The sequence below is a fragment of a genome, unplaced genomic scaffold (genome assembly GCF_019419815.1).
Source record: "Pyrus x bretschneideri cultivar Hongxiangsu unplaced genomic scaffold, Pyrus_bretschneideri_v1 Contig58, whole genome shotgun sequence".
Lineage (NCBI taxonomy): Eukaryota > Viridiplantae > Streptophyta > Magnoliopsida > Rosales > Rosaceae > Pyrus > Pyrus x bretschneideri.
Window position 1 is genome coordinate 919,449 of NW_025999796.1, and position 72,089 is coordinate 991,537.

At 36.5% G+C, this 72,089-nt stretch overlaps 3 protein-coding genes across 4 annotated transcripts; 1 reads left to right on the forward strand and 2 right to left on the reverse strand.

Moving 5' to 3' along the window:
- Nucleotides 1-14,495: 14,495 nt before the first annotated feature.
- On the forward strand, nucleotides 14,496-16,974 carry LOC103957875 (protein FAF-like, chloroplastic). The gene is made up of 2 exons (XM_048571238.1): nucleotides 14,496-14,685; nucleotides 14,848-16,974. Exon 2 carries the CDS (start codon nucleotides 14,893-14,895, stop codon nucleotides 16,585-16,587), a length of 1,695 nt encoding a protein of 564 aa, XP_048427195.1. The 5' UTR covers nucleotides 14,496-14,685; nucleotides 14,848-14,892; the 3' UTR covers nucleotides 16,588-16,974.
- Nucleotides 16,975-21,708: 4,734 nt separating this feature from the next.
- LOC103957866 (dnaJ homolog subfamily C member 8) lies at nucleotides 21,709-27,801 on the reverse strand (the record flags this gene model as incomplete). The annotated part of the gene is made up of 9 exons (XM_009370091.3): nucleotides 21,709-21,955; nucleotides 22,056-22,094; nucleotides 23,018-23,125; nucleotides 23,214-23,327; nucleotides 24,620-24,693; nucleotides 25,727-25,804; nucleotides 26,458-26,518; nucleotides 26,622-26,712; nucleotides 27,638-27,801. Coding segments are annotated over 9 exons (816 nt in total), but the record flags the coding sequence as incomplete, so codon positions are not given.
- A 2,332-nt stretch (nucleotides 27,802-30,133) lies between these two features.
- Nucleotides 30,134-42,843, reverse strand: LOC103957858 (serine/threonine-protein phosphatase BSL3). Of its 2 annotated transcripts, XR_001954086.2 has the most exons (22): nucleotides 42,275-42,843; nucleotides 41,212-41,272; nucleotides 41,023-41,101; nucleotides 40,829-40,908; nucleotides 40,656-40,750; nucleotides 40,436-40,535; nucleotides 39,569-39,638; nucleotides 38,913-39,014; nucleotides 38,746-38,827; nucleotides 36,073-36,252; nucleotides 35,286-35,550; nucleotides 34,963-35,200; nucleotides 34,699-34,869; nucleotides 33,691-33,929; nucleotides 33,085-33,169; nucleotides 32,861-32,959; nucleotides 32,581-32,780; nucleotides 32,423-32,498; nucleotides 31,404-31,539; nucleotides 31,146-31,285; nucleotides 30,413-30,871; nucleotides 30,134-30,330 (listed from the first exon to the last, which is right to left on the reverse strand). XR_001954086.2 is itself a non-coding variant. In XM_009370083.3 (21 exons), exons 1-21 carry the CDS (start codon nucleotides 42,705-42,707, stop codon nucleotides 30,788-30,790), a joined length of 3,015 nt encoding a protein of 1,004 aa, XP_009368358.1. In that variant the 5' UTR covers nucleotides 42,708-42,843; the 3' UTR covers nucleotides 30,134-30,787. The 2 variants fall into 2 exon arrangements, 1 of the variants encoding a protein (XP_009368358.1); XM_009370083.3 differs by having other exon boundaries at nucleotides 30,134-30,871.
- Between the last annotated feature and the right edge of the window lie 29,246 nt (nucleotides 42,844-72,089).

Here is a 72,089-nt window from a genome sequence, read left to right on the forward strand (position 1 = left end):
GAGCTTTCTCTTTGTCTCTATGTCATCTCTTTGAATCTTCTCGTTGATTACGATTTGTTCTTCTGAAATCTCTTGAAATCTTTCTTTGAAACCCTAATTTTCTTAATTCCTTCAAGAAAATATGGTGACGGCTACTGCATATAGTTCAGTCGCCGATCACAACTCTTATTACAAATGTGTCTACTTCTGTTATTATAAAGCTTAATGATACGAACTATCTTGTTTGGCAATATCAAATTCAGTTCCTTCTTGAAAGCCATGGCATTTTAGGCCTTGTGGATGGTACTAGGCGCTGTCCTAAATCATTTGATGATGATGCTACTAAAGGTTCTAAAACTGATGACTATCAGATTTGGAAAATGCATGATCATGCATTAATACAGCTTATCATTGCTACCTTGTCTGTGACTACTATGTCGTGTGTTATTGGTTGGTTGTTTGAGCTCTTATGATATGTGGATTAATCTGAAGGATAGGTTCTCTACTATTACAAAATCCAGTATTTTTCAGTTGAAAACTAAGTTACAAAACATCAAGAAAGCATCAAATTTTGTCTCTACATATCTGCAACAAATTAAAGATGTTAAAGATCATCTTTTTGCAGCTGGTGCTACATTTGAAGATGATGATATTGTAATTTTGGCATTGAAAGGGCTCCCTTCTGAGTACAATACTTTTACAGCTGTTATAAGGGGTAGGGAGAATGTTATCACTCTTAAAGAGTTTTTGATCCCAGTTAACTGGCACAAGAAGCAACTGTTGAGCATAATTCTACCTCTGAGCCTTTTGTTACTGAAATAGTTGCACAAGACAAACAAGGCAAAGACAAAGCTCTCATGCTCGCAGAAGGGTCTTCTAGTGGCTCCTCATAGTCTACCAATTACAATAATGGTTCTCTTAGTGGTGCGTATCATGGTGGTTCCCCAAATTATAATGGAGGCTATACTACAAATGGTTTTCAAGGACGTGGTAGGGGCAGGAACAACTTCCATTCGATGTACAATCCAGGATCTCCAAATCCAAGTGCTGGAATTTTTGGCCTTGCAAAGCCTCACATTACAACTTGTCCAGAACATGGTTATGAAGTTCTTATCTGTCAAATATACAACAAAAGAGGACATATTGCTTCAGATTGTTTCCAAAGGCACTATTCTTCAACTTCTGCCACATCAAAAGTTCAATGCCAAATTTGCTGGAAATTTGGGCATACTGTAGCTTAGTGTTGTCATAGGGGCAACTTTACTTTTCAAGGCATGTCTTTATCTTCCAATCTTTCTGCAATGCATACTACATTTCAACCATATGCACCATAGGAGCAATTCCGGGCTGCTGATACTGAAGCAACTTCCCATATGACTTCAAATCTCTTTAATCTTAATCTAGCAGCAACATTTTCTAGCAATGATTCAGTCACAACTGCAAGTGGCTCAGGTTTGCCAATATCTCATATAGGCTTTTCTACTCTGCATGATTTTGAGTTAAAGAAAATTTTACATGTGCCTCAGTTATCACAGCATCTATTATCTATATATAGATTGTGTAAAGATAATACATGCATATTCATTTGTGATGAATTTTGTTTTTGGATCAAGGACAAGGTCATAAGGACCATCCTTCTTCAGGGACTGTGTAAAGATGGCCTCTATCCCATACCCTTTCATATTCCACAGCTTGTCATTTCACAAGCACATAAATACAATGCAACTTTTCAGTAACAAAGCTGGGATCTTGTCGGTCAAGTCAAAATAAACCTGTGGCACCAAAGATTAGGACACCCTTCTAACATTGTCACTTCTGCAATGTTAAAACAGTAAAAAATTCCTGCATCTTTAGATCATGTGTCTTCTGTTTGTAAATCCTGTTTGGAAGGCAAGTTTGCCAAACTTCCATTTACCTTTCCTGCAAATAAAATTGTAAAGTCCTTAGAGGTAGCACACAGTGATGTATAGGGTCCTCTATCTATGTAAACTTTATAGATGAATGTACCAGGTTCACCTGGATTTTCCCTTTAATGAATAAAAGTGAAGTTTTGGTGTTTTTGTACATTTTCACAGCTTTTTGGTTACTCAATTTTCTGCAACTGTGAAAGTTTTTCAAAGTGATGTGGTGGTTAATACACCAGTCACGAATTCAAAAACTACTTACTACATAAAGGAATCATTCATCAAATGTCATGTCCTTATACTCCCCAACAAAATGGTCTAGCTGAAAGGAAGCATAGACACATTCTTCAAACTGCCATTACGTTGTTGCAAACTACCAAATTACCCCATACATTTTGGTTTTATGCTTGGGACATTTTTGTTTACCTTATTAATAGGATGGCATGTTCAACACTTCACATTTCATCTCCTTTTACCTATTTATTTGGCACTCTTTCTTCTATATCTCATCTCAAAGCGTTTGGATGTGCTTGCTTTCCTTTCTTAAAATAGTATAATTCCAATAAGTTGCAACCTAAAACTTCATAGTGTATTTTCATAGGGTATGCAAGTTAATACAAAGGTTATCTTTGTCTTAATCCACTTACAAACAAAATATTTGTCTCGAGACATGTTTGTTTGATGAGACAAGTTTTCCTTACTCATCTATAGTTGCATCTAACATCACATTGTCCAGTTCTGCACCCACATCAACACTAATGCATAAACCAATACATCATTCACTAGTTGATTCCCAAAACACTGTCCTACCACCTATACCCTCTTAAGCCTCAGAGTTTTTAGTCTCTACTACCCCTAGTGCCTTAGAGTTTTCCACATCTCATTCCACTAGAGCTTCATAATATTCAAATTCAAGTCTTATTACACCTATAACATCTGTGGAATCAATTACAGATAGGGGTGGGCATAAAAACCGCCAAACCGCAAAACCGCATCGAACCGTAAGAAAAAAACCGAAAAAAACCGTGTTGACCGGAAAAGTCAACTTTGAGTGAAAAACCGAACCGAACCGTTCAAACCGGTTCCGGTTCCGGTTTCGAATGATCAAGAACCGATCGAACCGAACCGAACCGTTTTATTAATAATAAATAAATAAATTATAAAATGAGTGATAAATTTGATACGAAATATAAGTGCGTTTACATTACACGCACATGCTTATGTGCATGTTCTGTCATTATTTCTTTCTTAGCTAGTATGCTGTAATTCTAGACAACTTTTATTGCTGCCTTTGTTTACCTATTTCTTATACATTTTCTTCTTCAGCTTTGTTCAATGGACACATGAAGTCCTATCTTCTCCGACAGATAATGTCATCAATCATTTCCGGTTACTTGGAGCTATAGAAGCACTGGCTGCTATTTTCAAGGTCTGCTTTTACTTCTTTGTTGTTCATACGAGATTCTGAGTCAGGAGTCAGAATTTGATTCTGGGTTGCACCAAATTATTGTGCTTCTTGAGTCCAGTTGTCAGGTTTAGAAACTATCTAGGAGATAACCTGGGTGATGAATTTCATTCAAGCTCACAATCTAAAACTATGCTTGATATAATGATAAAGTAGTAACTAGTAAGGATATTATATATTAAAAACTGTTCGACCTACTTGGTTTTAAGATTAAATATGTTCATTCATTTCCACTTTGAGGCGCAAAATATCCTTTTAACTTCTTATACACATACTTCAATTTTCATGTTTTTTAATATAAAAACAAAATTGTATATTGTTAAGTTATGGAGATTGTTTTAAACTTCTATGGATGCTACAAATCTATGTAGAAATCTATTTTTCTAGAAAGGTTGTCATTTATTTTGCTTAGTTTATGATATTTCAGTATCTTATATACTATCTTCAATAGACAGGTTGGTGGGCGGAAACTCTTGCTTGATGTGGTTACTATTGTTTGGGTTGACACCTTATTGTTGATCAAGTCTAAGAATGCCGCTAGGAGCCCATTACAGCGCAAGCATCTGATGAAATTAGCACAGAGGATTTGGTGTTCAAATAATTTATTATTAGGAACCGTAAACCGGCGAGAACCGAATCGGAACCGGTGTAGACCGAACCGTAAGGTTCTAGTAATAAATTTAAGTGGAACCGCACCGAATCGAACCGTTAATATATTTCGGTTCCGGTTCCAGTTTAGGGGTGGAACCGCACCAAACCGCACCGTGCCCACCCCTAATTACAGAAGCTACACAGTCCCCCTATTGATTTGGATTTTCTACCTAAAAATCTATCCATTGTCCTTCCTATACCATTAGTAAGTTTGCATCATATGCAAACACAATCCAAAAGTGGCATATCAAAGAAGAAAGTGTTCTTAACCACAGTTCAGGCTCCTACAACGGTTTCAGAACCTACAACCTTGAAGTCTGCCAATAAAGTGGTTGAATGGATTGTTGCAATGGAAGAAGAAATCACAACCTTGAAGTCACAACATACTTGGTCTTTAGTGCCACTGCCACCTCACAAGAACCTGGTAGGTTGCAAGTGGGTGTATAGAGTCAAAACCAATCATGATGGTTTAGTGGCAAGATATAAGGCTCACTTAGTTACTAAAGGGTATAGTCAAGATGAGGGTATTGATTACACTGAGATCTTTAGTCCTGTAGTGAAACCTACAACAGTTAGATTGATTTTAGCATTGGTAACTCAATTCAAATGGTCATTACAACAAATGGATGTGAAGAATGCATTTCTTCATGTGATTTACATGAAGAAGTGTATATGTCTCAACCACAAGGCTTTGAAAGTACAAAACATCTCTCTCACTATGTTTGCAAGTTGCATAAGTCTTTTTATGGCTTAAAATAAGCTCCTCAAGCTTGGAATGAAAAGTTTACAAGTTTTTTACCAGGTTTGGGTTTTAAATCTTCTCTTGCAGATCCATTTCTATTCGTGCAACACACTAGTTTTGGCACTGTTGTATTACTTCTCTATGCAAATGATATCATCTTTACTGGTAGTTCATCCCAGTTGATTAACAAGGTAGTTCAAGCTTTAACTCAGGAGTTTGAAATCAAAGACTTAGGGCAATTACAATATTTCTTAGGGTTACAGATAACATATCAAAATGAAGGTCTTTTTTTTTCACAGTCAAAGTACATCAAAGATTTACTTGAAAAGGCAAGATTCCAAGCCTTGTACAACACCATGTTTGCCATATCATAGGTTGTCTAAAACTGAGGGCATTCCTTTTCACAGTCCACACCAATATCACAGCATTATGAGAGCTTTGTAATACTTGACCTTTACTCAGCCTGATATTGCTTTTTCTGTGAATCAGTGTTGTTAGTTCATGCATAGTCCCATGGATACTCATGTTGTGGCTATTAAAAGGATTTTGCGATATTTGCATGGCACTATGGACTATGATCTTCGATTTCAATCAGGATCCTTACAGTTGCAGGCTTATAGTGATGTGGATTGGGCAGGAGACCCCAATGATCGACGATCTACTTCTGGTCACATTGTTTATCTTGCTTCCAATCCGATATCTTAGGCCTCTAAGAAGCAACACAATGTCTCTCAATCCTTTACAAAGGTTGAATATCTAGCTTTAGCCATTGCCGCTGCTAAGTTAACATGGATAATGCAGTTGGTATGTGATCTATGTATACCTATTCTAGTTGCTTTAGTCATTTATTATGACAACATTTCTGTGATTGCTTTATCATCTAATCCTGTTTTCACTTAATGGTGAAACATTTTGAAATCGATTACCATTTTGTAAGGGAAAAAGTCATTCAAGGAGATATTTTGACCAAGGGTCTTTATGCACCTTTGTTTCTACATCATTCTTTCAATCTTATGTTTGGCTCCTCCAAGCATATGATTGAAGGGGGATGTAAAGATATAGAGCCACCAGATGGTGACAAGTGTCAACCATTAGATGAATGAGTTTGTTAAGTCGGTTAGTAGTTTACTTAGTGTGCAAGGAAACTTGTTCATATATATACTTGTATTGTGGGCTATAACAATTATTCTTTCAATACAAGAAGATAATTCAGTTGTACTTCTCTCTCTAGATTTTTCTCTCTCTAGATTACATAGAAACCGTCATTGATGTTCTTCACAATCTGTAGCTTGACAAAATTAAACTATTATTTTATTACATTATTTTTTTTTTCTTAATTTATGTCTTATACTTTAAATTTTACATATAAATAATTCATAATAAAATTCATATTAATTAATACTAATACAAATAATCCAACAAAATACAACCCCTTAATTGAAAATAGAAGAAATAAAAATCCAACTCAATAACATCACCTCTAAGAATTTTCATTTTAAGTTCAGAATAATATAGTCATTCATCACCCATCTCACTTGTGTCCATAGACATAATTTTTGTCTCAAAATCAAGTCACTTAAGTCAAATTTTTTGTTCACCATGCTCAACTTTCTTCTTAATAAGTTCCATTTTCCTCTCATCTCATTCTTTTTTTTCCCCTCATGTAACTTTTGAATTTGCCCTGAAATAGGTGTGGACTTGTTCTTCGCAGCTTCTTTCATTTTTCTCTTGGCAGCCTTGTTTCCCAGTGGCCTTTTTCTCATTATCAATGTTGTCTTCTTCAATCTCTACTAGTGTTTTTGAAGTAGAATTCTTTTTCAAAGATTCTATCACTTGTAACCACTTTGGTTGGTGCCTCAACAAAACCCACGCATGATCAAGATTGATTTTTTTTTTTTTTTTTTTTTTTTTTTGGTGTAGTGCTTCATACGTAGCCATCGCATTTGCAATCTGAAAAATAGAATTCCACATGAGAATAAATATGTATAATTAAAATTAAATACATCAACACTGTATTTGATTTACCACGAATAACTTTTTTCCTTGCTTTTTTCTTGTTTCCAGACACTTCCACATCGATTTGTTCAGACACTTGACTTGAAAATTGAGATTGTTGCAAAGAAAAATCTGGAAATTCACAAAATTGAGAATCCATAATCTACTTTGATGAGAACAATTAACTGGGCATTTGAAGTGAAGGAGCACAATGAAAATGTGGTATTTATAGAGAACAAATTTAAGATTGAAATGGTTAAGAAACAAGAAATTCAATGAACTAACAGTAAAGAAATTAAACATTGCATTGGTAATCTGTACTAATGGCTATAATATTATTTACAGATTGCATTGGTATTGAACCATTGCATTGAAATATCAATTCATAAAATTGAAACATTGCATTGAACCGCCTTGCATTGCATTGGTCATGAAATGATGTCTATTAACGGCTATAAATTTATTTACACATTGCATCGAACCACCTTGCATCGCATTGGTCATGAAATGATGTCTACTGCAATGTGTAAATAAATTTAGGGAATTGTTATTGGCACTCCAAAAATCTTATTCTACACTCCAAATTTTCTAAAAAAACACTTGTGAGGAGTGTAGAATGAGATTTTTAGAGTGCCAATAAAACTTCCTGTAGTAATTACTACAAAACATACATTACACCAACTAAAACTATAGAAAAAGTTGTGTTGGTTGAATCATTTGCATTGTTTGGATATGCTGTCTACGAAATTAATTTCAACGATTCAACCTTTAAAGTTATTTAAATATAGTACGAGACCGCATATGCAAAAAATCAACAAAATAAACTTTTAGGGAGTAGGGATTGAGGCAAAAGGTTAGATGGTTACAAACTTAGCATCAATATTTAACAGTTACATCACCTTTGTTTTCGGTGATTTTTTTTCCAAAGATGCTAATTGAGGGTTAAAACCCACATTGAATACACTTGATCATTAAATTCGACGATCATTTAGCCGTTGCCAAAGAAATTTCATTGGGGATTTTCAAAATTTTAGGCTTTGCCCCACGAAACTCATATATTTCGTAGGGCAAAGTAGACAAAATTTGTCCGACAAAATAAAAATTTTGTCGAGCAAGGCTTAAATTTCCCCCTCAAATATTTTCTAGAAAAAAATCAAATTTCCTTTCAATTTTTGGGTTTGCCCAACGAAATTCTTAGGTTCTCATCGGGCGAACTGTATTTCCCACCAATTTTTCCACCAAAACTTTTCAATTGGCGACTTTCCTTTTTCTTCTGAAACCCTTACCCAACGAAATGGTTCTCTGGCCAAACCTGGAAACAGACACGTGTTAAAAAATTAAGACCCTAGCCCAACGAAATGGTTCGTCGAGCATATGCCTTATTTTCTTTATCAGCCCGAGAGTTCCTCGATTTGCGACAAATTCATTTCATCAACTCTAATCTCTCACTCTCGAAAATTCCTCCATTGCAAACTCGCTTCCCTCCTTAGCTCTCACACTTCCATCTCTTTCTACATCTCTCTAACTCTCATACTCCCACGAAGGTGTGATATTTATCTATTTCGAAGTTGTGATTCCTATGTTTGAATTTGTGATCATATTGTGTGTCGAATTGTGGTTTTATAATTTAAAATGTCAATGTGTAATTTATATTGTGCATTTGTGATTTGTATGTTTTTTGAGAATTTGGGTTGACAAATAAATTGGGGAGATTGGTGAGGGAAGAGTTTGGGAGGTAGGGGATGATTTGAGGGGTTGAAGAAAATGAGCGGAGGGGGAAGGTACGGATTGGGGAGGGGGATGGGGAGGATGGGTGAGGTGTGTGTGTGTGTGTGTGTGCGCGCTGGGGGGAAGTTTTGGGGAGGGGGGCCCGGGGAGGATGGGTGAGTTAGGGGGAAGTCTTGAGGAGGGGGACATGTTGGGGAGGGGGGGTGAAGGGTACAAGGAGGATGGGTGAGTTGGGAATGGATGGGTTTGAGGGAGGGTGAGAGGGACTAATACGAACTTTTAGAAAATATTAATTATAGTTTTTAGATATGTTATAAATTAGTAGGAAATATAAAAAATTACTGATATATTAAATTTTTTAGGAATTATAATAAATTTGGGATATATTATGAAATATTTAGAAAAGTTTGGAATTTTTCCATAGATGTCTAGATTGTTCAATAGCTGCCGTATGAGGGATGACGAAAGCCTCATAAAGGATGACATAAGAATGGGGATTGAATACAACTCAGAACATATATGTGAGCACTTCTAACTTCATGCAATATTGAATCAATTGAGGAGCCCTCATCGGAAATAGGTGCCCCATGACTACCGATAGATGGAGGAATATCTCCCCCGGCTTGAAGCAGGCGCTGATGGTAAAGCTGTCAATAAACGTATTTTTATTTATTTAATATGTTTAGTAATTTTAATTAGTTTGGATAATTACTTAATGTATTTTTATACCTAACACTTGTTTTTTGTCTATTTTAGATCAACTTCGAGATCAACATGTAAGACTGGGGTAAATCGGACTACATAACCCAACTCTGGAATGATCCACTAAGGGAGTGGAAGTATGAGCTGTGCAACAACTACATGACTTTTGATAATCATGAAGAAGCTCTGACCCATCCAACCCTTGAATTTGAGCATGGATGGATGAGTGACACTGGCTCAGTAGTTATTTCAGAATTTATAAAATCTGGAAATGGACGTCATCCCAAGGCGAAGCAGTTGGACAAGTGAAGCTGTTTCTCACCAAAAATATTTTTTTTTCTTTCAATTTTAATATAATTGTAAACATTGCGGGCTTATTAATGAAATAAATATGTTAAAATTTAATTAATTAAATTTAAACATATTTAGTATTTTTTAAATATTAAATAAACATTGCCCAACAACATGAATCGTTGAATCAAGGTTTTAATTTTTTCTTTTTTTAATAAAGCTTGCCAAACAAATTGTTCGTCGGGAAACATTAAGGTTTTACTTTTAGAAAATTTTGGCCGAGGAAAATATTCGGTCGGCCAACCATTTCTCGTCGGGTCTCTTTGGTCAACGTGGGCTTGGCTGACGAATGTTTAGCAGCAAATTAGTCAAGGAAGGTGTAATTGCCTGACAGATACTAATATTTGTTGGATAAAATGTCCAGCGACAAATTTTGCACGACGACCTTTGCCAGACGTATATCCGTCATCCCAAATCTTAGGCAACGAACTCCTACTTTAGGAGACGAATGTTTTTTGTCTAGCAAGTATTTTTTTTATTTTTTTTATTAGTGAGCTATGAATAATGATAAAAAAAATTAACTGTTAGATCACCGAAAAACATAGTGCAGTGAACTCAGACTAAAATTTAAATTTGACAACTTTTGTGGCATTTTGACATATTTTCATGTTTTGCTCTCCACCCGATATGCCAAATTAAACTATTATTTTATTACATTATTTTATTTTCTTAATGTCTTTCTTATTCTTTAAATTTTACATATAAATAATTCATAATTAAAGTCATATTAATTAATACTAATCCAAATAATCCAACAAAATACAACCCTTTAGTTGAAAATAGAATAAATAAAAATCCAACTCAATAATCATCACCTCTAAGAATTTTCATTTTAAGTTGGGAATAATATAGTCGTTCCTCATCACCCATCTCACTTGTGTCCATAAACAGAATTTTTGTCTCAAAATCAATTCGCTTAAATCGAATTTTTTGTTCATCGCTCAACTTTCTTCTTAATAAGTTCCATTTTCGTCTCATCTCTTTCTTTTTTCTCCTCATGTAACTTTTGAATTTGCATCGAAATAGGTGTGGACTCGTTCTTCGCAGCTTCTTTCATTTTTCTCTTGCCAACCTTGTTTCCTAGTGGCCTTTTCTCAGTATCAATGTTGTCTTCTTCAATCTCTACTAGTGTTTTTGAAGTAGAATTCTTTTTCAAAGATCCTACCACTTGTAACCACTTTGGTTGGAGCCTCAACAAAATCCACGCATGATCAAGATTGATTTTTTTTTGGTGTAGTGCTTCATACGTAGCCTTCGCATTTGCAATCTGAAAAATAAAATTCCACATGAGAATAAATATGTATAATTAAAATTAAATACATCAACACTATATTTGATTTACCATGTCTTGCTGAGTTGCGCCACTTTGGTTATGCTCATATAAAGTGGCAAGACATGCAGAAAATCTATTGACCTCCTTCTGGAATTTTTGCCGTCGTTCAGACAACATTCGGCCAACATGATTACTCTCGAACCACTTGTTTTGGTTGTAGAACTCCTCAATTCGTTGCCAATAAGTTTGATGTTTTTGGTCATTTCCAATTATGGCATCCATGGTAGTGTTCAACCATGCACTAATAAGAACATGATCCTCATCCTTGTTGAACCCAGCACCACGAATAACTTTTTTCTTGCTTCCAGACGCTTCCACATCGATTTGTTCAGACACTTGACTTGAAAATTGAGATTGTTGTGAAGAAAAATCTGGAAATTAAAAATCTGGTATTTATTAATGGCTATAAATTTAAGGAATTATTATTAGCACTCCAAAATTCTCATTTGGCACTCCAAACTTTCTATAATTAGAAAGAAAAATACACTAACAAGGAGTGTATAATGAGATTTTTGGAGTGCTAATAATCGTTCCCTATACAAACTATATTATCAGTTGGATTGAGAAAATTAATTTCTCCGACTACAAAAATCCTCAAAGGAATTGAATTTGTGAAATTTGCCAAAACACTTGCCTGGAGGGATTTTGGTCGGTTTGCTGAATGAATATGTACTATAAGCCCTACACCCTAAAGACTTTAACCAACGGAAGGTTTAGATTTCCGTCAGGCAAGACTCCTTTACCCTACAAATCTTTTGGATTTCGTCGGGCAAAACTTCAATTAATTTTTTCTAAACAATAAGATAAATGGGCCTATGAACTTAGAGACAAATACATACTGTTTCTTTAATTTATAATTAGGAGATAAATACATACCTTTTCTTTAATTTACTGACAACCCAATCACAAACCTGCATCATCAAAATTAATTGATTACACATTGAAATAAAAAAATTATTCAATAAATTAAAAGAAACTAACCTTAAATAATTAATTGGGAGAGAGAGATGGAGGAGAGGGTGTGAGTGTGTGTGTGTGTGTGTGTGTGTGTGTGTGTGTGTGTGTGAGAGAGAGAGAGAGAGAGAGAGAGAGAGAGAGAGAGAGAGAGTGTGTGTGTGAGAGATGGGGAGGGAGGGAGGGTTGCAGCAGAGAGCAACCAGGGAGGGCAGAAAAAGAAAGAAGAAGGGAGAAAGAGGAAAGCACGTACCTATTTGATGAATAAGGTTTTCCCAACGAAACATTTTGTTTGGTAACTACAAAGAAAACGTCGAGCAAGGGTTTTGCCGATGGATTTTTTACACATGTCATTGTGGACCTTTGCCTAACAACAAGAAAACTTGGGACGACGAATTGGGCTGTCGAGTAATGTTAATCTAGACCAAACTGATGGGCAATGTTAATCTAGCCGACCAACATCAGTTTGGTTTGCCAAACCATTATATATTACGTGCCATGTTTTCTGTCTTGGTGCCAAAACATTGTCCGATGAATTCCACCTTGCTGTATATAATGTCCGTTGCATAAAGGTTTTGAGTAAACATTAAATGTTAACGTAATTAGATATAAAACACTTTTCGATTTTGACAAAATTTGTATGAATAATCTATGAATAAAGATCTATAATATGAACAGTCTAGATCATGGAAAAATATTGTGGATTGGACCCAAAAGCGTAGTTAGGGCCATATTAAGTTACTAACTAGCTAGCACTTGAGTGCTCCTATGCTTATAAATATCATCCAAATTGAAAAAGCGTACTTAATTTCGACCATCACTTTTTAAAAATATGGTACAATACATAATTAGTTGAATTGGTCCAAAGAGGTATTTTCTAGAGAATTCTTGTACAAAGAAGTAATATTATTTAGTTACACAAAACTAACTATATTACCAACAGAGTTTATAATGCAAATAATTATTACATACAATAGTAGCACTTAATTAATAAATAAGTAATGCTAGGGAGACTAAATTTGTAGACAAAATTTCCAAACTAAATTATGTGTCACCAATTGGAAATGAGCATGTTTATCAACGCTTAACTAAAAATCCAATCATCAACTTACATGTCATTTAGTTTACAAAATTTTGTCTACAAATTCAGTCTCTGTAGCATTACTCTTAATACAGAGTATATTAGCCGCATGATTAGTTTCTGATTCTAAATAGTATATCAGCAAGTGGCCCTTTATCACAGTGGTGGAAAGGAGTTAAGTGATGGCGTGGTTTCAAACCCCATCGGTGACTAATCTAACATTTAATCTAACAAAATCTATCAACAACAACAACAACAAAAGCCTTATCTCACTAAATGGGTTCAGCTGTATGAATCCTAGAACGTCATTGCACTCGATTCTATGCCACGTCTTCTGTTAGATCTAAGTACTCCAAGTATTTTATTAAAGTCTCTTCCAAAGTCTTCCTAGGTCTTCCTCTACCCCTTTAGCCCTGAACCTCTATCTCGTAATTGCATCTTTTAACCAGAGAATCTATAGGTCTTCGTTTCACATGTCCAAACCACCATAACTGAATTTCTCTCATCTTTCCTTCAATTTCAACTACTCCTACTTTACCTCGGGTATCCTCATTCCTAATCTTATCCTTTCTCATGTGCCCACACATCCAACAAAGCACTCTCATCTCTACTACACTCATTTTATGTACATGTTGATGCTTCAGCGCCCAACATTATGTGCTATAAAGCATTGTTGGCCTTACTGTCGTCCTATAAAACTTTCCCTTGATCTTTAGTGGTAGACGACGGTTGCACAACATACCGGATGCACTTTTCCACTTCATCCATCCAACTTGTATTCTATGATTGAGGTCTCCATCCAACTCTTTTTTTTTTTTTGCAAGATAGATCCTAGGTAGCGAAAGTGGTCGCTCTCTGGTACTTCCTAATCTCCGATCCTCACCCCTAACTCATTTGAGCCTCTGTTCTAACAAATTCTATTGTTTTACCAAAAAAAAAAAAGGTATTTTCTTAAATAAAATGAAAAATAAAAATTAACACTGAAAATGAAATGATTATTAGACCACCTTAAGCTTGCTTAATTTTGAGCAAAACGATAACTTGACGAGGGAGAGGAAAGCTAGTAAAGGACCAAATTGAGGGTAATTCACCAAATTAGTGGATCCGTACTATTGAAATTTGATCCAACGGCTGAAATTATTATAACTTTTAAAGTGGGCTCCTGTTTGTAGCCATTGGATCAAATTTTAATGGCATGGATCCACTGATTTGGTGGATTAGGAGAAAGAGATATGGAGAGGATCCCTTTCCCAAGTTGAGGACATCCTCTTGAAATCCAAACTCTCTATCTCTCTCCCTCGTTGTTCTTTCTTTCTTTCTTTAATCCAACCCACTTTTTCTGATAGGATAATGTCAGGAAAACTAAATTTGTATATAAAATTTGTAAACTAAATAATGTATCACTAATAAGAATGAACATGTTTATCAACGTTTAATTAATAATCTAATCATTAATTTTCATGTTATTTAATTTACAAAAAAATTCCTACAAATTTAAGGGAAAAAACTGAAAACCAAATGCGGAAGGATCTTTTTCATTGGTGTTGTAGGCGGGTCCCAATGCACACGGTTCCATACCCTTTTGGCTCCCTACAAATACCCACATTCCTCCGCCCTGTTTTGCCATCATCACCCACACAACCCGCTTATCCTCAAACATCACCTTCATCATCCTCTCTCTCTCTCTCTCTCTCTCTACTATTATTCTCTGCTACTCTCGCAACCCTTCACTCCTTCAGTAGTCTCTCTTTACTCCAGAGACCTCTGTTGGATGCTTTGTTTCTCTGAATCTCTGATCAGGTCAATTACACAGCTAGCACAGCTGGTTTTGTATTTTCTTATTCACATGAATGCATACAACCAACCATTTTAATTTGCTTTGTAACTTGAAATTTTGTTGCAATCTTCAGCAACTTGTTTTTCTGATTTTATCTTGTTTCTTCCATCTTTCTATATACGCAGCTAACACTCGCACAAGCTACTTCGAATCTTAGCTGATTCAGGGAGATGGGTTCTCTCAGCAAGAGCCTAACTCGCTCGCCATCTCTTTTCATGATGAAGAAGACTATGGAGCAAGATGTGGTCACTGAGAAGCAAGGGATCGTCACCGTTCTCGGTCCATCAGACTCTGAAAGAACCAAGGCGGCTTCCTTGCGGCGAACACTGTCCGCAGACATGTCGTCCAAGAGATGGCTGGCTCAAAATGGTTTCTCTCCCATGAAGAAGATTGCGTCATCCGAAGAACTCGGCGTTTCCGCAGACATGCGGGACAATTCATCTTCATCGTCCGAAGACGAAGATCATTACCAAGATCAAAGGAAGGCCAAATTCCATACTTGGAGCTCAATTGACGAGCAAGCTCAAAGGCAGAAAAACAAAGCCGAGGCTGCAAAGCAGCAGCCAGGACAAGCCGATATTTGGAGCTCGATTGTATGTCAAAAGGCCAACGAAGAAGAGGCGAGCAAAGTGGCTACTGCAGCGCCTTATATTCATCCTCTTGTGAAGAAACAATCGAGCGCTTTGACTAAGAAGAGTCTTCAAGTTTGCACTGAAAGTCTTGGATCCGAGACTGGCTCTGAAGGGTTTTCTTCATACCCTACTTCCGAGACCAGTGACATAGAAGTAGTGGATAAAGATCAGCAAGCAGACCAAGCCGTGGTTCAGCAACAAGAAGAAAAAGAAAAAGAGAAGCCTCAGCGGTCAAAAGCATTTGATGAGAACGAATTCCGAGCTGTCAAATACAACTCTGCTGCTAGTAAGAAATTGCCTTCAGCTCGATCTTCCCCTCCACCTCTTTCGTCTTTATCAGGATGTGATGGGGTATCTGTTCACATGAGGACTCATCGCGACAACGGGCGACTAGTCCTTGAAGCGGTGTCTATACCTTCTCCAAATAACTTCCGTGCCGAACGCCATGATGGTCGCCTTGTCCTCACATTTCTCAATGCTACTCCTAGCTCTTGCGAGGCGCCTAAGTGTGAAGAGGTTGCTGATGAAGAAGAGAAATTTAGAGAGGAAGAATTCGAGGAGAATGTGAACTTTGAGGAAGGAGAAGAGGAAAAAGACAGCGAAAAAAGTGATGGTGATGATGTTGATGTTGATGAGGATGAGGATGAGGAGGAAGAAAGTGATGAGGTTGAGAAAGAAAGAAAAGAAAATGGAATCAAAAGAAAAGAAATTGTGATGGAGGAAGCACCAAGAATACTGACAAGTAGAGTGGCAAATGCTCACAGGTTAGCATTAATGATGAATAAGCCGATTGGGTTAGCCAATAAGACTCATGGGTGGATTAACAAGTTCAATCAAGTAGTGAAATATGGAGGGGATGAAGAGGAGGTTGAAGTAGTGGAGCCAACCCCAGTTGCAAAATCACTCCCTCCACGGCCTGGCAGCCTGGCTCGGTTGATACCTAAGCCACTGGCCACCACAAAAACAGCGGCAGCAGCAGCCTCTTTCAACGCTTACGAGTACTATTGGCGCACCAAGCCTACAACTGCCGCTCTCAACCCTCTTCCGCCGCCAACGTCGCAGTCCCTAAAAAACAATGGCTTCATGTCCAAGAATCAGTTGGCAAATGAGCGGCAACAACTGCTTGTCTTGAGAGGGAACAAAGGGGATCATTTGCTCCCTTTTTCAAAGGGTTGCAAAGAGCCCAGAAGATCTCTTCTATTTTGGGAGCCTTATTGCATTGCCACCTCTTGATTATCCAACTCCTCATAGTCCAAGTGATAATCCAAATCCTTTACTACTCACTACCCATTATTAATCAGCTCGATCGCTCCATCATTCGCTTTCTCATCCCCTCCATTCTTTAGGGTTTGTGTCGTCAAATAAAAGAAAACACATACAAGGGAGGGAAAACTCTTGATTTAGAAGATCAAACTACGATCTCAGAGAAAGAAAGAGAGAAGATTTCAACAGTGCGTGTCGCATGTATAATTTATATAAAATCCCACTGTTACAGTAGCTACAACAAAATCTTGGTGTCATCTTTGACTTGTCGGACTGTCTTTTCCTTCTATGCATTGTATGCGGTTTGTCATCAACTTTATTTGCTTTTATAAAACTTAAGCCAATGAGATTTTAATATGCGTCTTGTCTGCCGTAATTGATATTTATTTTGGGGAACAGCATGATTACTATGCTACATGTTTGCTTCTGTTGTTTCGGTTTTAGGTTATAAATCGTATGACTGCCATCATGGATGTATCCCACTTAGAGTACAATATTAGTTAGGCATATAATAATCATATATCTAAAATCAAATTAAATCTTTTTCCAAATCAATTATTGAGCTACAAAGTAAAAGAGGTATTCTTTTTTAAACTAATCAAATTTTAGAGAAGGGGGAATTCCAACTCAAATTCAAAGAGAAGAGTTCACTCTAGCAGTGTCAGCGTCTGCATGGATTCTCTTCTATTATATACACCTTGCATGCAATAATTATAGGGTTGTAATAAAATTTTTTTTTTTTTTTTTTTTGGAAACTGTGTTAAATTTGGGTCTAAGAGCATGTATAAACCAATATGTCAAACTGGCATCAAGACCTGCTATGAGATTCTGAAAGTCTTTTGCGGGTCCTCTTACAAAAATTGAGGCCTTTCTAATCCAAAGTTAATTGCCACTTAATATTATGATTTAACGGTATTTTGCATCACTTGTGACTAGATTTGGCGATTTCTTACAGACTTGTTAACACAATACGAAAATAACGAGTTTCGGATCAGCACGATAACTAATCGGGTCATTATCGAATCACACAAATAACGGGTCCTTAACAAGTTTACACAAGGGTGACACACGGTTAACCTATTTTGACGCATTAAAGAAAAAGTTATTTTGATGATTTTAATTTTTTAAACTACTAAAAAAACTTACTTTGAAATACAATAGTCATAGTGTATATGTATATATTGTATATTAAATATGTATTATTGTATTTATATTCTATATAAATTTTAAAATTTAAAATTTTATTTATTTATTTATTTTTATAGTATGCTATAGGCAAAGAGTGAGATTAAAAATTATAAAACACATTAAAATAAAGATATCAACTAATTTAAAAATACCAACACATTAAAAAATCATAATAATTCATTTACAAGTGCAAAAACTAGGAAAAAAAATATATGTAAATGCTCGTAATCGCATCCTCTACGCTTTGAGGAGGGGTACATTGTCGTTTTGAATTTTAAAAACCATACAAACCCTCATGAATAATACTTTTAAGGGAGTTCAAAATAGATAACATCAATCTGAAAAATGTGAAAGCATATATAAACGCTCGTAATTGCATCATCTACACTTAGACGATGGTTACGTGGTCGTTTAGAGTTTTAAAACCCTACAAATCTCATGAATAGTATTTTTATTTGAGTGCAAAACTAATATATCAAGCCAAAGTTCCAATACCATTCCTTTGGTGATTGATGAAAATTGAAAGGTTTTATTGTCAAAAATGTGTTAAGATTCCTCAACCTTAAAATGCAACTCCTTTCATTTTGCATATCCTTAAACATTTGGTATATAGTAGTAATGTACTAATCTTTTTTTCATTAGGCTCTTATCTAATATTTGAAAGACAAATGTTTTCTTTTTTGTTTTGAAGTAATATTTATGTGACAATGTGGTATGCATATACTAATTCAGTATTATGTTATGCATTTTTTTGGGTCAAATTATGTTTTTCATTTTCATTATTTATTGATTTAAAAATACATACATACATACATACATACATACATACATACATACATACATATATATATATATATACTTCTTTAATAGGTAACGGGTCGATTTTGGGTCGGGTCATATTACCCGTTTACTTTAACAAGTGTTACACGACATGACCCGTTAAGATATCAGATATGTCAAGAAAATGACATGAACACGAAAAACGCAACACAAATGTCAGGTCTACTTGTAAGTGAGAAGTTTTAAATTTGAATATCTGACAAGTTTAAAACCAATTTGAATATCTGACAAGTTTAAAACCAAATATTCTCCAGACTTCTTAGTATAAATTTATCTTTGCACTACCATAAATTATCATTTGGTCGACAATATTTTGCTCAACAAACTATAATTTGTTCGATAGAGAGTATTTACCCGACGGAATACAATGATTCGTAGGCCAAAACTGGTCAATGTTTTGGTTTCTTCAAAGGCTTTTGCCTAACGTACAAAATTTGACGGGCAAAGTATACTTCATCTGTTAAAGTGTTTGTGTGGAGGAAAAAAAACTTGGCGCGTAATATGGCATTCTTTGAACAACGAACCTTGAATCTTTGAACAACGAAACCATTCAGGTTTCGCCACTCAAAAGTGTACATTAGGGTTTAAGGTTTATATTCGGTCGAGCAAAATGAGAGACATGATTGGCATATTTAATTCCTTTGATGATTTTCATAGTCTATAAAATTATTTTCAACAATCCAACCGCCAAATTTGTTTGTATATACTTCAAGATCACTTACACCAAAAATCACCAAAGAAAAACTATAGAGGATTAGGTAACAGGATAAAATCCTTTGACGGTTAGAAATAAAAAACCACGATTTAACAGTTATTTTAGCTTCAATTTTGATGATTTTTCACAAGTACACTCCTTGACTCTAGAAGAACACAATGAACAAACCCGATAATCAATTTAAAATATTTACACTAGTGGATACCACAAGATCTTACATTCTAATTAATGAAAGTTTAGAATAAATACATTCTAATTAATGAAAGTTTAGAATAAACTCTAAGTGTTTGTTGAATCTATTGTTTTGACAGGATACGCAATCTATGAAACTAATTTTAATGATCTAACTGTCAAACTTGTTTGCATATACTCTGAGATTGCATACACCCAAAATCACGAAAAATAAACGTTCGAAGATTATGTAACATGACGCAACCCTTTGATGGTTACGAACGGAAACTCTTCTAGTTATAGATTTCTAACATATACTTCCATGGATACATTATCACTAGGAAGGTGTAAGGAATAACGTGTTAGCAAATATATGGTAATTATAAATTATATAATGAATATAATTTAGATTGATTTTATAGCTACTTGATTAGGGTCTTTAAATCAAATAGCACTACCCACTATTTTGACAAATTTCATATCCCTCAATTGGAATTCAACAGTTTTGGAGGCAACTCTTAGCGGAGTATGAGAGGCTCACCATTACCAAACCTACCACACAATAATATGATGTTGCCTAGCATTAGTAATGACGAGAGAGTAACTCATGCTCATTTACAGCCTTTAGAGAATGTCACCTTACAAGAATTTGATGTTGGCGCCATTGCACTTAACTCGTTAGGGGTTCGAGAATGACCTAACAATAATACGATGTTGGGCACGCTTGTTGCCTTTCACATCATCATGTATGTACATAGAACACCTTTTGCGTGTAAGCACATACATTGAACTTCCCCATAATCAGGTGAAGACGGTGTATTAGTCATGAACGATTGGAGCCTACCATGGTAGAAGGCCACGGAAGAGTGTTCTAAACACCCTCATGCTTGTCAACTTAAAGTTAGTTTGGTTGAAAGGTTTTTGGTCTCATCACATAAAAATAAGCATTTTCATCTCTTTAAAATAATATGATCTTATTACAACTATCGGTCCATATGATTGATTTAGTAGCATATGATGCTCCCAGTACTTGTGTTAAACAGTTTTTTAAGCGAGAATATATAGTACTACTAACAAAAGCTTTGCATTCTATAGTGGTACTATCTTAGGCCCTAGAATGATTATGAACGTTTGAGTTGATCCAACACAATCCTAGTGTTGAATCTTGGTCTGGGAGGGTAATTGATTTTCCCTTCCTGATAAATGAAGTCAAGGGGTGTCGTTGGATCTCGTGAAGGCGTCGTTGGATCTCGTGAAGGCGTCGTTGCCCCCTTTTTGATTAATGAAGGGTAGTGTGGACTTGTCACATTCAAATTTGATCACAAGAGCAAAGTTTTGAAGTGTGATCAAAGCTCTTAATTGCCCAAAAAGACTAACAAGCAAACGGCTGTTCGCAAATTGGGCCTTATTCATACTAAACATGCTGGCTATCAGAGACCTATTGTGGAGGGTGATTTCAAAATTCTTATTGATTGTCTTGTTTATTGATCATTTAGGCCTTGGTGAATTAGAACAATTTGTAGGAACAGTGTAAGCTTAGCTAGTGATTTCTCTTCTTTTCCTTTCATCATATTTTGAGACTGACTAACTTTTGGGTTTTTATGCTCCGTGGCCTTGATTGTCTTTTACTTTAGTTATGCTTTGTGCTTTCTCTAAACCAGAGGCTAAACCACCTAGAGGAAATCTTGGTGGCACCAAGTCGTCCTTAATGTGTTATGAAAAAACCTTCCGACCATTAGGAAAACAATTCACTAGCAACCAATTAGAAACTATGTAACCATTCAGTGACTAGCAACTGAAAATCATTAAAATATTTGGTTTCATTTATGTCCAACTAGATGTCAATCATGAGTCCTATTGTTCAGCAGCAACTAACTGAATTTTTCACATTTTCAGTAGCTTGCAACCAAAATTACCTCTTCTCCACCATTGATTTTAAGAGCAACACATTCTTTGAATTCCAACCGCTGATGTCTAACATTTAAAAAATTACCACAAAAACATGCCCAAAAGAAATATAAACTCCTGGTTTGCAACAATTTAGGGTTATTGGCGAGCAGTGCAAGTCGTAAACACGTAAGAACAAGTTCATGCGGGGGATTTCTAAACTCTTTTGATAACCTAAACCTAATCAAGGTCCAGAATTCCTGATCAGATTATATTTATACTGTACGAGGTATTAGAACAATATATTAATCATATCTCCCATGGACACAACAATACTCCTGTTTACATGTAAGTCAAAGATTCATACTAATCTTCCACATACCAGGCTTTCGAATATCTGCTTCTTTAACCAATGCAGCAACCTACAACGACACTCAGGCCAAAACAAAATCAACCTCGTTTGACTGGCCTTTGAACGTAAGATTTGTTAGGGTCTTCAGTCTTGAGCTTAGGAGGTCGAATTTCTCCCTTTTTGGCCTGCAAATGAACCCAAATAACGCAATCGTTTATTTTAAATTTTCCAAGTCTAAACACAAATTGTTGCTTATAACAACGTAACTAAATCAGGACGACTTACCTTCTTTCCACCCTTCATAAAATCCCTCCAGCTTGAAACCTGATCATGAATGTGATGAGGAAAGTGAACAAATGTAATTAGAATTCTGACTACGAAAAAAATTAGTGCCATTCAACCTAACCACATTTTAGGAAAATTAAGTTGATACTGCAGTTTCATCTCGAATTACTAACGGAAAACTGTTAAAGTTGAGACGAGGGTTGATTAAGAAACTGTTTGAGAAAAGATTTGCATAGAATTTGGAAGAAATATAACTGCAACCATTCGACTCACGGGACAAATATGAATTCAAAGCAACACAAATGGACATCTCCCCATGATAATTCACATGCATTTGGGGCAATACAAAGGATATTCCAAGGCCATTGGGGGATAATTTATTTCAAGATACAACATACATTTCAATGGAGATTGCTAAAAAAATTGAGTGGGCACAGGGAAATAATAAGAGGAATGGGTTAGGTTCTCAGGGAACCTGAATAAACTGCCTTTCACCTTAGACCTTATATATGGTTTGATTCATCAAGGTCATCAATCATGAGACAACCAACAAATAGTGTCTTTCAGGGTCTTGAAATTAAGTACAAGATTTTATTGTTGGTGTAAAAGTTGGCTCGATACAAGCCCAGATGGTTGTGAAGAGAATCCCACATCTGAAAAGTACAACAACTATCTATGGTTTAGATATAGGTGTTCCACTTCTAATTGCACCGAGGCCTTTTGAGATAAAACCTCACACCTAAGGTCCATTGGGCTTTGGTACCACTCAGGGGAATGGGCCTAGGTGGTTAATTGGGGGCAGTATCGGTGCATGGTGGCCTTAGTAGTGGACACTTATGGAGCCCGTGACACAACACCTATTGCATTGGAGATAGCTAACAACCTCATATTGTAAAATCAGGCCTGACTACACACATCTTATGCTGTCCAACATAGGAAAACGCAAAAAGATAGAAACAAACCCTCTGTTCTCTTGTTCCTTCCCATTGTTCCTCATGCTCCCGTTTCCTTTTCCACATCTCTTTGGTTTCTTCTTCATCTTTTTTCAATCTACCTTCCTCTTCTGAAATCTAAATGAGAATGAAGACAAAGAAACCTATTTTAGGGAACCTTCAATAAGCGTCAACTCAAAAACAATATTTCCAGCATGTTGCATACCCTCATTTGCATTTTTCTCCTTCGCCATTCTTGTTCTGTTAATATATCTCGAACCTTCATTTTGAGTTCTTGCTGGAACTCTTCTGACTGTTCATACTGGTGCTCGTATTTTCCCTGTATCATATATAAAAGAGGCATAATGATTAGTAGGTTGTTTCCCTACAAAGGAACTGGAAAGGGCCTAAAACACTTCCATTACCTGCCTCATAGCAGCAAAGAAATTATACAGTAAAACCTCTGTAAAGTAATACTCTATAAAGGAATAACCTCCTTAAAGTCATAAAAAATAATGGTCCCAACTTGGGACTAATTATGTATGGTAATAAGTTATAATTTTTCTTTGTCCCATCTTAAGGAAACGCGCCTCTACATACATAGTAATGATTATCAGTGAGTACAAAAATATGCAATATCACAAATAAAAGTTTAAGATAAACTAAAATATTTTTCTAAAAGTTGTTTGGGACAATGCTTTAGTTTTTAGAGCTGATGTCGCGTCTTTGAGCTTGCGAGTACATATGTGCAAGAAATAAAATACTTGGCACCCAAGAAATCCTATTTAGGAAATACAACATTCATTCATGTTAAATAAGTCAATAAATAATATTTTTTAACTACACCTCTATTAAGTAATAACCTCCTTAAAGTTATAAACTTGGTTTGGTCCCAACTTTGACTTTATAGAGGTTTTACTTAACTATGATAAAATGAATTTAATGTAACTCAGTAAATAAAGAAGGAACTATAATTAACTAGGCAGATAAACTGTATGCAAAGTAAAAATAAACCTGAATAGGTTTTCAATACCCTAGCTAACAAAGATACATAAAAGAGTACTTTGTCTCGCATTTCTCAGAAAACCTGACTCATGATTTTTTTTTTTTTTTTTTTAATTTTAATACATAAGTAACAGAAATTTTCATTAGAAAATAATAAGCAGTACAAATTGAACAAGAAGTTCATTTCTGAAAAAGAAAAAAATACAAACATGAAACCTGCAACAAGGAAACTCTATCCTGATAGGAAATCAGAAAGACGCTAGAATTTTCAAAGAACTACAAAACAGCTGCTTTCGTATCTGCTAAAATAACAAGAAAACTTCTATCTTTTTACTTTAACTCATGTGATAAGATTTATTATCGGAATTTTCAGTAAAGAGTCATCCATCTAGGCATTCGTTATGGATTTACCCTAAAAATTATGTACAGTAATTCCCAGGACCACTAATGTACTAATTTTGTAACTTCTTTTGGTTGATATTATTATATCAATTTAATTGCATGAATATATCACAAAAAACAAAAAATTATATCTAATCTGTGAATGATGTCACCAGATTGGTAATAATAAGGAACAAATATGTGCAACCTATGCAAACGACAACAATTTTGGGGAATGGAAAATACCTCATCAACCAATGATTTTATTTTAGAAGCTGTATCTTTCTTCAACTGCTTCTTCCTTTTAGCTCTAAGTTCTTCTGCAGTCCGCATTAAAACTTTATGAATGTTTTTCCCCCTCCACAAACACAAACAACCCCGCCCAGAAAGTAAAAACTTGCTAATGAAGAATAGAAGATGCATGGAGGACAATTGCATGATGAATTACTTTAATATTTTAGAACAAACTAATTTATCCAAACCCATATACATATGCTTGCCATGAGATATAGCCAATGAATAGCAATAAATTTTATAGATATGCAATTTCAACACTTCATACAAAATTATCACCAAACAACATTTTTCAATTAGCAAACAAAAGATTAACCAAGAGCCCACTGTAGATCAAAGTTTCAAATAACGCATTGTGAGTCACGCCTAAGGCATGAAGTGGAAGGATTTTGCAACAAGGCGTTAAATGTTTTGTGATTGTCCCCTTTAGCGAACACTGTTTGGACATAGCATGTGCTACGCTATTTGTGCAATACTGATGAAGTGTAGGCTATCTGGGCTGTTCCTATTCAAAATATTAAAGATTAAAAATTAAACTGCCCAGAACCATGTAGATCTGGGCCAAAAATTATAAACCTGTTTAAATCTTTTCTCTTCCACAATAGACATCAGCCACCATCTTCTCCTGTGTCCAATATTACTCCTCCTTCAACCGGCCACCCAAAAATTAAAACCCTAGAATCCCCAAATCTTACTAATTAACAAGAAAATATATATTATTTTGAGTTTTTGGCCTTAACCCACTGCTTGTTTGGATATTTGATTTTTATTTAAGTTTATGGTGTTGTTGAACTTGAATTATATGTATTTTGGTATTATGCAAGAATGGTGACATTGTTGTTGAATTAAATGTGTTTTGGTTGATTACTAAGCATGAATAATGAAACTGTTGTACTACTATATATATATTGGTTCATATTATGCTACGCTTTGCAAGTCTTGAAAGGTATATGCCTTGAGTAACAGTACACCCCACACCTCACTTGACGCCTTCATGATTTCGAATAGAGAAATCTAGGCACAAGGACATACAAAAAATAAATAAACTCTGTTACTGACCTTTGGCGGCATTTACTTGGCTAATGATATAATCCCTTTCCTGTTGATCAAGTAATAGTTGTTGGGCTTTTGCCAATGCTGCCAAGAAATCAATAACCCATGGTTAAATTTAAGCAAGCATTCAAATTTAGAAATGCCATTGTCCATTAATAAATCTATGAATCTGCATCCATGTTCCTCTGTACAAAAACAAATCATCACCAAACATCAGACAGTCAACAGCTTCCTACCAACAACAGAACGACATCAAATTGTGTCATCTTGCACATCTTCAAGGGAAATACTACCAACCTAAAAACAATACTAACACATATGACAAATTCAACATCTGTTTTTTGGAGCAACCATAACTTCATTGATAATATTTAGTGATTACAACAAGTTCTAGGTATGAACAAGATGTCCACAATCTAGGTACAAATACATGCTAACTCAATTACATCGAGGGGCCAGCAACAAATATCTCTCTAAACACCAAAATACAGAATTCGCAGATAATTCAGTCTATGGCGTAACTGAAGCCATCCATAATCATGTCCCTTCTTGTATGTTTCCAATATTATGGGTTGGTTATAGGATGAATTATGTCTTGCATTCGAATCTTCATACTTGCTTTCGAAAGTAAACTATATATTTATTTATATATCCAACTTATGTTTAAAAAATAAATAGAAAGACAACTGTAATAAGCATATTTAAACCAAACAAACAGTATACATAAATTTAAGCACCTCCAAATGCCTCCTTAGCCTGTGGATGCTTGCATTTATCAGGGTGAACCATTAAGGATAACTGTAAGAAATTCAAACACAAAAATGCGTCATCAGTAATAGAATCACTAGTAAGAAACCACCAACAAATGGCCATACCATTTTGATTTGAAGGAGGGAATTACCTTACGATACTGCCTTTTAACATCTTCTGGGGATGCATCAAAGGGTAAGTTAAGATACTCAAAAGGATTTAACTTGAAGCAGGAGAGGATCCTACATATTTTTTGAAACGCACAGAAAAAGTTGATTAGATATTTGTGACAGGCCTAAAAATGTAATTGTGTGTGTGCGCATACTCTCATGAACTGACACCACCAGATAATTCACATAGTTGATCAATTAGATGGCCAACAACCAATAAAACTATATCGGAAAATCAAAAGGAAAAAAAGACTAGCAAAAAAAATCCAAGAATGTGGACCGCCTACCAATGCCCTTTCTACACAAAAAAAAAATAAAAAAATAAAAAAAGTCAGCCCATTAGCATTTTTTATGTTCTTCAAACTTTCTCTGCCATGAAGTGTCTCCCTAATGCCATTCTCCATCCCTACCATATCTTGCAATTTCTAAACAAAGGTTCTCGAATGGGCAAACCACCGAGCATTACTCCCTCCTATAAGTTATAACTACATGAACCAACCAACCTCTCAAACTATCCATCCCTTTATAAGTTATAAAAAGAAAAGATCATTCTATTTTGTCATTCGACATTCCAAATACAAATTGCGTTACCATCCTTTAGGGAGAAAAAAGAAGACTCACAAACACAAGTCTCATTTGCTAATTCCGAAATATTAAACTCCACCGATATCAATCCTCCCCTCACAATTTGCACACTTGCCTAAAATTATATTCGGCAAAACGCTCAGCTACCTATGACCCATTATTCCTTTCTCCAAGAATAGTACACAGCCAAACCAGTTATACATACTGAAACCAATTCAATTTGAATCAGGGCAGAACAAATTGCAACGAAGGGAATTACAATCAGGGTTCCATTCAATTGCGCAATATGATAAATAACCCTATCGCCCGAAACCCTAGTTAATACAATTAAATTGTCACCAAATCCACATACATATATACATGCACAGAGAGAGAGAGAGAGAGAGAGAGAGAGAGAGAGAGAGAGAGAGACCTGAGGACTTGGTTGTCCCGCTCAACTTCACTAACTTCGGCGAAGAAGTTCTTGAGAAGCAAATCGTCGTCCATGGATGTCTCTCTAAAGCTTCGCCTCGGAGATTGAAATCTCAAGAATAGCCTTTTCAATCTTCCTTCCTCCACTGCCAAACTCTGCTTTTGATTTTAATCGGGTGAGTTGACTCGGCCACCTGCCCAACTCCGTACAAGATGGGCCGGCTCCTGAGGATGAATTGAACCGGTTAGAAATCTCGGCCCATTTATCTAACGGGTCAGATATCTTCAACTTATTTACGATATTGTCGGTCTGTCACTGCCTCTTGTCCTTGTCCTTGTGATTAATGAAACTTCATCAGGTGGAAATACTGAGAGCAAGTCGAGCCAACTATTCCTCTGTGGTTAAAACGACATTCTTTTGCACAAATTACTTGTTAAAGTTCGTGGAGAACTAACTTGTCTTTGTTTAATTTATAGTCTAAAATGCTTGAAGCATGATAATTGGTTGCGCTAGAATTCTATAATATAAACAAATGAATTTGTTAAATAACATACCTTGCAAAATTAACCAACTCCGGATCAACGTTTTGTTCCTATGAATCGTTGCACGAACCCCACAAACTTGCTAAAGTAGCGATCATTAAATCTCATCTTTTTGACATAGACTTCAGTCCAAAGGGTATAAGAGTGGGAGCACATAGACTCACACAATGACTTGAAGTAGCGATCAATTCGTCACTCCCACTATCAGTCGCAACTAGCACATACAATACGAAACATATGCTATGGTGTATTCTTAATTTAATGAGCGTGTCACATGTCCACTGGATATACACCATACAAATCTTAGTCTAAGCGCTAACAAATGCCTAACTCGAGCACTCAGCCTAGTCGCCCTCTCGGCGCCTACCTAATTACACACGTTCATCATCTTGATAAGCTTTAACATGGAAACATGGATTCCAAATGAAAAAATCTTCATGTGTCCATCCTTTGCTAGGTTTTATCTTATGCACTTCCAAGGCAACAGTATTTATATCTAGTGTATGTTTTGTACGTGAAATCATACACATGTCATATCTCGCACTCCAATATGTTTCAGACACATATGTCTCATCTCACTACCTCAGTGCCCGGGCGAATCGTTTCGCGTGAGTGAAACCGATTGTAACTTGGTAACATTCATACAAATATGTGTCATAACGTTCCATGAAAAACATCAATCCCAATGAGTTCTTGCAACTCTTATCTCTAGAAGTGTGACATATCACAACTATCACTAGAGTTACATCTAAGGACTCTACATTTCTGCAATTGCAAGTAATCATGTACATATTTTGGTTTCCTCCAACTAGGGACTTATTTGCATAAATTAGGACAGACTCACACAACCTCTCTAGTTAATGCAAAACACCTTCAAATTAGTTCCATGTCGAGATATTCATCCCCTATGAGGCTACTCGTGAGTGTACATGGCTGAAAGCCATTGTGTCGAGCATATTCGAAGCACTTGTGGATTGTCATCTATCGTTGACATCCCAATAGTGATATTTGAGAATAATTTTGCATGTATGGACCAGATTCATAAAGAACACAACAAGGGAGACCATATCAAGCACATTGCGCCAAAATTCATCTCATCAACAACAAGAGCATCAGAAGATCAAATCAAGCAAACGTTCCCATGACAACCTTGTTGATCTTCACCGAGTCATTACCAAAGTCCAATTTTCTCAAGCTTGTCCGAGAAATTAGAATTCTTAAATTGTCAGAATTACACCGCTTGCAATCTAATTAAGGAGTTTTGTCGAATTCAGGGGGAGTATCTGATAGATACCTAGTTGACCGTAATGTACTTTTTTTTCCTTTGTTCAAGAGCATGCCGTACTAAGTTCTGCTAACATGACAAGGTTTTAATGAGACACCTATCTTAGGTTGGTCATACCTTGATGCGAGCGTTAATCACCACTTGTTTTCTTCAAGCATTGACTTTGCACTTTTCACCTTTTTCTCGAGAGCATGCCGTTCTAAGTTCTACTAACATGACAAGGTTTTAATGAGACACCTATCTTAGGTTGGTCATACCTTGATGCGAGCGTTAATCACCACTTGTTTTCTTCAAGCATTGACTTTGCACTTTTCACCTTTTTCTCGGGGACTTTGGGTTTTATCTTGTGAGTTTATGTTTCCTTAATGCAACCTTACTCTAGATTCACGTGTGTAACTGCCTACGCCGATTGAAGACTTCAACAATCATTCGAAAAGACTTGAAGCGACTACATCTTCTCCCCTTGCTTGCCAAACGCATCGCATCCGCTAGTTGTCAAGCTATAAAAATACAAGGCTGGGATTTGTTTGTTTTGGGGCATGCATACGCAGAGAAAAGTAGGCTCTCCGAAACCTTAAGTTTTCCACCAGTTACATAATTTTACATCTTACAAGGTTGCGGGAAAGCGTAGCTGATCGTCAGGAAAAGAAACTAGAAAGATGCACAACATTTTACGACCAAAACTTCACAATGCATGTGTCGGATATCACACAATGTTACATTGTACAAAACAGAGATGAAATATTACACAAAGCAATACCTCTATGATACAATGACGGACCGACGCTCACAAAGATTCTAAACATTTCATATATCTCACCACCACAAATAGACCCCGTGTCCTCTTCAAACGGAAATTAATAAACCTAAAACGAGGAATAAAACAATATATAATCAGAAGAATACTCAACACTACCAATCCACGGGAAGAACGAAGACGATTTCTACCTGCCTGTAGCTCAATTTACAAAGGGTGGGTTGACCTGAACCGCAACTTTTAGCACATCAAACAAAGTAAAACCTACCCGCCGAACGCAACCTGCTTCTTCAACTCTGTATCTTCTCATCATCTCATGGCCTACCAATTGTGTAAAGTAAACCAAAATTTCAGAAAGCCTTCAAACTTGTTATCTGGAAAAAAGATCACAAGTTTTGGAACTTCTTGTATATGGCATCATGCTCTATACACCACGAGAAACCCCATGTGGAAGAACAGGGGAACTTCTTGTATTTGACATCATGCTCTATACAGCACTAGTAATCCCATGTGGAAGAACGAGGCCAGAATGAATATGATATGACGAAGCAATTCAGAATAATCAACTATATCCAAGCAAGGGAACCCCGATCATTAGCTACTTGGGGACGGCCTCTAGTCGGTGTTGGAGGTCTGTTTGCATTCAATTCCTGGTTTCATAACAAGCCAATTCAAACAAAGATTACCACCAAAACAATGACTACATGTTCCGATGGGAAAGGGGAAGCAAAAAATTTCCAGTATGAGTATGCACATACATACATTTATATATTATACAATAAATATACAGAGGTACACACATGCACGCACTCATGCGCGCACACGTACAAAGAGAGATTCAACAATAAGGTTCTCATTCAAACCTTTGGAGTTACAAGTTATAACTACAGATCTAAACATGAAATAAGAAATAAACATCAGTACCTGCATCCATGTGTCTTCAATATGGCGTTCCGGTGAAGTTTCTGGTGATGAAATTGCTGGTGGTAGGGGATGAATGAGTTTTGGAACCACCACAAGATCCCTACCCAAGACTAGGATTGCCCCTGCATTATTGGCCGTACCTGTTGAGAGCGGTAAGAGCAAACATGAGATGTTTGGTTGACAGTGGTGAAGGCCAAACCTGAGATGTCTTTTGAGGATCTCAAAGCTGCATAAATAGAAAAGGGGACAAGTACATACCACAATAATTGGTAGCAGAGAAAAGTGTAATCAGATGCCCCTGGGCAAAACGCTCAAATCCATCCATTACACATTCATGTGCACGTACAATCAACTGAAGATCATTGTTATTGCAGAATTCCATGACACGATCAGGCTGCAACATCAACACACTTTAGATGGCATACAAACAGATATAAAAAACAAAAAATACCAGCTAACGCTATACAATTTTACGATCCCAGTACTTTACAAAATAAGAACTCATTGAAGTTAACATAAACTGAAAAAGCCTCAACGGGCATCAAGCAAGATGAATTACTGAACAATGAATGTTTGACTCCATGTTCCATGCAGAATGTCACATTCAACTATTTACAACACGTATATAGAAAATACCAATTCCTATTTACAAGACACGTACATAGAAAATACCAATTCCATTGCTTCAAGGTTCTGTTCGTTTTGTGGCATGGAATTCTAGAGTAACGTACATCTCGGAATGGAATTTTCTAGAAATAAAGAGAACAAAATACTTCCGATTCTCAGATTTTGGAAATGGTTTTATCAGGACACCAACTGAAACAATATTAACAATTTTGCATGCTACTATATATTTCAACCTTTTATATAAAAAAGTCATCCTGATCAACAAATTGTGACAATACTACAAATGCAACTTTGTTTGTAAACAATCTAGATTGCATCTATGTACGATATCCCACATCCCATTTAGGACCATTAACTTTGCTAAAAAAATAGTACTGTACAGTATTAACAAAATCATTTCCTAAAAAAGTCAGCACTTGATAACCAACAATCTTTTTGCAGGATATCCATTTTTTATTAATGAACAGATATTCATCGATATTGGCGAAAATGCATTAATAACATGTGAGTATGTTTAGTGCGCGAATGTACCCATTGATGATGACACATCCGGACTACTTGATGACAAATGTACTAATTTAGATACCTTTAATTTCTATAACATTATAGGTAATGTGAAATAACGGAAGACAAAATTTAAAATTACTCACCCCAAATGTAACCAACCCAGGACCCCTAGCATTTGGTCTTAAACCTTCCACACTGTCATTTTCTGTTGGGTCAGACCTAGAGAGAATCATATGACAACATCATTGACCAATCAACATAAAGATAATTATAAAATGTATCAACATAGACATGCACTGACCATAACAAATCCATAAGCACAATGGAGCCAGCTTCCATTGTAATAGGACGCTGGAGATTCTCAATCTGTTCCACATGATTTATAGACCGACCAATACCACCATGCATACAAATGATTTTCTTTTCAATCAGAGCTGCTAGCGGAAGCCAATTAAACAAACGGTTTATTCGATGCCATGCCCAAATTCCATCTCTCTCACCCTGCTCATCAAGCCATTCAGTCATTGACCACCAGAGATTACAAATAAAATCACAGATATGATGTAGTTAAAATACAGTACCATTCGTTCAATGCATTCAATCCGAAAGCCAAATAGAGCATTGATATCTGCAGCTTCATGGTTGCCACGAATTAAATGTACATTCTGGGGATACTCAACCTGCAATATTGACCATTTTTTCACAAACATTGCATTAGCATAGAAATACTCATACAGCAATCACAGAGAGAGATAAGCATCAAGTGAGAAAACTGGAACAGAACAAAAAGGCAGCTAAAATGTACCTTCAAAGCAAGCAGAAGAGTAATGGTTTCCAAGCTATGTTGGCCCCGGTCAACATAATCTCCTAAGAAGAGATAGTCGATATATCTGATTTTTGTCCATATAAAATCAGCGTAAATGTAAGAAACATAAAACTCTGTATTGTAGAAGATGTACAATGAAATATTTATAACTATATTATACAAGATGTATAAAGGTCAAAACCTTTATGTGAATACTGAACGGCAAAACTTACAACAAAATATAACTCAAACAAATAAACCGAGCATTAGTAGATGGAGCCTGGAACAATTTGCATAGTCACCTATAGAATCCGCCTTCCATTACAAATGCAAAAGAGATTTCACTTAATTTAACCTAAATGTTCCCGCGTTCTATAAACCAAAAAAGAAATTCACACTAGGACTGGATTGGAAGTTTACGCATGACTTATTTGTTGCCATGCTGTCATCTTAGGATATAACTATATGGTTAAACTATTAAGATATAACTATCAATGTAATATCATGGGGTGCAGAGACAGACCCCTTAACATATGTAATTCAATATTTCAATATTGAACCGTATAAACCAAGTTGGTTAGTGGTGCGTTAAGTAAAGCCACTTACGCAATATCCCCAGCCGTTGAAGGTGAACCATACTCATCAAAAAGGCGCATGAGATCACCAAACTGCCCATGTAAATCACCAAATATCTTGATAGGAGCCCTAAGCTGTAAGACGCTTGGTTCACTAGAGAATATTCGCTCAGCACTGTCACAAAGATCTGCTATTTCATTACAATCTAAGAAAAATTGCCGACGAACCGGAGGCTTCCACCCACGAGGCTTTAAAAGATGTGCCACTACCTGATAAGAATAGAGAAAATTTATTGATTATGAACCCCAATAAACTTTGTAAGTAGACATTACATATGCTGGATGACATTCGTAATACCAAGTGTTAGGGTCACCGCATTTGTAGGATAATAATAGGTAGAAAGAAGTATCCAGGACACTGGATAAGAATTGAATACACGAATCATGGTTCAACTATGTCTGGACTCAGGATGGCGAATGGTTCGACTATGTCAGGATGAGGATTGGTACGACCATGTGAGGATGAGAATGTATAATCGTCTTAATCTTTTATAAGTGAACAACCAAGCACAGGATAAGAGAAACTCTTAATTGAGCTTTATATCTCTTCATGGTACAGGGGCAGCATAAATAAAACAACGATGAATAATTTGAAAATGAAATTAAAGGCAACAGATAGACACAGATGTGAAAGCAACGATATGACTTTAAAGTGGCCTCCAATACTCTATAGTTGGTTGCATTAGCATGCTTGATATTCTAACTCACAGATGCATCTACCTTAGGTTTCCAGAATGATGACAAGTGCAAAAATGCATTCACACTATTGAATACAATTTAGGGTACCACTTAGGAACTTGTTCTTTTATTTAATTATCTTTCTATTTTCTATGATACAATTAGCATTAATCAGGTGGACAAGGAAGAAGTTAGCAAACTTTACCCATCAACAGTTGAGCATGGACATTTGCTTTTATTAGATGTACTAATGAAATATGGCAATTTTAGGGAGGCAAGACTGTCACATAACGTCTTCTACCTTTTTGGGCACACTATTAATGGACATCTGTCGATCTAACAATTTCCTTGCTGCAGTAGCACTCTCTGGAGTCCCATAACTAACCCGCCTGCCTTCATTTTCAAATTGATCAATTGAAAGTTGCCTCACCATGCCACCCAAAGCTCCACCAGTCTCTGCAGCTACAACAACCTGGCAAAGCATGTAAGAAACATTAAGAACAGATCTACACAGGTTTAAAACTTCTTGCCACACAGAAGTTGCCTCATAAAATTTAATACTGACAGCTCTATGATGCAGTCGCACTCCAGCGGAAGGAATATTATTTGACCCAGCAGAATCAGGCTTGATCAAGGTAGATATCTGCTTCCCACTGGGGGTAGCCTCTGAACCACGATCTCTATCAGGTAGTTCAACTTCTCCATTAACTTGTCGTGCCTTGGCAGCAGCCAAAGTGGCACTGATTGCCTCAGCTTCTGCTGCTGATGCTTCAACTAAGTACTCTACACCTTTGCTAATTCTCCTACACAACAATCACTCTTTAATATAACAAGTACTATGTGACTTCAAAACCTGGAATCAAAATGTACACACAACGACTAGCTTACCGGGTTCCCTGGAGCAAAGCATTTTCAGTACTTATATCAGTATACATGTCACCATTTACTGGGGGGGCAACTGGATTTCCCAGCACAACAGCACCATCAGGGGCTGCTTCGGGCAACTGCCTTGCTCTGTCATCAATGAATCCATACCTTCCAGGTAAACGGCCTTGTCCAGATTGAGCAGCTGCAGCTGCAGCATGCGAAGCTGCAGTTGTTGTTTCAGCAGCAGCCAAATCTTCCGCAACAAGTAGGTCATCAAGCAGCACTCCTATAGCATAAAAGAATAACGCAATTATAAGTTCAGAATGATAAAACTGTAAGTTAACTCCAGAATCCATGGTATAAAATCTTTCAAAAACCATCAAAATTACAGCTCCTAAAATCCTTCATAAATTTCTACATTGCTGCACCTACAGTATCCTTGCCTGTTGTCTTACCCTAGTTTACTCATCCACTAAAGACAAATATAACCCAAAAAAGAGAGTTCGAAAGCTAAATTAACTAATAAACCAACCATTGAGACCTCAACTTTGAAATAATCATATATGTATCAGAAACATAACCATGTACTGGAAACGTCAACCTCAAGAAACAAAAGAAGTCTATTATTCTCTAAACATGTCGATTCATGGTGCAAAATATTTTAGTGACTGCAAGTTGCAACCTACATTCCATCGTCACAAAGTGTATGCATTATACAACAATTAAATGATTGCTGGATTCACTTCATTGAATTACTGAAACAGGAAAAAACTGCAGCATGACTGAAAATAATACGTTCATTTCTTACCGCCACGTAGACCACCATATATAAAGATCAAGTCACCAACCGCTGCAGCTGCATGCCTGCAACGCCTTGTCAGCTCAACTGCAGCATCCCCACCGGCTGCATCAGCACTGTATCTACCTGTCCTTGGACTAGTAACCACAGATTTTGTATCACACCAAACTCCTGCTGCAGTATCCAACACTGCACATAAGAACATAGAAACTTGTAAGAACACTTATGGTGTTTTTCCAACTCATGATGAGTTGCCCTAAGTCTATTAGGAAACAAAGTCTTAGAGGAATAAATTGTTTTCCCAATTGGAGTTGGTTTCTCAATTGGAGAAGGATTCCGATTCCAATTAGGATTAGTAATCCTTATTGAAGAAGACCTTTATTATGTCAATATAACAGGGCTATTGAACTAGTTTTGAATTAGAGCAAAACAGTATATTGTATACCACTCCAGGAGTTAAGAGTGAGATAATATTGTAAGTGTAAAGTGTGTGCAAGAGAAAAGATAAGAGTGTATTTCTTGTTCTTGGTCTTTCAGGTTTTTCGTCACGCCTCAATTCTAGAGACTTGGAAGGATAATTTGTTGTACTCATTATTGGTATAGTGAAAGATTGTTGCTGCTGCCTCGTGAATGTAGGCACAAATAGCAGAACCACTTTAATTCTTAGTGTTATTTTTCTTGGTTATTTTGTTTTCAATTTCCTAGTTGTTCTATTTTTTTTCTATTCTTAAACGTGATATCCACAGGGGGTATCAGGGCCTCGTTTAGCTTATATCCGTTTAGAATGGAGGGTGCGATTAGCACCATGATGAAACTCACCCGCTCCAACTTGGTTACGTGGAAATCACGAACGGAGGACATGCTTTATTGAAGGTGTTAAGAGCAAGCCACCAAGAATGTCCAGTGCTGATTGGACCAAGATGCAGATGAGCGATGGTTTCTGGCAAAGAAGTATATAATTGCTTTTGCTAATGGAGTGGAGAGTCCTGGTCAGCGAGAGCCTGGTCAAGAGAAGTCTGATCAAGGGGAGTCTGGTCATGAGTAGTTCCATCAAGGGGAGTTTGGTCATGAATAGTTCGATCAGGGGGAGCCTAGTTATGAGAAGTTCGATCAGGAGGAGCCTGGTAATGAGAAGTTTGATCAATGGGAGTCTGATCAAGAGGAGCTTGATCAAGAGAAGTTCGATCATGGGGAGTTTGGTCATGAATAGTACAATCAAGGGGAGCCTAACTATGAGAAGTTCGATCAATGGGAGTTTGATCAAGAGGAGCAATCCTATTCTGGTATGCCTTCCTCATGGTTTGGAGGGGGAGATTGTTGGGCTTTTACGGCTCATGATGAGTTGTCCTAAGTCTTTTAGGAGTTATAGTATTAGAGGATTAAATTGTTTTCCCAATTACAATTGTTTTTCCAATTTGAGAAAGATTTGTAACTAGATTCCATTAGGATTAGTAATCCTTATTGAAGACCTTTGTTACGTCTATATAAAGGGGGCACTAGTTTTGAATTGGACAATAAGTTGTATACCACTGAAGGAGTTGAGTGAGTGGGTATTGTAAGGGCAAAGTGAATTCAAGAGAAAAGAATAGAGATAAGAGTGTATTTCTTGTTCTTATTTTTTCAGGTTTTCGGAGACTTCGCAAGATAATTCGTTGTCTCATTATTGATATGGTGAAAGATTGTTGTTGTTGCCCTGTGGATGTAGGCACATATAGCCGAACCACGTTAATTATTGGTGTTATTTGTCTTGGTTATTTTGTTTTTGATTTCCAAGTTTGTTCTATTATTTGCACTCTTAAACGCGATATTCACAACATGAAGAACCTCTTGGAAGCATAAATATTTCAACACCAACACACAACAACAAAACTTAGGCTACCAATGTAATTGTTTCTCCAAGAAGCATAGTTAATCTACCAAATTTTACACGTTGATGTGGTAAGGATCAATTATTTTAAGAACTGGAATAAAAGCCACAGCAGTCTCATTTGAATTGCTTCAGACATTGAAAACAAAACTAAAGATCATAAGATCTCAATATTTGCTTGAAGCATAATACAAGAGGATCAGGCACAATGTAGTTATCCTGGAGAGTGAGGGAGAGAAAAACTAAAATACATCTACCAGAAACTACTGGAAGAAGTTAACGATTTGGCACCTCTCGAAAAGCATCCCCCACTATACATGACCTAACAGTAAACTTTCACCAACCCCAAGAGATTAAAAAAAACAACCAGCTTACCTCCATCACATCCTACAAAAGCATATTTCTCATTGTATTTACTAGAGAACCAGTTAATGTTGAGTCCAGAAACTAAAATCTATTTTGAAAAACACTTAATTGAACCATATATCTTAACTTTACAATGACAAGAATATGCAAGTGTTTGCATAACCATATGTAAACTTTACTTTGAATTTTGATTTCATGTTATGGAGTAGCAATAATTTAGTCAACGCCTATCCATTCTAGGGTAAGAAACCCACAAGACCTTCTAGGGTAAGAAACCCACAACACCTGCCAAGGCTCACTTGAGAAAACTTATGAAGGTACTGTTTCCAGGGCTGTGACTCAAGGGTCTAAACCATTCAGTTCTTAGATTCTCTTTCAAGGATCATCCATGCCAAAAACTGGAGAGAGCCTACATTCCATATAATGCTTGTAAAAACATAAATAAATACCTGCAACACTTGATGAATCTTCAACCATGCGGCCACCACCAAGGGCCCCTCCAGAAACATGCAGACGTGCATTAACAAAGACCTAGTATCATAATATATGCTAGTTTTAGGAAATTGAATTCAAATAAGGAAAATGGGAATTAAAAATAACAGATGCAAAAACCCACTGCTGCATGTTGATATCTTGAAGAAGGTGAAACACCAGGAGCAATTGCCCATTCCCAACGGCCATCCCTATGTTTGGCAAGACCATATGCGCTTGCCAATGGCTGCAAACAGAAGAAACCAAAAGAAAACTTAACCCAGAATTACATGACAAAGCTGCTTTTTCTTCAAGCAAACATTACAAAGCTGTTACTAATATTGGAAACACATGTGCTTCGCAAAATTTGAAGAGGGAGGGGAGTCAACAACATTCAGACACAAGCTAAATAAACAAACTGTAAAGACAAATAGAAGTAATCTGTGCCACAAACGCCATAACCCCACCACCCTGTCCTTCCCACACACCAAAATAAGACTTCTGATTACATTGATATGCCAATCCTTGAGTCACCAATAAGCTACGGGTAACTTTTGTTTTCAGTTAAGTAGTTTCCTAACAAATATCAAAATCACATTTTTTTTAGAAAGATTAGATACATATGCGAAGGGGTAACTGTTCCACAGTTTTTCAAAATGTGCGTGACAAAGTGCAAATACAATCTGGAGCCATCCAGCAATCAATATAAAAATAATAAAATCCCTGAAATGCTACTATGATACTATCACATTCATCCTTCACAAAAACAAACCGCCCAAAAAATTACACTGTTTGACTCACCACACTATTTGCATCCCTCCCTCCGCAGAGGAGGAGAAGACCATCAGACCTTGCACTTGCAGTTGCATACCTGGCCATATACAAAGAGTAAGATAAGATATCGACATTGCAATATCATCAACAAAAAACATGGTAATTATGCAATTGAAAATTAACCACGACAATTCAATAGCAAGTCAAAGATGCATAACTTCTAAAGAATAAATTATTCACTGTAGTATCATATTGATTACTAGTGACACGGTATTTATGGTAAGAAATGCAAAGAATGAATCAATGAAACAATTACCAGCAGTTTCTAGGTAACGTTCTCTGAAGCAACAGTTCAGATTTATTCTTTTATTTTCTTCATTTTTTACATCACTATTAAGGATCACATGCTTTAAGATGAACTGTCAAGGGTCCTGTAGAGGTGGCTTTACCCCATGGTGTCCACTCATAAAGTAAATTCTATTGAACATACTATATCACGTGGGAAAAAGAATTAAAAAGAAAAACCAACTTCCCGGCAACTAAAAGTAGCAAATGTCATATACTCATTTCTACATATTCTCTTTTTATTTGAGAAGGATGTCTACACATTCTCTCACTAGTAGAACTAAAATCAGTACCCAAACACTCGCATAAGTCCATGAAATATATGCCTCTAACAGTAAAATCTATTGGCATATACAACTGAAAAATAGGGAGAACACAACTTAAGTATGAAGCCAATACCCAAAACTAAAAGAATACATATTCATTTTAATATCCAAGCATGTGACCTTTTATATAAATACCAAAATGGTGAGACACGTGCATGTATATATGTTATAATAAGAATTTGAATGTCATGAATGCTAACGAGGGAAAGCGTGAAAGATTTACATGCATGGTGGTGGACCCTCCCCCTCTGGTTCCAACTTACGCCATTCGTAAGGTTTGGCAGCTGTGTCGAGAGCCCAAACATCAGCTAATGGCCGTTTTCCTGAAAACCACACACCAATTCCCCTTCTCTCAATATTTGTAAAAACTTAAGCATGTAGCTTCTTTCTTCCCTTTACTTCAATGCAGAAAAGATAGTAAGATAGACCCTGAAGTGACTCACCATCATTCCCACCAATTGCCATAAGATATCTTTGCCCCACTAATGCCATCACATGTCCATACCGTGGCCCAGGTCCAGGGCCTTGAACAACAACCCTATAGTAAAATTAGCTCCACTTGGTTAAAAGTCCCACAATAAGTTTTTTTAAAGAAAGCAGCCAATTCAAGTATAACCTGTGCCATCGAGGCCGTTGCTGTGTGAGGTCAAGAACATGAAGATCCTCAGCAGACAAACCAGCAGGACCAATTCCACCCTGTATTGATATCAAAGATTCCATTAGGAAAGTAATTATGCAATGAATAGAAAAATTCTAAAACGGCAGCGACTTGGGAATCATAGCTTGAGAGATAAAATATTGAGTGCTGACCTGAATAACCACCATAGTTCCTACAGCTGTTGCTACATGTGCAGCCCTTGGGGTGGGAGGTTCTCCAAAGGGTGTGATCCTACAATGCATGTCATAACAATGTACCCACTAAAGTAAACACAGAGGATAAATACAAAATAGGGACAGCCACAGGCTGATAAGACACACGATATTTATTCCTAGGTTTACCTAGACCATTTATTTGTTAGCACATCATAACAATGCACGTCTGCGGTGGCACCTGCAAGTCCTGAAATCAAGAACAAACAAGTGTCTTACAACAACAACAACAACAAAGCCTTTTTCCCACTAAGTGTCTTAAATTAGAATTATTTAAAATGAAATGAATCAGTATTCTTGTGAGATTCACTACAAGCACAAGCATTAATCAAGATGTAGATTAGGCCCCATGGTAATTTGGACCGCTGAATATATCAGAAAGACCAACAACTTGAATGGCTCAAACATCCCCACAGAAGCCAGCACCTTCACACCATAAATAAATGCTAGCTGGCCCCTAGAAGCTCAAAGCAGAATCCAAACTATGGATGCTAAAAAAATAACCATTAGAGGGCAGGGATTTAGACGCAATTTGAAAACAACAAACACAGAGATTTGAAGCTCCAATGGCATTAGATGCCACTTGATCACTTTTAGTTCAAAAGAGAGTAAGTTTCTGAACCATAGCAATGACAAAAAGAAGAAAATTACATGCATATTTGTTGGGATACAACAAAACAACCAACCACTAAAATCACTTGCTATAACTATCGCAAATTTGCATAAAACAAAATGAATTTATCAAGTATCAATAAGAGCTGGGCAAAGATAAAGCTTTCTAAATTTCTTTTCAATCAGAAACCTTCTAGGCACCGAAATTTAACTCTAATTACACGTAACTTTTTTCTTCCCAGAACTGTAAGACAGTGCTTGTATCATTAACAATATGGGAGCACACAGATAGAGAGCCTAAGGTTAAAGAACCTGAACATAACAAGGACTTTTCACAGACAATTTACATAACTACAACTTAGAATTCCACCGCGCAGCATATCATAACCATATCATAGATGTAAACATCAAAGAAGAACAAAAAACCGCAATCTGAAACTAACAAAGCGAGGTTGATAGACTACTTATATCATAACAGAACCATTACTATTAGGGTTTCCATTCATAGAAGCTCAAAGACGCAAACATCATAGAAGCTCAAAAGACGAAGCTACCCAAGCAAACAAAGAAAATAACATACTTATGCCAGCACTTCCAGCTGATGATGGAGTCCCTGAAGCAGCCGAATTGCCCTCAAGAGCTGTGGCACCCCCAAATAAAATCAACCTGGGGCCAATGTAGCCCGGCGTGCCCTCCTCTCCCACGGCCGCCACCGCAGTCAACGTGTGGCCACACCTGGGCCCTGGCCCGTCTTCTTTTTTCTCTAAAATTGCATTGACCACCGAGTATGTTGGAGCGTGCCTGGGCCCGGCCACCGGAGTCTGCTGTGCCTGTGGAGCCGCCGCCGCCGTTGCCGTCTGAGGCTGCTGCGGCGGAGATCCAGTTCCCGGTTGCGCCTGCTCGCCTAGTTGTTGCTCCCCTTCCACTGCGGCCGGTGACGACGTCGTACTGTGGTTTGGTACTGCCGGATCGTGATCGGTCTCCGGCACCATCGACGATGAGTCCACATCCATTGCTTTAGCCTTCGATTCGCGCCCTAATTTCAAGATCGGAACTAGAATTCCCACGAATTTGCATTCCTAACCAACATTTCGATCCAGTTCCCGCGATCCCAGACCTCACCTTGCAAAAAAATCCTGGATATTCACACCCGAAACCCTAGCTCGGATCCTCAGCTTCTGGAAATCCGGAAAAAGGGGAAAATTCCGCCAAATTTTCTTGAGAAAATAATTTCTAGGTTTTAATCTCTCTCTCTAGCGGAGGGAAGAATAAGGAAAGGGTAAGGACTAAGGAGGAGGAATAGAGATTGAAAGAAACGGGACGGAGACAATCTCAAAGCCCCAACAAACACAAAACCATTTCAATCTTCTCTCTCCACCAATCGCTGCCCTTTCTCTCTCTAAAAAAAAATTAATGCAAGTGCTTGTAATGTTTCAACCTTTTCTTCTAGATTTTTAATATTTGCCATGCCTTCATAATTCAAGTTCCGCTTCGAGGTGTTTTAATGGTATTCGCACAATCATTAAATTTTTTGTAGTCATTATTACTAATTTATTTTTCTTATCATGTTATATTCTCAAGTTTGTGTTTAATCATGTTTTTTATGCAAATGAATTCTCATTTTTTTAAATAAATGGAGATTAGGTGTGGGCTCACTTCACATTGAAATTTAACGATGCGAATTGTTTATTTTGTTAGTCTATATTCATAAATCATCTTTGCAAAAATTCAATTCAATTCGAAACCATTTACTTATTTAATTATCAAGAACAAATTTCATTAGATGTCTTAAATATTCGTTCATTTCTTTGAACCTAATTAGATGTTTTAAATATTTCCGATTTGACTAATATTTTGCAGAATAATTTATAAGGTACAACTTAAAAAATAAACTGCTCGAATCGTTAGAGTTCAATGTCTTGTGAACTCCACAACTAATCCCAATTTTTATAAAAAATTGGAAAACTCTTTCCTTAAAGGCTTCCAATGTTTAATAACAACTTTATGCAATATTTTTCAAACATTTCAATCCAATACTTACCTATTATTTTATTTCAATGTCATATATTTTTTTTGAAAATCTGTTAAGTTACCGTTAGATGATGACATGACAACAATGAGTTCTGTTTTTATGTTGAGATGACTGGCAAACTTGTGCCACATGACCAAATAAAAAATATTTTCCATTAATATTTTTTAAAAATAAAAATTTAGTTAGGATATTAAAATATTAAAATAATTAATAAAAGAAAAGTTATAAAACAACTACAACCATATTTTCCCCACCCACAGCGCAACCACCCCTTTCCCCATCACCGCCACACCTTTATTTCATTTGGATCGACAAATTCCTTAAATCACAGGGCACCACTAAAGGCTAAGTCCTGAGCTGAACATGCTCCTTAACCCTAAACCATTTTTATAATAAAAAATTATTTTGTAATTTATTATCCACGTGGCACAAATTTTGCAGGGACCATGACGGCCGTGTAGGCATATAACGAAGAAACTAATGAAAACTGTAACAAATGTATGAAATTGAAATGAAAAAATAAATCAATGTAAGGGATTTAAGTTTACAACCACTGTTTTAAAAATCTCTGCATAGTGCCATCTAGATGCTAGGCAATTAACCACCACCCCGATTAATCCCTAGGAATTTGAAAATTAAGAAATGGCTCATGAACCTGCTTAGGCATATGCCTAGCTCACCTAGGTGCCTGGTTAGAGTGCCTAGACCTGCTTAGGTCGCGACTCTCATTTAGACAAAAAATCAATAACTTTCATCTTACATTTTTTTTCTTCAATAATATGTAGAAGGTTTGTTAAAAACTTCAATGAACACTTATTATATATTTGTTCCTCATGTTTTCAGTATGTTCTAATACTTTATAAACTATCTGTCATTTTATTTTGTAATTATGTATCTCAATACATATTTATTCAAATCTATTAGATACTTATTTATACAATAGATAATAAATTTACTCAAATATGTTTAGGCTCCGCTTAGCCACCTAGGCCGTGGATCCCAGCCAGCCAAATGACAAGGCTCCAATGAATAATACTTGTGTTGAATATTCTCTCATATGAACTCAATAAAACATTCTCTAATATCTAGGGCACTATGATTATGTGCGTGATGAAAAATGATTAAACAACTATTGGGAAGCTTCCCTATTATAGAAATTGAAAAGTCTTTTTGAAAAATATATGACTATTCATGAATAGTCACAAGTTATAGTTGTTCATTTGAATTTCATATTAGTATAGACACATATTTGCACCAAAAGACACCACTTCTAATTTTCATTCAATTAATAAATCATGTTATAATAATACTGTTAAATTTTTCAACCGGTAGTCCGAAGACATATTCGAGGATCCTGACACGAGGTTCTGACCAGGTCCATGGCCAATAGCTTGTGTTAAGCAAACGGGTCCAAGATGATATCTTCTAGCTATCGGGTATAGATATTAAGTACAATTCATGTTTTGGTGACATAGAATTGGTGAATGAGAAAGGGAAGCAAAAAATTTGAACATAAAAAAAACTAAAATTTGAAAGTTACTTTTATGAGTTTTCAAAATTTGACTTGATTTTGAAATCCATTTCAAACCAAAAGAAATTAGTTTTTAGTCTGACAAACAAGTGAAAACTAAAAACGAAATGATTATCAAGTAGTTCCTAAATAAATACAATTTAGACTAATTTTAAAGTTAATTTATACTAAATGTTTATAAATGATGATTTTAAATCAAATATAGGCAAGTTAGGGTGAGCTTTAGAGGAATTGGGTAAGGCCATACTATAAACCCTTGTGATAGCCCTACCCAACAACAGAGTAAGGTGGCTGATTAGGCTTAGAAATTGGGTCAGTTGGACTTTAGCTTGACATATTTAGGCTAGCCTTCTTTGGTAATGGACCTCAGGCTCAATAATGTAACCAATGCAAATACAAAATTTATATACATTCACAAATAATCTTCAAATTGTTGTTGAATTGCACCTTTGTTGTATCAGCCAAATATTTTAAGCATGGAGTTGAATTAATCATATGTACTAAAGAAAAGATTTGAACTAATTTGAGTATGAAATTAGCATTATTTCGTAGTGGACAGCAAATTTTATGAAATTTTGTACCAAACACCTCACTACTTTTTGTTATTTCAAAGTACAATAGAAACAGTTTTTCTAAAAGCACAACAATGCCCAATTGGCACTAAAGGTGGGGGCGGTTTGAGACAAGTCATACAATGGGTCAATCATAATAATTAGATATTGAACTCATCATCTAAGAGCAACTCCACCATTCCTCTTAGCATGAGAGTGGGGGCCAAAGCAGTGACTATTCACTCAATGAATGGTATTGTCCTAGTGCAACTCCACCAATTTAAGAGTCCATGCAGTTTCTATTTATTTTTAATGCATATTAAATTACTTATAAAATGAAAAGTTTGTTTTATTTTTTGCATCGAAGTGAAAGAGATGGTTGGCTATGGTTTATAAAAACTTCTGGAATTTTTTATATTTTGTTTGTTTATATATATTAAAATTTTATTTACTTTATTTTAATTTTAAAGCTGAAAAATTATAGACCCTTCGATCTCCATACTGTTAAATACTAAATTGTTCAGATTTTGCCATGTAAAGTAGCAAATGGTTCTTGACCTTCGCGATTTCCACGTCAACAAAAATTGTCCGACCACTCAACAAAAACCTAGCAAAAAAAAAATGTAAAAATGAGTTAGGCCCATCAGTTGCCTAGGAAGTGGCATAGGCCGCATATGTCTGGGCTATTGTTGGAGCGAAAAAATTTAGGTACTCTAATTCTCTACTAAGCACGTTGAGAAGTTTTAGACATCATCTTCACTTATCATCAATGGGAGCAAGGGGGCTTGCAAGAAAATACATATCATTTAGGGTTTGTAAAGGAAAATTGTTTTTTTTGCAAAAATTCATTCTACTTGAGATTTCATCATGAGTTTAGCATTCGGCCATGATCATACAGTCTTCAACCATAATTCTGACCTTCGGCCACAATCATAAGGTCTTCGATCATGAGTTTTAGGTCTTCAACCTTCGGCTCTTATTTGGTCTAGGTCTTCAACCCACAGTCTCATGATCTTCGATCACCAATTTATGAAGTAATAGCATATGCATCAAGAGTAATTGAAATTCGAATAATATCAATATTACTAATAAGCATATGTAAGGTATAACTTTTATCTGTCGAGCAATTTCGTTATTGTCGTAGCGAATTCAATGCGTTTCTTTTGCTTTCAAGCCTTGAATGTTTGCCGAATGAGTGACTTTTAATTTTACTTCATAGTTCCTAACTTGATCATGCTTGTGCATTATTTGCCCTACACACGTATGTGATATGTAGCCCATTTTTTGCTTTTTCTTTAGTGGGTTACAGCTTGTCACATATTTTGAGTTTCTCTTTCGGTCATTGTGGCATCTTTTTTGTATTAAGAAGTCAAGACAATCCACGATCAATGCTATTTGTAATATAACACTTGCAAAACATTGATAATCAAGATCAAGTGAAAATGATGGAAAATATAATCTGCCTCTTGAGGCATGATATAGGAAATATGAAATATGCTCTTCCACAATGATGAGTTAAACAAGGCAATAAAAACCTTCTAACACTTCACAATTAAGATTTAAGGATGTCATGGACAAGATAGTTTTACAATTCCAAATGCTTGTGATAATGTAATACAAATTGTTGTTCCTATGCGCATGAAATATTCGTAGCACGGTTAGCACCTTCTCTATGAGATTGGAAGTTTCAAATATTGATAATTCCACTAGGCATAATCTCACATATATCCATAGCAAAATCAAGCAATGTCAAACGAAAACATAAATGGTTGATTTTGTGATTTAGTCAATGAAGCTTAGTTGTAATTAATTATGGAACTGATATTGTGGAGCAAAAAATAATCAAGAAAATTAAGGAGGTGACATGAGGACTTTTGAGTGAAAAAGATAAAATTACCCTTGAAGCACATTGGGATTCCCACACACAGGCAACGGACAATAACAGCTTAATCAAGGAAGAGTCAAAAGTGATCAAAATGGTATTTATTCAAAACCCTCTCATCACTCCTAATCAAATCCTCACCCAAAAGGTAATTCCCAATTATTCTATTTAAATTCGGATTGATTACCAAGTTAATTGCAAGATATTATTTCACATAATATCTTGCAATTAACCTCATAAAACCACCATAAGTGGCCGGTCCTTATTCTCCAAATAGGGCTAGCCATAACCCTATAAATAGTCTCATTTTTCTCCTAAAAGCTAAGTCTAATCTCTCTCTAAAAATCCCTAAACACTTTCTCTCTAAAATTTTAACTTTGGCATCAGAGATTCTTCGGCCAAAGCCCTCCCATTCATCGTAGGCACGTGAGGCTCTTGGCCATAATCTTAGAGCACTTCCACCGGGGGTGGGATAGGCTGGCACACAGCCAAAAAAATGGCCCAACACCTAGGGAAGTCTCTCCAGCCCACAGGATTGCCTGGCACCCAGCCCAAGCTGGTTTCCAGGCCAGCCCAAAATTGACAGACCTTGGGACCGGCCCATATGATGCCATGGTGATGTCAGCGATGGATGGAGCGACGGAGGGAGAAGGCAAATGGCCTGAAAATAATGGCCCGAGTTCGACGGAAAATCAGAAAAAAAAATGCACTGACAGCAAGTTTGCATCAACACAAAGGTTTCCAACACGATTTATATGTTAGAAACCATAAGAATAGGATTGAGAACTTACCCAGGTGAAATGCAAGAGATTTCACCGAGATTGGACCTTGAACTCGTCGGAGTTGTCCGTTTTCCTTTGTCGGAATCACATGCAGGGAATTAAGCCCTCAAATTAACCACAAAAATTGCAACACAACAGGATTTAAAGCTCAAGAACACGATACAGTGATAGAAACATCACCTGGGTTAAAGATTGAGAGCTCAAGCTCTCGGCTTCAATGGTGGGATCTCGCACCATGCACCGATGCCGCATGCAAGGCCATGGTTAGGTTCCTTGAGCTCCAGGGATTACAAAAATAATATTTTGTGTTTGATTTGTTGAAGGTTTTGAAGAGGAATGAGAAGAAGAGCTCACAGGAGTAAGCTGCAAAACAGAGAGAGGGAGAGAACCGGTTGGGGATTATAGGAAGAGTACAGAGGGTTAGTGGAAAGATGACTTTATCTTTTTATTTTTTATTTTTTATAGTACAATTATTATTTTATAATAAATAATAATAATATTTTAATAAAATTGACTAGGCTATTTTTTTTTAGGGATGGAGATGCTCTTGGTCTATTACTATTCATTGGAGTCTATCACTGTTCACTGAGTGGATAAATGCGCTGGGTGCTGGCGCAAAGTCTTTAGGGATGGAATTGCTCTTAGGTGTTATTATTTTGTAGTGCATTTTCGTCAAAGGAGAAGAAGGTGGAAATTTGCATCTACAAATTGGTGTTTTCATTGAGAGTCTTGATTCACACGCTCGAAGAAGACTCCCGTATTTCAAAGTTTCTCATTTCTTATTCATTTGTAGATTTTTCGTACGTTCTTATTCTTAGAATTCTTTGATAAAACGTAAAAGAAAAGTACAATGACTAGAAATTTGAAAACCACAACGAACAAAACTTCCTCTGTTCAAGGATTTGGACCACGGCGATCCATGAGGCTCAACGCAATGATGAGTGGAGCGACACCACCCTCACAGGGCACCACCATGGCAGCCACCATGGTAGTAACCATGGAAGCGACCCTCGGCGAGCCCACTTCTCACGGTGAGCAGGCTACCTCGTAGCAGCAGGCCTAAGCCCATGCTACAAGGCAACCAGCCCAGATTCAACGGGCCCAAGCAGTTGCAGCAATTGGAGCAACTCAGACGTCGTGGGCCCAAGGCTAGCTTGAGCCCAATGTACTCCATGGCTAAGTTGTGTCGCTCTAGCCTACATGGACTCAAGAACAAGGCAAGCTGATCAGAGCAGCAACCCCGCTCAAGCCCAAGCCTAACACCCACGTGCTCCGCATGTGAAGCAACCCACTCCCATGGCCTTTCTAGCAGCCCAAACCAGTCTAAGATCGGTTCAACTATCCCGGCTTCAGATTTTTGGACTGACGATTGAACCGAGGGTATTTTCACCCCATTTCTCTGCAGATTTGACATTTCCCAACTCAAATCTTGCGCCTGGAATTCATTACACTTCCACTACTTAAGGAGAGGTATGTTGTCCAAGCTCTTCCAACCTAAATGGCGAACCAAACTTGTCTTGAAAAGTCATAGAGTTGACAAACGCCCTCGTACAGCAGACGACCTTGTGAATTAGCTCTTGTAGCGCACCGAGATGCAACGTGCCCCAGATGAGGTGTCCCGAAGTAGGACAAAGGTAAATGACGAACCTTTCTAGTAGTGTCCCAACAAGAAACCACTCGACTAGTCACGAACCGAGTGTTCTGGCAATGTACAATCCCCATATACTATCATCTTAGCGTGTAGAGGAGCGTGCACTCTAATAATCAACATGAGCAACCTTCTAGGCGAATTGTTCATTCGTGGCTAGGCCCTTAAGGAGTATCCTTCATCACACATCGAAGTAGGCAACACGACGAACAGAGAAAAGTAGTCACTCAATCCAGCTCAAGTTCAACCGAGAGCCTGCGGGAAATTTGCTCGCCTGCCAGGAACGTACCACATGCACCGTAGCCGCAGAATAGACGAGCCAAACTTATAGAAGAGCAGCCTAGACTAGTAGGTCAAGACCGGGAGTAGTCGAGAGCTCCGCTACCCAAACAAAGGCAAATTCAGGCGCTATGACGGGTGTTGAGTAAAAAAAAAAAAAAAAAAGGGGAGTCTGATGCATTAAAAATAATTGTCATGCAGCAAATTCAGGCGCTATGACGGGTGTTGAGTAAAAAAAAAAAAAAAAAAGGGGAGTCTGATGCATTAAAAATAATTGTCATGCAGGCTGGCTTACGAAGAAGCCAAGTCCAAATATCAAAAACTATATTTGCTCATAGGTGCTGCACACTAGCTGTACTTGATCAAAAGTTAAAAGCAACAACCATGCTTGAATAATGGTACAGCTATTTACTGAGAAATATACCCCTGTCTCCCATCTTGGATGGATTTGATTTGGCATGTTAAAAAGAGAATCCACAGAACCACGTCCGGGAAAGGACTGATTACTAGTTTTTTGCATGAATTTGGATGCATGTGTTGAAAAAAAATAAAATAAAGATGAATAAAGCTGCATTTCAAAACCAAAGGGATAAAAAAAATCCCACCGTTACATCAGGCAAGTTTCCAAAGCAAAGAGTCACCACCAAAAGACACCTGCAACAAATCAAGAATACAAAAAAATGAAGTTGCGGAATATTCATTCAAATCCAAACAAAACGAAAAAGTATAAGGCCTTACTGACGGTTCTGTTTTTCTCTTAAAAAATAACGAACAGTAAAGAATGGTACGGGAGAAGCATGTGGGAAAGAATTGATCAAAAGAAATTCAAAAAGGGTTTGGTAGGATGCTATTTATCTAAAACCACCAGAATGGGGGAATTTGAATTCTCTTCTCTGTTAGTCACCTAGCATGAGATAAACTCCTAAAAAAAAAATAATAATAAAATAATAATAAAATAAAAAAATAATAATAAAATAATAAAATAATAAAAATAAAAGAAGTTTGCATCAAACAAACTTCTCAAAAGAAAAGTATTGCCCACGTGAAGTCTTGCTTAGGCTTGGAAATCCAAGTCGACAGAGAGAAGAAGCAGGAACCAAAAAAATAAAAAATAAATAAAAAAAAGAAAAGAAAAGAAGGCAAGTATTTCTTCCTACAAAATGGGGAAAGTAACGTGGAGCGAGATTTCCTATTCTTCTCTGCAAGACGTGGAAAGTTACACAGTTAGTGGGAGAGGTTAAAGAGAAAATGGCGAAAGATATGGCCTCTATCTTCCCCACGTAAAAGCTCCAGAGACTTCCTATGATGCCTATAAATAGGCATCAGCCACAGTAGGAAGGCAAGAAGATACAAAAAGAAGAGGAACGCCGCAGAAATTAAGAGAGAAATTGAGAGACAAACAGAACGCTGCAGAAATTGAGAGACGACGGCGAAGAACGGACGGCAAAGAAGAACAAAACAAGAAAGCAAGGGGAAAAGCAAGAAAGCATTTAAGGGTACAAATCCATCCTTCAAAATTTCGCTGTTTGGGTTCTCTCGGTTTTGCAGGAAATAAAGAAGCAACTTGCTTCCAGCGTCCTCTCAAGTTGCTGCCCAACAAACCGCAACAAAACCACCACATCCCTCTACCGCCGCGGCGATATACAAGGGAGATTTCGGCATCACGCGTTGATTGGATTCAACCCAATTTCAAAAGGAAGAACCAGTTGGATGGGTGCCCAAAGAAGTTTGGAAGTCTGATTTGGATGGAGGAACAACGTCTACCCATCGTGCCCAGTGATGGTTCCGAAATTCATCAACAACGTAAGGACGGTTTCCGAAATGAGTTAATAGCAGCCACGGATGTACGAGAGCGCCACTAAGAATCTCTGCCCAACTTGCCGTTGTGACGCTGCCATCTGCATCTTTCCTCTCCGCCCAGAGAGAGCGCCGTCAAACACCACCACTTCAACAACACCGACAGCCACAACAGCCACAACAGCCACGCCGTCCTCCGATCCGCAAGCCCAGCGACGTAGCATGCTCCATTTTCGCATCGACGGTATAAAAGAAGGTGGTCATGAACAAAGTCCTCCGCCATGAGAACAACAACCGCAGTGGCTGTCGAAGTTGAAATGGTTGTTGCTGCTCCGTTTCAGGAGCTCATTTCGAAGAATTTGGCGGTTGCTGCTGCTCTGTTTTAGGACACTACTACAAAAGGACCTTATAGTGTCAGTTGTTGCGTCGGTTTAATATAATATAGTGGCGAAAAAGAGATTCGCGACAGCCACTGAAGATGACGTCGGATTTACTGTCGCTTATAAGCGTCATATAATGTCTATGTCGCTTTTAAACCGACGTAAACATTTAATGTCGCTTATAATCGACACATATTTTAATATTTTTAAGTATTGAGGTCGTTTTAAATAAAATAATGTCACTTTTAAATGACATAAATTATGGGTGTGGCGACACTAATTCTTGTTTTTAAATATTTTAAAGCCTACGTCGGTTCTGAGCGACATATATTTTAGTTTTTTTTAATATTTTGAAACCCAGTGTCGGTTGTAAGCGACAGATTGATGATCTTTATATACTCTCCCCCGTGTTTTCTTCTTCTTCTCTTGCACTTTTCTTATTCGTTCTTCCAATTTATAAAGCCTCCCCGTGTTCTCTCTCTTCCACCTTTCTTATTTGGTCTTCCAACTTCATTTGTTCCTTCTTCACAACAGTAAGTTTTTCTTGCTTATAATATTTTTATTTTCTCCTCTTATGTTTAATTTTTAGTTACAATTTATTTTTGTAGGGAATTTATTTGAGCTGGTTGAGTACATAAAGAATTGTTGACGTTGGAATTCTTCAACAAATCAGGTTTGTATCACTAACTTCTTTAATTTTTAAATTGTATAATACACAAGTTTATTTATTTAAAAATTTTAATTTAAGTACTTAGATAAATTTCTAGTATTTTTGTTAAATTAATAAAAATTTAGTTGAATTAATTAATTTTGTCACTTGAATTGTTATGAGAAAATGGAATGAATAATATTTATAAGCATTTATGTTAAATTAAGAATATTAAATATAACATAAACTTATAATATTGAGTAATATAAGAATATATTATGTTAAAATTTTTTTTTTTTGCACTCTAATTGTTATTTTAATTTGTTGTTATTTTGATAATTTTTTGTTGTTATTTACTAGAATGGATTAGATGAACATAATTTGAATTGTTATGAGAAAATGGAATGAATAATGTGACATCACACATCGCCCAGGGGAGTGATCCTTAAATGTATATTCCCATCCCTACCTAGCACGAGGCCTTTTAGGAGCTCACTGGCTTCGGATTCCGTAGGAACTCCGAAGTTAAGCGAGAAGAGGGCTAGAGCAATCCTATGATGGGTGACCCACTGGGAAGTTGCTCGTGAGTTCCCAAAAACAAAACCGTGAGGGAATGGTAAGCCCAAAGCAGACAATATCGTGCTATGGTAAAGTCGGGCCCGGGAAGTGGTTCCGCCCGAGTCGGGATGTGACAATTGCGCATGTCAATTGTCACACAATTATTTAATTTCTCTAGCTAGAGGATAAAGTAATGTGCCGGGACTATTACTCGGTATAATGCCACATCCCGGCCCGGGGCGGATCACTTCACGGGCCCGACTCCACTACCGTAGCACGATATTGTCTGCTTTGGGCTTACCATTCCCTCACGGTTTTGTTTTTGGGAACTCACGAGCAACTTCCCAGTGGGTCACCCATCATGGGATTGCTCTAGCCCTCTTCTCGCTTAACTTCGGAGTTCCTACGGAACCCGAAGCCAGTGAGCTCCCAAAAGGCCTCGTGCTAGGTAGGGATGAGAATATACATTTAAAGATCACTCCCCTGGGCGATGTGGGATGTTACAAATAATATTTATACACATTTTTGTTAAATTAACAATATTAAATATAACATAAACTTATAATATTTAGTAATATAAGAATATATTATGTTAAATTAATTTTTTTTGCACTCTAATTGTTATTTTAATTTGTTGTTATTTTGATAACTTTTGGTTGTTATTTACTAGTATGGATTAGATGAGCATAATTTGAATCGTTATGAGAAAATGGAATGAATAATATTTATAAGCATTTATGTTAAATTAACAATATTAAATATAACCTAAACTTATAATATTTAGGAATATAAGAATATATTATGTTAAATTAATTTTTTTTGCACTCTAATTGTTATTTTAATATGTTGTTATTTTAATAACTTTTGGTTGCTATTTACTAGTATGGATTAAATGAGCATAATTTGAATTGTTATGAGAAAATGGAATGAATAATATTTATAAGCATTTATGTTAAATTAACAATATTACATATAACCTAAACTTATAATATTTAGGAATATAAGAATATATTATGTTAAATTAATTTTTTTTGCACTCTAATTGTTATTTGAATTTGTTGTTATTTTGATAACTTTGATAACTTTTGGTTGTTATTTATTAGAATGGATTAGATGAGCATAATTTTGATAACTTTTTGTTGTTATTTTAATTTTTTTTTTACTATAATAGGTGTTGAAAATTAAAAGATTGCAATCGTGATAGAGTTCGAGGGGTGAAAGATAGAAATTGAAAATTCTAATAGTTATGCCTACATGATAGGGATTGAAAGATTGTAGGTATCTTAGTGTCAACGTAATATTTTGCCTTCGTAAAGTGGTAAAACATGGACAAGAGTTGGTTGACAATACCCCGAAATTTTGAAGTGTATACAACTGGAATTAATTTGTTTTTGGATCAAGCAGTTGCAAATGGTGTTGGTCCTGATAAGTTTAGATGTCCTTGCAAAAGATGTTGTAATCGATATACTTTTGTTAGGAACACTATTGTTGAACATCTCATATTGTATGATATGAATAAAGATTATAAAAACGCTTGCTGGCGACATCATGGCGAGCAAAACATTGGAGAGCAAAATGTGGCAATTGGAGAAGAAGAAACAGGAGATGAGGTGATTGGCATGCATGATTTTCTTAATGATGTATTTGTCCAACCATTAACAGAAGAAGGTGTTGGGATGTCTATTGAACCGCCTATTGGGGAAGGGCATCCAGAAGAGGTGCAGACTTTTTTTAAGTTGCTTGAAGAGACAGATCAAGATTTGTGGCCAGGTTGTAAGGAGTTTAAGAAATTGGAAGTAGTTGTAAGACTGTATCAGATCAAGTGTTTAGCGGGAATGCCTGACGAGATCTTCACCACTTTACTGGAGTTAATTAAAAGAATGTTGCCTGAATGGGATTGTTTGCCTGAATCCTGTTATAAGGCAAAAAAACTTATAAATGACTTGGGTCTGTCGTATGTGAAAATTGATGCATGTCCCAATGATTGCATGATCTATTGGAAAGATACTTCGGATTTGACTGTGTGCTCGGTTTGTGGTAAATCAAGATATAAAATTACCAATGCAGAGGATAGCTCGAGGAAAAAGGTCATAGCTAAGGTTATGTGGTATTTTCCTTTAAAACCACGATTGCAACGATTTTTTATGTCAAAGCATATGGCTGAACATATGAGGTGACATGCAACTGAATGTCCTAAGGATAAGTTTATGAGACATCCTTCAGATTCTCCAGCATGGAAGCATTTGGATAATTTATATTCGAATTTTGCATCAGAAATTTGAAATGTCCGATTACGGTTGGCCAGTGATGGATTTAATCCTTTTGGGAAAATGGGGAATGATCATAGCACATACCCTGTGGTGCTTTCTGTTTATTTGCCACCTTGGATGTGCATGAAGCAATCAAATTTGTTGTTGTCTCTGTTAATACCAGGACCGCGCAGTCCTGGTAAAAAGATTGATGTATACATGCGTCCATTGATTGACGAATTGAATGAGTTGTGGGAGATGGGCACTCCCACTTATGATGCGTATTCCAACCAAAGTTTTACGATGAAGGCTGCCGTGTTATGAACTATAAGTGATTTTCCGGCTTATGGAATGTTGTCAGGATGGAGTACACATGGCTATAAAGCTTGTCCACATTGCATGCATGATAAAGAATCTATTTACTTGCCAACGAGTCGTAAGATTTGTTATATGGGGCATCAACATTTTCTTGAAGATAATCATAGGTTTCGAAGGCAAACCATAACTTTTAATGGTCGCCGAGAGCATCGTAGTGCACCAAGGCAGTGGACTGGTTTATAATGTCTCGAAGAACTTTCTACATTGAGATTTACTTTTGGAAAACCCAACAAAGATGCTTCAGTTGGGCAACGCAAAAGAAGAACTTCGAGCAGTACAAGTAGTAACAGTCAATGGAAGAAGAAATCTATTTTTTATGAACTACCTTATTGGAGGCATCTGTTGATTAGACACAATCTTGATGTTATGCATATCGAGAAGAATATATGTGACAGTGTGGTGGGAACATTGCTAGATATAGAAAAGTCTAAAGATGGATTGGCTGCACGTGCAGACCTTGAATTCTTGAACATAAGACATAGTCAACACCCACGTAGAGAAGGAAATAGAACATTTCGACCTCCAACATTGTTCACATTGAAAAGAGAAGAAAAAACTGCGTTTTGTAAAGTGTTGTCTATTATTTGGGTCCTCGATGGATATTCATTAAATCTGTCGCGATGTGTGCACGTGAATGAACGAAAAATACATGGGTTGAAAAGTCACGATTGCCATGTTTTAATGCAGCAGTTACTCCCGCTTGCAATACGCCCGATTTTGCCTAAAGCTGTTACTATGGTTTTATTAGAGTTGAGTGCAATTTTCAGACAGTTGTGTAGTAAGAAGGAGTCTGAGGAAGGATTTAAGCAACTGAATTCAAGAATTGCCTTAACATTATGTCAACTTGAAAAAATATTCCCTCCTGCATTTTTTGATATAATGGTGCACCTCCCAGTTCACTTGGCAGATGAAGCAGCTCTTGCAGGGCCTGTTCAATATAGATGGATGTATCCAATTAAACGGTAATGAATAAATTTTTATAAATTTTTTACAATTGTAGTCATAACTTTAATTAATAATTATAATAATTTGTATTTCGTTTTATAATTGTAGGTATTTGCAAACACTGAAGCGTTATGTTTGTAATAAGGGTCGTCCTGAAGGTTCTATTGCTGAAGCATATTTGGTGGATAAGTGCTTGTCTTTTTGTTCCATTTATCTTAGAGACGTTGAGTCTCGTCGTACCCGTAGAGGCCGAAATGAAGACGGTATTGGACGTGGAGTATCTGGTGGGTTATCAAATTTTGACTCGAAATGATGTTATATGGGTTCAAGAGAAAATGTGGAGCTCGATCTAAATGTTATTGATCAGTGCCATAGATACATTCTAAATAATTGTGATGAAGTTAGCCCATTTAGAAGGTAAGAACGTTTAATCATACATCTTAATGTTTTATTGGTTTTCTTAACTTTGAAAAAATAATTATCTAAATTGGACATAATTGTGCAGGCAACATGAGAAATTCTTGAAAACTAAACATCGTCGAGAAAGGTTAACTATGCGACAAATTAAGGAGCTAAGCAAGAAAGAATTTCCAGAATGGTTCAAGCAACATGTGAGTTGATATAACAGTCATATTATTTATTTATTGTTTTGCATTTTAATTATAACATGTTTATAGTTATTCTGTCAATTTTTATCTTCATACTTATTACAGATAAATTCAAGATATGATGCTAATGACACATTGATATCTCAAGACTTGCATTGGCTAGCTAATTATCCTAGTAGGGTTGTGAGTAGATACAAAAGTCACATTGTTCATGGATTTAGATTTCGTATAAAATCTGTGGATGATAAGCATAAGAATCAAAATTGTGGTGTCTTTGTACTTGCAAATGTTCCTGGAGCAATTTGGCAAGTGAATTGTTATGGCAGAGTTATAGATATGTTCGAGGTTAAATATTGTGGTCCTATTGAAGCAGGAGATAGGGGTTGAGCTGTGATGTTATTTAAGTGCGAATAGGTTAATAGTGAAAGTCCACGAGGAATGAAGACCGATCAATATGGATTTACTATGATGAATTTCAATCAATTGGGATTTAAAGAGGATCCTTTCATACTAGCATCACAAGCATTACATGCATTTTACGTGGAGGACACAATTGAAAAAGATTGGCACGTAGTTGTTCGAACTCAGCCAAGAAATTTATTTGACGTATTAGAGGATACTGATGCTATTGATGATTATGCCATGTTGAAATTGGATGATCGAATTCTTGATAATGAAAATTTTCATACAAGGGTTGGCGTGGAAGAGACTCCCTTTCTTGAATCATTAGCGTTGCCTACCGGGTTCGTTAATCATGACAATGCTGACGATGAGCTAACAGATGATGACAGGGAATAAATATATTAATTATTTTTTGTATTAATTAGACTCTCTTTCATTTTGTATTTTATCATATCGTATCATAAAATTATATTTCTGTTTTTTTTTTTTTGCTTGTTTCCTGTCGCTTTTAACCGACATCATATGTCACCTGTGTCAGACTTGGCGTCAGTTTTAACCGATGCAACCTTAGCCTATTTCGACGCAATGTTAACCTTACGTCGGTTTTATGCGACACAATGTTAGCCTATTTCGACGCAAGGTAAAAACCTGTTGTGAATCATATGTATTAATGCGAAACAAGGACGATTATTTTTTTTATTATTTGTAGTTTTATACCCCTAATAATAATAATTATATATTAATTTAACAGTTTTATACCCCTAAAAACTATAATAATTATATATATAATTATTATACGAATTATACGAAACTAATTTCAATGATCCAACCGTCAAACATGTTTGTATATAATTCGAGATCGTACATGCAAAAAGTCGCAAAAAACAAACATTCTGAGATCAAGTAACGGGACACAAAATTTCGACGGTTATCAACAAAAAATGACGATTTAACGGTTATTTTAAGTCTGATTTTGATGATTTTTTATAACTACACTCCTTGACCCTATATGAATACAATGAATAATTTGATCTTCAATTTAAAATATTTATACTAGATCTTATGTTATACTTAATGAAAGTATGAATAAACTCTTAAGTGTTAGTGAATCTATCATTTTGATGAGATACGCATTCTACGAAACTAATTTCAACGATTCAATCGTCAAACATGTTTGTCTATAATTCGAGATCATATACGCAAAAAATCGCAAAAAACAAACATTCTGGGATGAAGTAACTTGACAAAAAATTTCGACAGTTATCAACGAAAAATGACGATTTAACGGTTATTTTAAGTCCGATTTTGATGTTTTTGTATAGCTACACTCCTTGACCCTATATGAATACAATGAATGAATTCGATCTTCAATTTAAAATATTTATACTAGTGGATATCTTATGTTATACTTAATGAAAGTATGAATAAACTCTTAAGTGTTAGTGAATCTATTGTTTTGATGGGATACGCATTCTACGAAACTAATTTCAATGATCCAACCGTCAAACATGTTTGTATACAATTCGAGATCATATACACCAAAAATTGCAAAAAACAAATATTCTGAGATAAAGTAACGGGACAAAAATTTTCGACGGTTATCAACGAAAAATGACGATTTAATGGTTATTTTAAGTCCAATTTTGATTATTTTTTACAGCTACACTCCTTGAACCTATATGAATACAATGAATGAATTCGATCTTCAATTTAAAATATTTACACTAGATTTTATGTCACGATGATCAATGAAAATTGAAGATTTTGTAAAAGGAATAAAATGCAAGCTTTGAGTTCCATTGGCAAGGTTTAATGTGACAACCCATTCCAAATTTTACGTTTTTATTTTATTTTAAAAGCGTGAATTTACAAAAATGTCATAGAGGCAAAGATTTTGACTTATGTTGACCATCGTCTAGAGAGACGTATGACTTATTCTTTTAACATATTCTCGTAGTACTTGTGGATGTGAACGCATAGGCAAAAGCTGTTTGCGAGTCCAGATTATAACGGTATAGTTACGGATGTTTGAAATTGGTTATTCAAGGTTTAGTGTTTATTTAAATTAAATCCCTACTTTGTGAGGGAAGCCCAATCAGAAATGGAGGAAGGAAAAGAGATAAAAAAAAAAAAAAAAAAAAAGGAAAAGGGAAGTGGCTTCCTGTCCACCTGCACCCACCGCGAGTCCATTTTTCAAGGGTGATTCCGGCCAACTCTGGTGGAGTTTTTCGATGCCACCACCACCATCTTGAAGCTCTCATTCCCCTCTACAAAACCCACCCAAGAACCACCTTGATTAACCATGAGATGTGGAGGTTTGAGGCCATGAAAGTTGACGAAAATCAATGGTGCTCCGGCCACCCTTTTCGATTTTCCGGAAAATCGGCAAAGCAATGGCCGATGCCACCACTTGGGCTTTGTAGCCCATCATCCCAGAAGCAAAACCCAACCAACCTTGACCCCATTGGACCACCGTAGACGACGAATCGACATCGGGAAGTTTTAGGCATCCGCCGGCTTTGTGGGCAAAATTGACCATCTTCTGTCCACTTTTGGACTTCGTGGCAGGTATGAAAGTTGCTCCACTCACTGAGATCTTCATTTCTGTGAAGTTTGAGAATTTTTGGAAATAGTTGGATTTTCCGGCAAGTCGGGGCGGCCGACTGCCACCCGCGGCGGCGCGTGCGGCGATGCTTGGCCAGTGAGCCGCCAATGCTATTTTTAGGCTTTGTCGAATGTTTTGAATTCAGTTTTGTCATTTGAATGACGTAGGTTGATTGTTGGAACCGAAATTTGTTATGATACATTACTTGATAAAAATGTGAATCGATGATTCAACCGTTGGATCGTCACCAAAATTGGATACATTATAATACATAATATTTAAAGATCATAGGAATTGATAGGAGCATATTCATGCGACTTAAATGGCTTGTTCTCGTACATTTACGTTATGTTTCTTTAGTTATTTAGTCCTTTATGCTTCTTTTGTGTGTTTTCAGGATCATAAGACGTGTTAGACGAAAGAATGCATTGTGGAGTGTTTTGGGGCCTTTTGGAGCACTATTGGGCTAAGGATGGATAGCTTATGCTTGAAGCCCAAGTGTTGGATGAAATTGAAGGCCTTGTATGCACTTGAGGACACAAAACAATGGCCCTAACCCAATTACATTCAACTTGCCGTGGGCTTAACACAAACACCATTCCTTGCCATGCAAGGGGGAGCAATTTGGGTCCATTTCATGCACTTAAACCCTAGCCCAATTACACACCATTGCAGCCAAATCCATTCTTTGACATGCACATTCACCACCAATTCAACCACATGCACTTATTCCTCCATCATTGCACAACATTGCAGCCACATGCACCAAAAACATACCCATGCCGTGCCTTCCACATCAATTCCAGCTTGTCTTCATCATTGCAGCCACTTTGCCCTTTTATTTATGCATTAAACCTATTTCCTTTCCCTAAATTGCAGCCACAATCCACACCTTTTCCAACCTAGCTGCACCCTACATACATTAATTAGTCATTCTTTTCATATTGTACTCACATGCATTCACATGCATTTCAAGCACCAAAACACACTCCTTTGCCGTGCATTCCCAATTCCTTTCCAACATCTCACATGCATTTCTGATAGGAGCATATTTATACGACTTAGTTAGCTTGTTTTCTTGCATTTAATTAGCTAAACTATGTTAATTATAGTGTTTAAAGTTATTTTCGTGCAATTTCAGGTTTTAGTGTCAAAGTATGCAAAAAGAAGCAATTTGGAGCATTCTAGAGCATTTTTGGGCCAAGATTGGATAGTGCAAGCATGGAGGCATGAGGATGGACGAATTTGAAGGCTTGAATTCAGTTAGGGAGCTGCAAGGGGGCCTAAAAACCTTATTTCTAGAAGGCTTTATCTATTCACACATGGTGCCTAATTTCTGTATTGGAAGAACAAGCCATCCTACCTTGTCTCCTAGCCGTCCTACCTTGTCTCCTAGCCGTCCTAGCTTCCTACCTTGTCTCCTAGCCGTCCTAGCTTGTCTCCTAGCCGTCCTACCTTGTTTCCTAGCCGTCCTAGCGTCCTAGCTTGTCTCCTAGCCGTCCTAGCTTGTCACAAGCCGTCCTAGCTTGTCTCCTAGCCGTCCTACCTTGTCTCCTAGCCGTCCTAGCTTGTCACAAGCTCATATCTGATTACCCTAGGGTTTTAAGTGCTTATATATACTCATATTAACCCCTAGATGAGATCATCACCTCTCATACACATTCATTCACACCAGAAATTCATTCCCTCTCTCTAACACAGCCATACTTCACCATTCTTCATATTTTCTGCCCAAAAACACTCCTTGCCTTCCCCTACATCCATCCCTACCCTAAACACATCATTCTACATCATCCATAACCCCCAAAACTCACCAAAACCCCTTGTGCCGCAACAACTAGAGGAGAAGAGGCTTAAAAGTTCATACAATTCAAGATTGAGTTGTTGGAATTTTTAGGTGTACTTCGATTCTTGTTTTCAATGTTTACTTTATTATTACTCTCTAAGTTTGTTGTAATCATGAGTGGCTAAACCCCCTTGGTTAAGGGGGAATTCGAACCATGTACATGCTTGCAATATGATTTGATTACATTCAGTTGTTATTTCATAAGTTGTGGATTCGATTCGTTCATCTATTTGATAGATAACTTATTTGTGTATGTTGATTGAGAGTGCACGCTTAGTTTTCATGCATGAATATGATGCTAGATTATGAGGGAGTTTCACCTAATAGTTACAATCTTATAATCACAAGTAATGAAGGTCGCTTGAAAACGATCGCGTTGAATGAATTCTTAGCATAAGTTTCATGCAATTCAGAGTAACGAATGCTTCGTCAATGCTTATGTTTTTCATAGAACTTAATGATTCTTGCTTGTATCTCTATTATGCAATTCATGTAGGGAACTTGTAGGGAATGTTTTGGGTTGTCGTATGCAATCATCCAACTTAATAACTTGTGGAAAAACTGAGGGTTAATTAGTGCAATTCACGGTTAATTTGGGGCGTTGAGTATTTATAATTTATTGGAAGAACAACTGAAAATCGTTTTGTTTGCAAGTGTGACATGTGTGGAGAAGAACCTCCTAACTAGCCTTTTATCCATCCTTTTTATCCAAAAACATTCTACAATCTGTTTAGTTTAAAGTTTCTGTTTTATGTTAAATTTTCGTCCAAAACAAATCCCCCTTTAATTTGAAGTCTTAGATTAGTTAGAAAGTGTTTTGATTTGTGTTTCTAAGTATTTTGATTCAAGTTTTCATCCAATTTCGTCCAAATTAGTGTAGGTGCTCAAAACTGCCCAGAAAGTGGTTTTTAGGCAGTTTTGAGTCTTCTAGTTGCTGTTTTGGGTTTTAGGTTTGTTTAAGTGTTTTAACTTTTAGTTTTGCATTCTTTGAGTCGAGTTTAGTGTTTTAAACTTTGTTTTTGAGTTTTTAAGTCAGTTTCCAAGTGTTTAGCAATCCCTCCTAATCCCCGGTCTAGAACGATCCCTACTTACATCTTTACTATAATTTGACAAAAAGAGGGTTTAATTTGTGTGCTTATCTATTTCGCATCAATTTCCACCTTCCTACTTCATCATTTCACCACATTCTCCCTCTTTAACTCACATGCATTCATCACCAACCAACCTAGTTGTCACTCACATGCATTCATCATAATTCACAACACAAAACAGCCACACAAACACACTCCTTTGCCGTGAGTTTCCCTTGCCATTTTCAGCCATCACACTTCATCATTGCAGCCACCATCCACCCTAGTTGTCAATCACATACTTTCCCATTATATAATTCATCCACATGCATTTGTAATCATTCAATCACAAGCTTTAACCAACAAACAAATCAGCCACAACACACAAACACACCCATGCCGTGCCACCCTTGCATTTCCAGCATTCCCATTTGCCTTTTCAGATTTCCACCAACCAATCTAGTTGTCATTACACATGCATTCCCTTCTTTAATCATTCCTAGCTGCCATTCACATGTTCTCCCATCCCTTCTCTCCCTATAAAACCATGCATTGCATTGCATTCAATTGATTCCATTCACCACAACACAACACACAACACAAACACTCCTTTGCCGTGAGCTCCCCATTTATTTTCTGCATCATTCTCTCCTCCACTCCATTTCCATCACTCCCCATCCCCTTAAAACACTACCCAATCCATTCAACACACCAACAACATCCCTTAGACCTTATGCTACAATGAAGAGGAGGAGAAGAGTGCCTAAACGTTCATACAATTCAAGTTTGAGTTGTTGGAATTTTTAGGTGTTGCTTTTCCTCGATTCCAATGTTTAATTTCAATTCTCTTTGTCTTGTACGTATGAGGAACTAAACCCCCTTGGCTAGGGGGGGGATTCGAAATACATGTTTATGCTTGCAATATGATTTGATTACTTCTAATTGCGTTTCATAAGTTGTGAATTCAATTTGTTTAACTATTTGATTGATAACCTATTTATGTATGTTTATTGAGAGTGCACGCTTAATTTTCATGCATGAATATGACGCTAGAATATAAGTGAGTTTCACGTAATAGTTATGAACTTATATTCACTAGTAGTGGAGGTTGGTTATAAACACTCGCGTTAAACAAATTCTTGGCATAAGTTTCATGCAATCATAGTAACGAATGCCTCGTCAACACTTATAGTTTTCATGATGCTTAATGATTCTTGCTTGTATCTCTATTATGCAATTCATGTAGGGAACTTGTGAGGAATGCTTTGGGTTGTCGTATGCAATCATCCAATTCATTAACTTAAGGAAAACTTGACGGTTAATTTAAGCGGACCTAATTAACCCGGGGTGTTGAGAATTCATGGTTCATTGAAAAGCAATTAGAAATCGTTTTGTATGCAAGTATAACATGTGTGGAGATGAATCCCTTAGCTAACTTCCCATCCATTCATTTCCGTCAAATTCGTATTTACAATTTGTTTTCTTTGCAATCTATTCATTTTAGTTTAATCTTGTCCAAACCTAAATCCCCCCCCCATATTTTGTTTAAGTCTTAGTCTTAATCTTTCTTATTTTTAGTTTTGCATTCTTCACATCAAATAGTGTTTTAAACTTGTTTTTACATTTTTGAAGTCAAATCCAAGTGATTAATAATCCCTCCTAATCCCCGGTCCAGAACGATCCCTACTTACACACTTCACTACAATTGACAAAAAGAGGGTTTAATTTGTGTGCGTATAATTCCCGCATCAGGAATTTATGGATTGGGAATCCGATTTACGGATCTTCCTGAATTGGATTTGTAAGTTAGTAAAATAAATGTTCACGACCCCTTGTTTTAGGCAATTGGCGAAGATCTGACCGTTGGATCGTAATAAAATTTTAATATGTTATTCTAGAAACATATTGTGGATCGTTGGGAGTTGCGGATTGGAAATCTGATATGCGGATCTTCCAGGTCAAGTTATATAGGATTGTAAACCCTACCGTTGATCTTTGATCGACTGTTGACTTGTGGTCAATGGGTATCAAACTATTTTAGAATGTCGTTGAGGTTGTGTTTTATGTAAATTACGTATTCTTCAGATAAGATTTCTGAGATGTGATTTGATAATTGGTCACAGGGACCAATCATTCAAGACGCCTTGATGTGTGCGCTAGAGAATCATAGCGTGGACTCCAGGTGAGTGGATCTTTTCCTTTTTATCGTACATATTGTTGAGAGTTTTATCGACACTTTTAAATTGATTAGGTATATTACCTTCATATAATTATTGTGAATGCTTGAAGTACCTATATGAATTACGAATGGCTTGATCCTTGTTTAGGGTACATAGGCAGTCTAACGAGACGTTAGATGTAGCCATAAAATATTTGAGACAAAAGTCTTGCTTGGGAAATTGAGTAATGCGAAGGAAATTGGTAAAGGCAAGTTTTAGTTTTATGAATTAGTGAGTTAAATTAGTGTTAATTGGGTTGTCATGGATAATTATCCCTGAAAATAAGTAGTTTGGGAGTAGGGCGTTATTGATTGTACACTTCTTACCGTATTGTTTATAATTGAAAATGCTACGACATGGTTGAGTATTAGATTGCATCATGGTATATCCATATGTATATTACTTGCATATAATTATTGGGAATGCTTTCAAGTGCAAAGGTGAACTCAGGACACCCAAGTAAGTTCAGGTGAGTTTATGGTATTAATTGAATCAATTGAGTTATAGCATGACTACAGTTATGTGTTAGGCAACTTCGATACTGTCGTACTGGTTGCCATGAGTTGCACATGTTATATTGAGATGCATTGAGAGCTCATAAACCTGCACCCCGGTGTTAGTGCTCCTGTCCGTGGCCAGGGCACAGTCCTTCACGTGATGTTCACCTCCCGCACCTTACGCTCACCTTGGATCCAAGGTAGGTGCATAGTCCTGTCGTACAGACCACTTTAGGTGGTTCCGACTCTTAGGTGACCCGCGATTATTCGCATAGTCTTCATGTGATCATAGCACTTGAGCGTATTTATTTACACCCAGTCTTGTCGTACAGACCACCTTAGGTGGTTCCGACTCGTGTGCAGGTGTACTTATTGAGCTATTTGCTAGCCATGATTGATGAGATATGGATAAGTCGTACAGGTCACTATAGGTGACTCCGACTTGTATGCTAGCCAGGATTGATGAGATATGTATAAGTTGTACATGTCATTTTAGATGACTCTGACTGATATATCACTTTGTATTGATTAAATTCATTTGGCCTACTTATTAATGTATGGTAGAGTTGATGGCAAACTGTGGTTTTGGTCATTTCTGAGTATGGTTTGGATATATGCATATATGTTGTACTGTCCTATAGAAAATGATAAGGGAATTACAGTGAGGGTTTATTACTGTTAGAAAGGTAATATTTTTGGGAAGCTTGGTTTTACTGCTTACTCACACTTTTTGTTTTGTACCTCTTTAGGTTTTAACTGCTGAGTTCGTATTGAAGGAAGATTTGTGAAAAACAAGTTCATTTGAGCAACATCAACAACATGCAATTAACAATTAAAAGGCGGAATCATGTTTATATGCACTGAAAAACAAAACTTAACCCATGAACTTCAAAGCCTAGTGGATAGGTGAACCAAGACTCAACTCAAAACAAAGTGAGTTGAGAAATCAATACCTTTGTAGATTACTCTTTGCATAAGCAAAGGCTAATCACCCAAAGAGAGGGCCTTCATTCCTTGCATCTTAGATCCATGGATTTGGATGGATGAAAAGGTTTCTCCAAGTTCCCAAAATTGAGAACCTCTAAGTCTCCACACCAAGGCATATTGTAGAAGAAATGAGTGACCTTGAGGAAGTAAGATTGCTAAATGTTTTCCTCAAGGGTGGCCGGCCTATTTTAGAGCAAAGGGAGGTTTGTGTTCTCATCTTTATTCCTAAGAAAACCCTTAGGATGAAATGGCTATAAAGATGTCTTTGTACCACCTCACAATGGAGTGGCAAACTTGCAATTAAGCCAAGTTCACTACCCTCCTCTAAATGGCCGGCCATATTGGATTTATTGGGCTATTTGGACCTTTGTGAATCATTATTCATTAAGTTGTCATACAACTTAAGTCAATGGACTTGACGTTCGAAGCCCATTGGGCCTTAAGGTCCAAAACTATCCCGAGGTCTTTTAACGAACTTATTCGTTTGATTAATAATCATATTAATTAATCCTTGCCATAAACAATTAAACCATTTAATTATTCTTACTCATCTCCGTTGAATCTTCAATCTCTACCTTACATGGTGTACAATCTATTAGGTTCCTTTTAGCGAGGCAGTGGGCGATCCAAACTCTTTCAAATCGATTGTGAATTGAAACTTACTTTCAATTCTCCCGTTAGTGATAATACACTTTTAGGGCTTCCACAAAGATGCTTGTCTTGATGTCACACACACCAAGGACTCGAGACTAGTCACTCTCCCTGAGAGAAGACATAGCACGTACTGATCTTAACGGACTGTCAATGCCCAATTGACAATCCTATGATCAGGAACGTTTAGGATGTGTCAACGAAAGAATGGTCTCATGAATCTAACTTCTTTAGATCGCATTCTTCCAATCACATATTCCTTGGACTTATCGTTTAAGCATATAACATTTATATGAGACGGCTCAAACAATAATCTTTGCCCTTTACATTTAAACTACATTAGTTTGAAATGTCTGTAAAGTATCATCATATGATTGGTTTTAGGGCACATTTCCAACAATCTCCTACGTGCACTAGAGCCAATCAGCTTAGTCATCATTGATGATACCTCTTCTGTAATTCATTTCATAAATGGCTGAGTAGTAGGCCTAAACAATGGATATCTATATGTTATCCATAGAAGCAACCTTGAGAATAACGACGTCACCATTATACATGATTCTCAATCATGTGGTTCAGTCTCTCATTTGAGTTCGGACCTTGATGAGACCTTGATTCCCTGACTTGAGCTATCGCCCCATTAGTGTCATACACTTTCTGGTTGGAACCGAATGGAGAGTTCATGAATGAACTTTCCCATCCAAACAACAATGTTGTAAGCTTCTATATGGCAATATATTTTGCATACATGATGGAACACACTAAAGTCATTTACTTTTAACGTTTCCACTCAAATATCTCTTTAGTCATAATAAAGAGATATCTCATTATCACTTCATTCATAATGAAGAGATATTCTATGATGGATTAGATTCATAATCTAATACATTTACGCTTCCATTACGTTACTCTAATTCTTTCTCATTCTTGAGGAATCCATCCTTAGTATTTCTTAAATACCTAAGGATTTACTTGACAGTTGCCATGGTTCTGATCCTGGGCTTGCACTGATATCATCTTGTACCGTTCTAGGTACAACTTATATCAATGTTTTCATACAATATGTAATACATAAATCACCTTTCTGCGTATGCATAAAGGATTCTATTTACGCATTATTTCTTTGGGAGTCAAAGGGTACATTCCCTTTGAGAAGAACAACTTCCTAGTCTCACTAGAATTGTCATTCTAATTGAAGTTTATCATCATATGAGAAACTTCCTAGCATCTCATTGTCTATTTTAGGGATTGATATAATCCAATTATATCTTGAAATCTATCATTATAGATTTCCATCCCATGTATATAGACTATGTCTCCCATATACATTATATCATTATAGAATGTTTAAAGTCATAACTTTAACGATGAAGAATTCCTTTCATTTTCAAAATTAATATATATCATGTATATATATTCAAATTTAGGAATATGATCAACTCCCACTAATCTTTTGTAAACCTAGTAAACAAAAGATTCATTTACATCTTTATGAGAAATCAAACAATTGATCTTTTCTCATAAGACGCTTATAGCTCCCACTAGCTTGCTAAGATCCATGATGGATGGATCTCTACAACTAACCTGTCTTGTGATTTTTTAGACATATATTATCAAGACTATCTTAATAATGGTTTCGGAAACCCATATTATGTCCAAACCATTCAACTGAGACGGTTTATAAATCCTTCTGGACTACCTTGGAGCTTGTGGTATAGGAACTAGGTTGTCTTAGAAGTATATATATATATATATGGGTAATTGATAATGTCCAACGAACTAAATCTTATTTATGTTCATTCTTCTCCTAATGGAGAAATTCATTATCTTACGATGCTACTTTCCTTGATATTTTTCAAGGAAATTAATCTAAAGTGTTACTTTTTCCTTGGATCAAATCTAAGGAGGTAAATACTTTAGACGTCTTACTCATCTACTTACCTTTCTTGAATTCTTTGAAACCTTTTGCAAAGTATTCAGACTTGTGTTTATTCAAAATAAACTATAGTCCAACCGAGAGTGATCTTCGGTGAATGTCATACAACATGAGTAGTATTATGTTGTGGACAAGTGCCATTAACATCTAAGTGAATTAACCTCAACAACTTTGTGATTCTTTCTTCTTTCCAAAAGAATAAAGATTCGAACATTTTGCCTCTATACAATCTTAACAAGAAGGTATTGGATCCGGATCTAACGATCCAAAGCATCCATCTATGACCAACTCGTAACTTATGTTTTAGAGGTATCACAACTCAGTTGGGATTAGTCACTACCTTGCAACCTTTTGGGTTTTAAGCATCATCGTATTTTAAACAGTAAAACTACCACATCATCTCTACTATAGAGACAACCAATTAAATTACAATAATCTAATTATTGATTAATAAAGAACAATGTTTTGTCAAACAAAACATTCATCCATCTCTACTATAGTGACGGATTTAAGTTCCTTAAAATTGGAATGTAAAGACAATCTTTAGTATTTTCCAATTTCTTTGGTAGTTCATATGAGGAAGTAAGTACAATCTGCTTTCGCAGAGATCTATATTTTATTCACTTTCCGAATGTGAAATACTTTCTCTTCTCTCATTAATCTTCTACTTTTTATTAGCACACTTTTACAACAATTGTAAAACATAGTTGCTAATACAGAATCATGTATTCAAGTAGAAGAACCAATTGTTTTGAATTATTCAAGAACATTTTATAACACCTTCGAAAGGTGTGTTCTTTGACACTTGCAAGACATTTCTTGCAAATACCCCTTCCAATGTCCATCCTTTCATAAAGAAAGTTTGTTCCCTTGGAGTTATTTTGCCTTCTTCATTTGACTTCCCTTTTGACTATAATAATCATGGTCCCTAAACTCCCACTATCTCTCTTGAAACTTATTTCAAATGTGTTATACACATCAAACGATTTGGAGAGCGTGCGGTTATTGTTCACTATATAGTTTACAATAAACTTAGTGAACCATTAGGATAGGGACACAAAGGTGAAGTCCTTGCCTAGTTTCCATCTCGTTAAGTGGTTTAACACTTCAACACTCAATGATTCAAAATCATCGTAAGTCCATATAAATGGACTATTTTTGTCAACCAACCATTATGTTCTAAACATAATAACAAACTTTCAAGAGTTGTTCAAGGCAACTCTCATTTCCTCATACAACAATTTGTAAGTGAAGAATCATGGCACATAAAGTGTCCATGCCCTTGTGCTTACTTCTCAAGTTCCTTGTTCGTGTAACAAAGAGACAAGCACTAGAGTTTGCATTGTCCTCTTCATGGTAGACTTATCTAACATGTTCTTCCATTGATACATTATCAATAGGAAGTTTGTGAGGATGAGACTACTTAGGTACTTTTACAATCCATTCAAGGCAATCTATGGGATTGTGGTACCAAGTTCGGAAACTAAAGCGTTTGGTTTTTCTTTGTCAAGTTTTGGATAGCGTTTGCAAATATATTGGTAAACAAATACATAATGAATACAAATTGATTGATTTTAAGTCATTTCATTCGGGTCTTTAAATCAAATAGCACCACCCACTATTTTTGGCAAATTCCATATCCCTCATCGGAATTCGAGAGTTTTGTTGGACTCTTAGCAGGGTATGGGAGACTCACCATCACCAAGCCCACCTCAGAATTATATCATTTTGGTTAGCAAAAATAATGATGAGAGAATAACACTTTAGTCATTTACAACTCTTGTAATTACCCATCTAGTTTGGCCTCTAGAGAATGAATGCCTCAGAATTATATCATGTTGGCACCATTGCACTTAGTTTATGTAGAGGTTCAAGCACAACCTTAGAATTATATCATGTTGGTCATACTCGTT

Excerpts from the sequence above, each read along its gene's own strand:
- LOC103957875 (XM_048571238.1), top strand. The coding sequence starts at position 14,893 with ATGGGTTCTCTCAGCAAGAGCCTAACTCGCTCGCCATCTCTTTTCATG.
- LOC103957858 (XM_009370083.3), bottom strand. The coding sequence starts at position 42,707 with ATGGATGTGGACTCATCGTCGATGGTGCCGGAGACCGATCACGATCCG. Across the intron at positions 34,870-34,962 it reads TGCGACTGCATCATAGAGCT|GTTGTTGTAGCTGCAGAGAC; the intron begins GTCAGTATTAAA and ends ATGCTTTGCCAG. Across the intron at positions 33,930-34,698 it reads TTAATAGTGTGCCCAAAAAG|GTAGTGGCACATCTTTTAAA; the intron begins GTAGAAGACGTT and ends TATTCTTATCAG.